Raw genomic sequence first — 72089 nt, 5'->3', positions numbered from 1 at the left:
ACCTAACCAGCTTAAGCTCTTGTCCTGACCTGCCTCAGTGATTCTGAAGTTGCCTTGCTTACATCTGATATCTTAGTATTCAAGTCTGTGCTTCCCACGTTTGGTGATTCCATTATTGAGGACTCTTTGGTTGCAAGTGACAGAAAACCAACTCAAGTTGACCTGAGTCAGGGGGAAATGGGAAAACACCCATTTATTCACAAACTGAGAATTTTGAGGTTCATGCTGGTTTAATCTCCATCCCTCAGCTTTACTTTCACCTTTTAAACTTCATTCTCAAGCAGGCTGTCACCGCTTTAGGTGGTGGCCAAGACATGTGCACGGTAGACTTGGGCTTGTGTTCTATCAGCTTGGCAACCTGTTTGGGAAGAAGAGAACCTCTTTTCCCAATAATTCAAGCAAAAGTGCCAGCATTGAATCTCATTGGGCCAGTATAGGTATCGCCTGTCTTTTGAAAGTTTGCATTATGCTACTTTACTTTTTATAAAACACCGAAAGAAATCCAAAGAAGAGTTTTGCTTTTATGAGAAAAGGCAAAAAGTGAAAATAGTGTTCAGCATTTGTTTTGCAGTAAGCTATTATAGAGACCACACACATCCCAAGCAGCAAGAGCTGCACCACCAAGTTCCTTTCCAGGGAACTACACTCAGCCTCCAGTCACCATAGCTTTGAACTGTATCTATGAGCATCTGTGCTTTATCTCAGTTTATTTTGTGCATCTGTTAGCAAGACATGTCCTAAGGTTTCAGAGAAACCTATGGGACTTTTTGGGGGAGGGCATGGGAAGCTTCAAAAAGTTTTCCATATAAATTAATGGTAATTGGTTCTTGGCTTTACATCATTTCAGCTTTTGAAAGGTTTCATAGGAACATTCCACTTTTGGACAGTGGGGGAACCCGTACTGGTCACCTGTCTTGTCTGAACTAATCACTGTGGCCAGGAAAATGGAATATGCTTTTTGACTAGAGAGGAGTGATATTTACCCCTCTGGAGCAGATTTAGGGTCATCTGCCCCTATACCACACGTACTGAGTAGTGTGTGTGTGAGAGAGAGAGACAGAGAGAATGACAGAGGAAGACAGAAAAAAATTCTTCTAAGGCTAGAAATTTCCTTAAAATACAAATGTCTTAAGTTTTAACGACCTGTAAGTCTCCAAAGGAAAATAAACTTATTGACTAAGTAAACCAATCAGAAGATAAAGGACCATCAAGCGTCTAATGAGGTTTTCTTCTCACAGATCGGCTTCACTCCTGCCATACTTAGAGCTCACTCCAGCACTTGTCTTTCTTCTTCCTCCTTTTATTTTGTTTAGAATTTTTTTTTAATTTAATGTTTATTTATTTTGAGAGGGGGGGGCAGACAGAGAGGGAGACACAGAATCCAAAACAGGCTCCAGGCTCTGAGCTGTTGGCACATAGCCTGATGCAGGTTTTGAATCCAGGAACCGTGAGATCATGGCTTGAGCATAAGTTGGATGCTTAACTGACTGAACCACCCAGGCACCCTCTTCTTCCTCCTTTTAAATTGCTCTCTTCCTGCTTCTTTGATCTCTCTCCACCTCTCTTGATGTTTCTTCTCCTAAGACTCCTGGGAGAAAGACTGCTACAGCAGGTACCCCAGCTCACTTGGTTCCCCACAGGGCTTCTCCCTCTCTCTGGGGGAGACCAAGACCCCCATGAAAATCTCTGATGTCAGTCTGAGGAACAGTTTCCTGGCTTTCACCCACCCTCTCTCTGAGACTCTGACACTCCCTTTCTAACCCAGGGTCTTCCTGACCTAAACCTTAGAAACCTTTTCTTTGTTCATCACTTTCTCCCCAGTTACTATCTGAATAGTCTGTTCCTCTTGCAGAAAAAGTTTTCAAAGCAGTTATTCATAACTGCCATCATTTCTTTCCTACCTCCTATTCTTTCTTCAACCCATGAGTGCTCAAAATTCCACCCCTACTGTTCCATGGAAACAATTCTTGTCATGTTTTCTAAGCCAGTGTTTCCCTCCTCATGACACCTAACCCAGCCTGTCTTTAAAATGTCATTGATGATTAGAGAGATACAGTTGACTTCTCTATCCTACTTAGAGCACTTGGCTCCCTGGTGTGCCTTTGACCTTACTTGCTATTTCCCCTTAGTCTATCTGGCTGGTGCTTTGCATTGGACGACTCCAGAGATCAGGTCTTGACTGTCTTCTCTATGTAAATACATCTCCCTAGATGCTCTTATTAACAACTATATGCTATGGCTCCCAAATCTCTGTCTTAAACCTAGAATTCTCCCAATGTAATTCACGTTTGTATTTCTGAACACTTTATTTACATCTCTACATGAATGTCTAACAGCCATTCCCTGACTTACTTCTTCTGAGTCATCTCACATTAGTAAAGGACATGGACATTCACCAACTTAATCCAGGCTCAAATCTGTATATCATTCAAAATTCTGCCCCCCCCCCCCCGTTTTTGACAACCCCATGCACCAGCACACTGTAACAACTTAAAAATGTGGAAGTGGCTTTGGAATTAAGTACTGGACAGAACCTGGAGAATTGTTAGGGTTTTCTTTTTCTGCATGTGGGTTTTTTCCCCCTAATTTTGTTATTGTGGTAAAATATGCATCACATAAAATTTCCCATCTTAATATTTTGTAAGTGTACAATTCAGTGTTATTAAATACATTCATGTTGTGGAATCATCTCCAACATCCATTTTGTAAAATGGAAACTCTGTACCCATTAAACAATAACTCCCCATTCCTCTTCCTCAACCCCCAGCCCCTGGAAGCCACCATTCTACCTATGTCAGTGATCTTGATGATTCTAACTACCTCAGATAAATGGAATCATATAGTATTTGCATTTTTTTGTGACTGGCTTGTTTCTCTTAGCATAAAGTCCTCAAAGTTCATCCATGTTGTAGCATGTATCAGAATTTCCTTCCTTTTTAAGATGGAATAATATTTCATTGTGTGTATATATCACATTTTGTTTATCCATTCATTAGTCATGGACACCTGGGTTGCTTACATGTTTTAGCCATTGTGAATAATGCTGCTATAAACATGGGTATACAATATCTCTTTGAGACTTAGCTTTCAATTCTTTTGGGAATATACCTAGAAGTAGAATTGCTGGATCATACAGTAATTCTATTTTTATTTTTTTGAAGAACTGCCAAACTGTTTTCCACAGCAACTGCAATATTTTACATTTCTACCAACAGTGCACAAGGGTTCAGATTTGTCTACATCCTCACCAACATTGTTTTTTATAAAAACCACCCTATTGTGAGGTGGTATCTCACTGTAGTTTTGATCTGTATCTCACTGATTAGTGATGTTGAACATCTTTTGTGTGCTTATTGACCATTTGTGTATGTTTTCTGGAGAAATGTCTCTTTAAATCCTTTGCTCATTTTTTAGTTATTTTGTTGTTGTTGCTTTTAGGGATCTTTTATATGTTTTGGATATTAATCCCTAATCAGGTATATTATCTGCAAGTATTTTTTCTCATTCTGTGGGCTACCTTTTTACTCTGTTGATAATGTCTTTTGTGCACAAAATTTTAAATTTTTCATGAAGTCCAATTTGTCTATTTTCTCTTTTGTTTTCTGTGCCTTTGGTATCAATCCAAGAAGTAATCACCAAATCCAATGTCATGAAGCTTTTTTCCCATGTTTTCTTTTAAGAGTTTTATTTTAGGTCTTACATCCATTTTGAGATAATTTTTGTATATAGTGTTAGATAAGGGCCCAACTTCATTATTTTGCATGTGGCTATCCATTTTTCCCAGCACCATCTGTTGAAAAGAACTTTTTTCCCCCTTGATTTAATGATTTTGGCATTCTTGTGAAAAACACTTGGTCATATATGCAAGGATCTCTTTCTGAGTTCTCTATTCTATTCTATTGATTCTATTGGTCTGTATGTCCTTTTTAATGCTCGTACACTCTTTCGATTACTGTAGCAGTGTAGTAAGTTCTGAAATCAGCAAGTGTGAGTCCTCCAGTTTTGTTCTTCCTTTTTCAAGATTGTTTTCACTCTCTGGAGTCCTTTGAGATTTCATATGAATTTTGGGGTGGGTTTTTGTATTTCTGCAAAAAAAAAAAGAGTCATTTGGATTTTAATAGGGATTATACTGAAGCTGTAGATCACTTTGAATACTACTGACAATTTAATAATATTCAATCTTCAATCCATGAACATGGGATGTGTTTCCATTTATTTATTTCTTATTTTTTTAAACGAAGCGTAATTGACATACAATGTTAGATTAATCTCAGGTGTACAGCAGAGTGATTCAAACTTTGTATATATTGCAAAAGGATCACCTCAATGAGCCTAGTTACCTCTAACACTATACATAGTTAATACAATATTATTTTTAAAATTTTAAAAAATGTTTATTTATTTTTGAGAGAGAGAGTGTGAGTGGGGGAGGGGCAGAGATAGAGGGAGACAGGGAATCTGAAGCAGGCTCCATGCACTGAGCTGTCAGCACAGAGCCCAAAGCAGGGCTTGAACCCACAAACTGTGAGATCATGACCTGAGCAGAAGTCAGACTCTCAACCAACTGAACCACTCAGGCACCCCCAATATTATTGACTATATTCCCTATACTGTACATTATATCCCCATGACTTCTTTATGTTATAAGTGAACGTTTATATTTCTTGATCCCCTTCACCCATATCACCCCTTTCAACCTCCCTTCCCTCTGGTAACCACCAATCTGTTCTCTGTATCTATGAGTCTTGATTTTGTTTTGCTTTTGTTTTTTTTTTAGGTTCAAAATATAATTGATACATGGTATTTGTCTTTCTCTGCCTGAATTATTTCACTTAGCATAGTTCCCTCAAGATTCATTCATGTGTTGCAAATAGCAAGATTTAATTCTTTTTTATGGTTCAGTGTTTAATTTTGTGTGTGTGTGTGTGTATCACATCTTTTTATCCATTCATCCATCAATGGACACTTAGGTTGTTTCCATTAGCTTGGCCATTGTAAATAATGATGCAATGAACATAGGAGTGCATATGTATTTTCAAATTAGTGTTTTCATATTTTTCACATAGAGACGCAGAAGCAGAATTGCTGGATCATATGGTAGTTCTATTTTTTATATTTTGAGGAACTTCCATACTGTTTTACATTGTAGTTATACCAATTTACCCTCCCTCTAACGCTGCAAAGGGTTCCCTTCTCTCCACATCCTTGCCAACACTTGTTATTTCATGTTTTGTTGATATATTATCACCTGCATTCTGACAGGTTTAAGACATCTCATTGTGGTTTTGATATGTATTTCCCTGATACTTAGTAATATTGAACACATTTTCATGTGTCTGTTGGCCATCTACATATCTTCTGTGCAAAAATGTTTATTGAGAATCTTTGCCCATTTTTAATTAGATTATTTCAGGGTTTTTTTTTGTTGTTGTTGTTGTCTTGTTTTGTTTTGAGTTGTATGAGTTCTTTATGTATTTTGGATATTAACCCCAAATTGGATACATCATTTGCAAATATCTTCTCCCATTTAGTAGGTTGCCTCTTCATTTGTTGATAGTTTACTTCACTGTGCAGAAGCCTCTTAGATTGATGTACCCATTTGTTTCTTTTTGCATTTGTTGCCCTTGCCTTTGAAATCAGACCCAAAATCAACATTGCTGAGACATATTGTGAAGCTTAATGCTTATGTTTTGTTTTATGAATTTTATAGTCTCAGGTGTTGCACTCAGGTCTTTAATCCATTTTGAATTCATTTTTGTATGTTGTGTCAGTGGTCCGGTTTTATTCTTCTGCATGTAGCTATTTTCCCAACACCATTTGTTGAAGAGATTGTCTTTTCCCCATTTTATATTCTTGCCTCCTTTGTTAAATTAATTGACTATTTTTTGAGGGTTTATTCTGGGCTCTCTATCCTGTTCCTTGGATCTATGTGTCTGTGTCTATGTTAATACTGTTTTGATTAGTATAGTTTTGTAGTATAGTTTGAAATTGGGGAGCACAATACTTCTGACTTTGTTCTTCTTTCTCAAGATTGCTATTGCTTTTCTGTGGTTCCATCCAAATTTCAGAAATATTCTAGTTCTGTGAAAAATGCCATTGGTATTTTGATAGGGATTGCTCTGAATCCGTAGATTGCTTTGGGTAGTTTGGAGATTTTAATAATATTAATTTTTCCACTCCATGAGGACAGAATATTTTTCCATTTATTTGTGTCTTCTTCAATTTCTTTCATCAATGTCTTATAGTTTTTAGTGTACAAATCTTTCACCTTCTTGGTTAAATTTATTCCTAGGTATTTTATTCTTTTCGATACAATTATTAATGGCATTGTTTTCTTGATTTCTTTTTCTGATAATTGGTTGTTAGTGTACAGAAATGCAACAGATTTTTTATGTTGATTTTTTATCCGGCAACTTTACTTAATTTATTTATTAATTCTAACAGTTTGTTATTTGTGCGGATTCTTTGAAGTTTTCTTTATAAGTATCATGTCATCTTCAGATAGGGAGAGTTCTACTCTTCCTTTCCAATTTGAATGCCTTTTCTTTCTCTTCTTCACCTAATTATTCTGGCTAGAACTTCCAACACTATGTTGAATAGAACTCATGGGGCATCTGGGTGGCTCAGTTGGTTAAGCGTCCAACTTCGGCTCAGGTCGTGATCTCGCCGTCCGTGAGTTCAAGCCCCGCGTCGGGCTCTGTGCTGACAGCTCAGAGTCTGTGGCCTGTTTCAGATTCTCTGTCTCCCTCTCTCTCTGACCCTCTCCTGTTCATGCTCTGTCTCTGTCTCAAAAATAAATAAACGTTAAAAAAATTAAAAAAAAAAAGAACTCGTGAAAGTGGGCATCCTTGTCTTGTTCCTGATTAAGATCAGCTTTTAGTAAAATCTTTCAGTTCTTTCACCATTGCATATGATGTTCACTGTGGATTTCTCATATATGGCTTTTATTATGTTGAGGTGTTTTTCTCTATTTCTCATTTTTTAAGTGCTTTTATCGTGAACAGGTGTTGAATTTTGTCAAATGTTTTTTCTGCATTAATTGTGATGATCATATGTTCTTTTTGCTGCATTCTGTTAATGTGGTGTATTAAACTGATTTATTTTTGTATGTTGAACTATCTTTGCACTCCAGGAATAAATTCTACTTGATCATGGTGTATAATCCTTTTAATTTTTTGTTTAATTCAGTTTTCTGGTACCTGTATTTTGTTTAGGATTATTAGATGACTGTTTATAACGCATATTGGTCTGTAGTTTTCTTTTCTTATAGTGTCTTTGTCTGGCTTTGGTTATCAGGGTAATGCTGGCCTCATAGACTGAGAGGTGTTCTCAAATTTTTCAAAAAATTTGAGAGGAATTGGTATACGTTCTTCTTTCAATGTTTGGTAGAATGTCTAGTGAAGCCATCAGATCCAGAGCTTTTCTTTGTCAGGAGATTTTTGATTACTGATTCTATCTCTTTCCTAGTTACAATTCATTTCCAATTTTCTATTGCTTCATGATTTAGTCTTGGTGGGTTCTGTGTTTCTAGGAATATGTCCATCTCATTAGGTTATCCAAATTGTTGGCATACAATTGTTCATAGTACTTTCATAATCCTTTCTATTTCTGTTGGTAGTAATGTTCCCACTTTTATTTCTGAGTTTATTGATTTGGGTCCTCTCTTTTGTTCTTAGTTCACCTACCTAAAAATTTGTCAATTTTGTTGAACTTTTCAAAGAAAAAATTTTTAGTTTCATTGATTTTATGCACTGTTTTTCTATTTCCTAGTTCATTTATCTCTTCTCCATTCTTAACAATTTCCTTCCTTCTCATTGCTTTGAGTTTATTCTTCTTTTTTCTAGTACTTTAAGTTGTAAAGCTAGGTTGCTTATTTGAGATCTTTCTTGTTTTTTAATGTAAGCATTTTTGGCTACACATTTCCCCCTTAGCAGCACTTTTGCTGTGTCCCATAAGTTTTGGTATATGGTGTTTTCATTTTCATTGCCTCTAAGTATTTTCTAATTTCCCTTGTGACTTAGTCTTTGATTTATTGCAGTACTGTCTTCTTTTGTGTTTAGTTAATTTTTTTGTAGTGAAATGCTTAAATTCTTTTCTCATTTCCTTTGTGTATATTCTCTAGCTATTATTTTTGTGGTTATCATGGAGATTACATTTAACATACTACAGTTAAAACACTCTAATTTGAATTTATATCAGCTTAACTTCAATAGCATATATAAGCTCTGCTCCTTTACAGCTCCATTCCCACCTCTTGCAGTTGATAATGTCACAGAATTCCATCTTTATACATTGTGTGCCTGAAGAGTAAACTAATAATTCTTTTAAATGCATTAGTGAAGTCTCTTAAAATATGTAGGAACAAGATTTGGATGTGCAAACCAATGTTACAATAATACTAACTTTTAGATTAATAACTGTATTTTTTTTCTTAACTGCATTAATCCCTTAAATCGTGTAGAAAGCAAAAAGAGCAGTTACATCCCTTGGGTAAATTCCTAGCAGTGCTGTTGCTGGGTCATAGTGTAGATCTATTTTTAATTTTTTGAGGAACCTCCACACTGTTTTCCAGAGTGGCTGCACCAGTTTGCATTCCCACCAACAATGCAAGAGGATTCCCATTTCTCCACATCCTCGCCAGCATCTATAGTCTCCTGATTTGTTCATTTTAGCCACTCTGAATGGCGTGAGGTGGTACCTCAGTGTGGTTTTGATTTGTATCTCTCTGATGAGGAGTGATGTTGAGAATCTTTTCATGTGCCTGTTGGCCATCTGGATGTCTTCTTTAGAAAAGTGTCTATTCATGTTTTCTTCCCATTTCTTCACTGGATTATTTGGTTTTCAGGTGTGGAGTTTGGGTACCCAAGGGATACAGGAGTGCTGATGCATAGGGGCACTTGTACCCCAATGTTTATAGCAGCACTTTAAACAATAGCTAAATCATGGAAAGAGTCTAAATATCCATCAACTGATGAATGGATAAAGAAATTGTGGTTTATATACACAATGGAATACTACTTGGCAAGGAGAAAGAATGAAATATGGCCTTTTGTAGCAACGTGGATGGAACTGGAGAGTGTTATGCTGAGTGAAATAAGTCATACAGAGAAAGACAGATATCATATGTTTTCACTCTTATATGGATCCTGAGAAACTTAACAGAAGACCATGGAGGAGGGGAAGGAAAAAAAAAGTTAGAGAGGGAGGGAGCCAAACCATAAGAGACTCTTAAAAACTGAGAACAAACTGAGGGTTGATGCGGGTGGGAGGGAGGGGAAGGTGGGTGATGGGCATTGAGGAGGGCACCTATTGGGATGAGCACTGGGTGTTGTATGGAAACCAATTTGACAATAAATTTCATAATAAAAAAAAGAAAAAATAAATTCTCCATCAGAGATATTACTTATCCCTGTTTTGCTTTAAAAAAAGAGCAATTACAAAGCATTCTTACAATAATACTAGCTTTTATAAGCCCATGTATTTAGTTTTACTGATATTTTTGTTTCTTCATCCAGCTTCAAGTTACTGTCTAGTGTTCTTTCATTTCACCTTGCAAAACTTCCTTGATCACTTCTTACAGGGAAGATCTAGTGGTGAGTCTCTCAGCTTTGGTTTATCTGAGAATGACTTAATTTACCCCTCACTTCTGAAGGACATTTTTGCTGGATAAAAGATTCTTGTTTGATAGTTTTTTCTTTTAGCATTTTAAATACATATGCCCACTGCCTTTGGGCCTCCAAAATTTCTGATGAGAAATCTGATGATATTCTTATTGAGGAATGCTTGTATGTGATGAACCTGTTCTTTCTTGCTGTTTTCAAGATGCTCAGTTTGTCTTTGGCTTGGAAGTTTGGTTATAATGTGTCTCAGTGTGGATTTGAGTTTATCTTACTCAGAGTTTATTGAGTTTCTTAGAAGTTTATGTTCATGGCTTTCCACAAATTTGGCAAGTTTCCAGCCATTATTTCTTCAAATATTCTCTGTTCTTCTCTCTTTCTCTCCTTCTGGGATTCCCACAATGCATATGATGGTTCATTTGATGCAGTACCATGGGTTGCTTAGGTTTTGTTCACTTTTCTCCATTCCTTTTACTTTCTATTTCTTAGACTTGATATTTTTCATTATTCTGTATTTAAGTTTGCTGACTCTTCTTCCTGCTCAAATCTGCTTTTGAAATTTTTCTAGTGAATTTTTCACTTCAGTTATTGTACTTTTCATTTCCAGAATTCTGTTTCCTTTTAGATTTCTATTTCCATTTTGTTAATCGATCACTTTCTTGACTTTCTCTATATCTTCCCTTAGTTCTTTGAGCATCTTTATGACTGCTGTTTTAAAATCTTTGTCTAGTATACCTGCCATACCAGGCCTTTTCCAGGGACAGTTTCTATTGCTTTCCCCCCTTTGAATGGACCATACTTTCCTGTTTCTTTGTATGCCTTGTGACTTTTTATTGAAAACTTGACGTTTGATTCTAATAATATGGCTTCTCTGGAAATAAGAATCTCCCCTGTCCTCTGCATTTGCATTTATTTATTTATTTATTGTAAGAGAGAGAGCGTGCACACATGAGCAGGGGAGGGGGAGAGAGAGAGGGAGAGGGGGAGAGGGGGGGAGAGAGAGAGAGAGAGAGAGAGAGAGAGAGAGAATCTTAAGCAGGCTCCATACCCACTGAGGCTCCATCTCACAATCATGAGATTATGACCTTAGCCAAAATCAAGAGTTGGACCCGTAATAAACTGAGCCACCCAGCTGTTTTTGTTTTGTTTTGTTGTAGCTGTCTATATGTGAAGGCTCATCCTGGGGTATAAACTTAAGGTCTTCTCGGGTCTTTTCTGAGCTTTTCCCTAGGCATGTGCAATCACTTTCTAATTTTCTCCATAAATGCAGTTGGTTTTGAGTGTCCTGGTCTTTGATGTCTGGCTCCTAAAGGGAGGAAAAGAGAAAAATACAGGCGGTTAAAGGGCACCAGTCCTTTAAGTCACATGGAATTCAAGTCAACCAAATGGGGAGGGGTTTGATACAATGACAGGAGGTGCAATAACAATGGCCACCCTCTTCTTTGCACCTCTGTAATAAGCCATCAGAGCATAGGTCCCCAATATTGAGTAGATAGGGCTTTTTTTTCCTTTCATATATACTCCGGCTTCCACAAGCCACTGGCAAGTTGCTCCAGGGACATGAGCTGCCTGTTATGGGCTAGAGGTGAGTGAAGGGTTGTGCTAAATGCTGAAATTGACTGAAATTAACTGCAATTGACTATTCAAGTCTTTCCTCTGGAAGCTGCAAGCCTTCAGTAGACTCCAGAATTGCAAAAGAGTGACATGAGACAGATTCTGCCATTTCAATTGTCATCTAGGTGGGGAGACAGATTCCTCATTCTTATTTACCGTCTTCCCAGAACCCTCTGAGGCTGGAAGAGTTTTGAGGTTCATGATAGAAACAGCCTAGACTGTCTTTAAGAGACTGTTGCTAGAAATATAAATGATCAAGTTGTTTCTGGTGAGGTCTCAGAGGGAAATGAGAAACATGTTATTGGAAACTGGAGGAAAAGTGATCTTTGTTATGAAGTGGCAGAGAGGTTGGCTGAATTGTGTTTTGCTACTTTGAGAGAATTATAGCTTACAAGTGATGAACTCAAATATTAAGCTAAGGAGATTTTTAAGCAGTGTTGAAAGTGTGACCTGGTTTCTCCTTGCTGCTTATAGTAAACTGTGAGAGAAAAGAAATAAGTTGCAGAAGGAATTGTGAACCAATATTTGAAGATCTGGAAAATTCTCAGCCTTATCCATATTACAAAAACTGAGAATGTATGCTGTGGAGAGAAAAAGAGTGTGACTGGACAACCACTGACTAAATTATATGTGTGACTTGTAGATTCAATCAACCATCTCAGCAGAAATGCTGCCAGCTTGAACTGAAGAGGACAGAGATAGAATGAAATGTAGGAAGAGAGTCCCACTTCCGCGATTCTATAGGTTATGCGTGGAAGTATTTTACTGACTTCACTTCCATGATATATCCCCAATCTGTTTACCTCTCCACTTCCACTGCTATTACTCTAGCCCTACCTAAAGTCGTCTTTTGCTGGAATGACTTTAGCAGGCTCATAAATATACTTTATGCTTACACCTTGTCTCTCACCCATCTTGATCCATTCTTTTTTTTTAACGTTTATTTATTTATTTTGAGAGAGAGAGAGAGAGAGAGAGCAAGCACAAGTGGGGAGGGGCAGAGAGAGAGAGGGAGAGAGAGAATCCCAAACAGGCTCCTCATTGTCAGTGCAGAGCTCTGAACATGGGGCTCAATCTCATGAACATGACCTGAGCTGAAATGAAGAGCTGGATGCTTAACCAACTGAGCCACTCAGGTACCACTTGATCCATTCTTTATGCAGCAGCCAGGATACTCTTTTATGAACGTGTATCATATCAATCATATCATATCAATCATATCATATCATTTTCCTGCCTGAAACACCTTGATGTCTTCTCATCATGTGTAGTATAAACCATGGCCTCTAAGGTTATATACGTGGGTGCCTCTTTGGCAAAATCTCTTACCATCTTTCCCACCTTGCCTCTGCCTCAGCCACACCAGCTTTTATCCTTGTGGTTGTTATTCTTCAAATAAGCCAGGCTTCCTTCTGCCTCAGGGCCTTTGCATTTTCTGTTTCCTCTGCCTAGAAAGTGCTTTCCCCAGAAGTTCATATCTAGATTTTTTTCTTCAAAATTAGTTCTTAGCCCAAATATCACTTCCTCAGAGAGGGCTTCCTGGACCATTAGGTATTTTTCATCTTATTTTACAGTTGGGAAGAGAAAGATTCAGGAAGTTGAACAGTATGTCTGGGGCCATGTTGCTAGAGAGTGTTGTGGAACTCTGGATGAGAGGCAGGGTTGTGGCCCCCTGACTCCAGGCTCTCTCTGCTTAAATACATGGAGTAGAAATACAGGCACCAGTTTCACTCATCCTGAGGAAGCGGTGGGGGGGGGGGTACTTAAGCCTCTTCTCTTGCCTCTCACTAGGGAAGGCTGCCTGACTCTGAGCCAAGCCAGTGGGATATTGTTTGCATTCCTTCTCTACCTATCTTGGTTTGATTATTATGTGACAAAGCAGCTGGCTCTTGGAAGATTAGAACTCATCTTGGGCAAGTGATATGCAGAGTGCAGTGGAGCATTCTGAGTGTCAGCCAGACATTAAAAAAAGAAGAAAGAAAAAAAAACAGCCTCTGAAATGGAGGTGGCCCATGCCATTCTCACTTTGTCATGAAGGCAGACACAACCCCAAACTCCAAAGGTGGCTTAGACACCACACAACTTGCTGGTCCACCTGAAAATCATCTTTCTCCACAGGGCACTAGCTGGTTCCTTGTGCTTCTAACATCAAAGCAGAAAATGCTCACAACATGCACCCCCCCCCATCCCATCACTCACTCAAGCCTGGGCCAATCACCACACCAGTATAGGCCTGAGACCACTGCCTTGTTCCCCCTCCCCCCTGCTTCCACCTTCCGATCCCCACCTCTTCTGTAAAATACCATCCAAATACCACCTCCTCCAGAAAAATTCCCAGTGTGTTGGCCTTTAGCTTGGATTCTGATGTGATATGTTTTCTCACTCTGTTTCCCAGCCCTACGGGCTTCACCATGTGCTTGGGAGGTTCCCCACTCCCCAGTGCTAGAAACTGGCAGATTGTGACAGGTCTTAAAAACTCACAGGGGCCAGAAGATAAATGGGCAAAGCTGTTGGGATTTTGTCCACAAGGGTAAAAGTGCACAAGTAACAGAGCATTCCTCCACGGGAGGGAAAATCTCTGGCCCCGCAAAAGGGGATGAAACTGTGGAGCTTGCCTGCTTTGATGTCCTAAATCCTACTTCAGCTCAGGACTTGTCAGAAGCAGGATAGCTGCTGGCGGATTTTATCCAGCACATTTCTCCATTCCCCTATCATGAGTCACTGGTCTAGAATCAGCAGCCAGGAATGATAGAGCTGTTCAATATCATGGATTCAGGGGCCCTGATCTCGGCAATCATCTTCCGGCACATCTTCGGCTCATTTCAGGCCTCATTGAACTGAAGAAAAAAGAAAGGCCCTTCTGAGCACTGGTGAGGCCAGTACTGCTCTGCCTGACTACCCTGGGAAATCTCCAAGGGCATGGCCCCAGTGCCAAGACAGCCAACTACATCCAAGACATATGCTCCCACGAAGGAATTAACTCATACATCCACTCATTCATTCATTCAATCATTCATTTCTTTTTCATTCTTTTTTTAAGGGCCTGATGAGGGCTTGGCACTGATACAGGGATAAGCAAAAACCAGATTGTCTTCATGCTTCTATGGGACTTATTGATCAGTGGAGGAGATAGACAGTGATGAAATAATCACACTAATTAGTGTTTTATCAGGAACTGGAAAATCTCTGTGAAGGACAGGATACAGTCCTCTAACAGTACATTAACAAAGGACACTTGCTGGGAGGAAAGAAGGAATTTGGAGGCTTTTGCTAGGCTCAAGATGACCACTGAAGTTAAGAGGGGCTGACTGGGATAAGAGATAGGGGAGAGTGTAAGTGAAGAAGAGTAAAGTAGGTGGAAAGAATTGGCACGTTCCAGGAACTAAAGGAAGCCTGTTGTGGCTGAAACAGAGGAGAGGGGAGATGGAACAGTGGGGTGTGACTCTCTAAGGCTTATAAATGGTGATTTCCTGGGGTCTGCGGTTACATCCTGGGCAGCAGACCAGGGGCCTCCCATACAACCACAGTCTTCATCATGGCAAAGTAATACCCAGCAGTGGTCATTCTTGACTTACAACATCAACCCCAGCGCTGGTACAGTGCAGGAATTAATGATTGATTATGAGTTGGAAATACACCTCACCCACATGGGCTTGAGAGAATGAGCACAGAACACATCACTTCTGAGTGATGGGACACCTTGTTTCATGTATGTTGCTTCCTCGACACAATGCTACATTGAAGTCTGGAATTTTTGCATCCTCTACCAAAGGCCTAGAGGTGTGTTGGGCATATAGTAAGTACTCAGATGATACCCTTGTAGACTGACAGTCTCCCTCCCCTGGTTCTTGCCACTCCCTGTATAGACCTTGATGGTAACTTCAGGGTGTGTGTGTGGCAGTCACCTGAATGCATCGGAGAATCCAGAAGACTCGGATCTAGAAGGTCATGAGGGCAGTTCCTCCACATCTATCCAGCACCTTCCAGCTGCCCTCATGGACTTCTGCTGTCTCCGTCATTCATCTGCCCATGTTGTGTATTCTTTTGGGGGGTAGTGTTTCTCCCCAGCAGGCTCGGGCACCCTCAGCTATTCTGCACAGCATCTCGGCTGTTTTAGGGGTCCCAAAGTAAAGCATGAATCCTGCCCTCCATTAGTTTCACTCTGTTTTCTCTGTACTGTAATAGTTCTCATGTCAGCTACCTGAAAATCACCATAGACTCTTTTTCCTTACTCAACTCCATATCCACTGCAGGAACAAGTTCTGCCAGTTCTGCCTCCTAAATACCTTGTGAATTTGTCCCTTTCTTTCCATCCTCAAAGCCAGAGCCTCCTCCTTGTGTTCCAGGCTGTAGCCCCTGCTCAAATCCATTCTCAGCACAGGGACAGAGAGATTGTTGAAGCATGGAAAGCAGGTAATATCACTCCCTGGCTTAAAACTTTGATAGCTCCCTATCACATTTAGGATAATCTCTAGATTACTGCTCCCATCCCTGACTTACCCCATCCCCCTCCAACCTCCATCCACTTCAACCATGCAGGTCATTGAAAAGCTTGCCTTGCCTTTTTCTTTCCTTCCTCTCTCCCTCCCATTCTTCCTTCCTTTCCTCCCTCCCCTCCTTCCTTCCTTCCTTCCTTTTTCTTTCTTTCTCTTTCTTCCTCTTTCTCTCTTTCTCTCTCCCCCTCCCTTCCTTTCTCTCACTTTTCATTGAGGTAACACTTAACATGAGGTCTACCCTCTTAACAAACCTTTAAGCCCACCATACCATATTGTTACCTCTAGGCACAAGGTTTTATGGCAGACCTCTAGAACTCACCCATCTTTCATAAACTGAAAGTTTATAACCATTCTTGTCTCATGATTTTCACCCATGAAATTTCCCTTTCTACAATAGTTTTCTCTTCATTCTTACCTGATGATCCTTACACATCCTTTAAGGCTTGGTTTATATGGCATTTCTTTTTTCTTGTTTCTTGAGAGACAGCGAGAGCAAGAGCGACAATGTGCAAGTGGGGGAGGGGCAGAGAGGGAGAGAGAATCCCATGCAGGCTCCAAACCATCAGCACAGAGCCCAATATGGGGCTTGAATTAATGAACCATGAGATTATGACCTAAGCTGAAACCAAGAGTCAGCGGCTTAACTGACAAGCCACTCAGGTGCCCCACTATTTGTTGAATGAATAATTCTTTCAATCAATAACTCATGAATCCCATGCCTGGATGTATTTGCACCCTCTGCCCCTGGTGTTTTTTTCTTCACAGGCATATGCACAGCCACCCCTATTATTCCCACACTTACCTATGTTCTTTTCCACGTCCCTGATGAGCCATATCTCTCTAAAAACAAGATAATTTCTTCTTCTAATAAATGTTTCTCAAGAGGGTAGCATGGAAAATAAAACCATGCTGAGGGGAAAGAACACAGGCTGGGATGATGGAGACCCCCACTTACCAGCTTGACAACTCATTTTTTCTCTCAGAACCTTGTTTTTCCCACTTATCAATAAAAATGTTTTTATTTTTAATCAATCCATTCATTCTTTCATTCATCCTTGAAAAAGCTAATGCATGCACATGATTTAAAAAGGAACAAAAGTATATAGAGCATAAAAAGTAAATCCACCTCCCAGAATAAATAGTAGTCTCACATCAAGAGTGGTAAGCTGGCAAAAAAATAGGGTCTTTTGAATTTTCACAAGTAACATAAATTTATTATAGAAAATATAGACATGTAATAATGGATCAAAACCACCTAGGTGGCTCAGTCAGTTAAGCATCTGACTCTTGATTTCAACCTAGGTCATGATCACATGGTTTGTGGGATCTGGGATCAAGCCCCACATTGGGCTCTGTGCTGACAGCATGGAGCCTGCTTGGGATTCTCTCTCGGCAACTGCCCCACTTATGCGTGTGCACTCTCTCTCTCTCTCTCAAAATAAATAAATAAACTTAAAAAAACACCTAGAGAACGTCACTATTAAAATTTTCATGTATATTTTTCAAGAATTTTTAGTGTATTTTTATTTTTCAGAAAAGTTTTCTAAAATATTTATTGAGCATATATAATATACCAAACCCTGCAGTAGCTGGTTTCATACACATGATCTCAATCCTCATTAAATACCGTGAAGACAGCTTACTGCTGCCCAATCCTGTGTTATCAGTGGAGTGAACCCCAGCCCAGGGACAGTCATCTAAGGATAGCAAGGGGCTGAGCCAGGATCCGCACAGCTGTGCTCCATCCCAAGCTGTTCCTTAGATCTTCTTGGGATCCTTCTGGCCCCAGCTGGGTCCTAACTCTGCTCTACCCTAAATTGTAAGTGGCCAAGAGAGTGGAGAGAATCACCTGGGATTGTGACTCTCCCTTCTGTTGTGGTCTGTGTGTGTGTTGGGTTGGGTTCAGGGAGAAATGTGTAGAACTGGTGTCTCATTTGGGGGGACCACTTCCTATTCTGGTCAAGGGTACACAGTGCTTAATCATGTTCCTGTGGTCAGGACTTGGGCATTTAGCACAGTAGCCAAGCTCACACCCCAGGCTGTATATTAAGATTTAATGGGCCTTCCTTATTTACACCTAAATGAGCTTTTTAACGGTTTAATTAGCAAAATATATCAGTTTGCTTCTTTAAACCTTGCCTCTCCAAGGTAGCACTTTTCAGCCACTGGTTAATAAAAGATGAAAACCTTCATTTCTCCCACCTAAGGAGGACTGCAACTGCCTCCACCTTACTTGGTCAGTCTTGGCGGTGCCTTGCAGGAGTCAAAATCAGAAAGTCAATCAATGACGATGTTACCAACCTGGCCAGTGAGAGCTCTGTTATCTGGGACTTTTTGCTATCAGCTACTCCATGCTCCTTTGAATCCAAATCAGATGTCTAAAATGTAAGCCTTACAGATGAAACCACAGTTCTTGAGGGGCTTTTCCTCTAATTTGGAAAATCCTGTAGAAATTCAGACAGAGGATAAGCACAGGGAGGATTAGCCTTGCCATTCAGAACTGCTTATGCACACCCTACTCAGGCGCTCTGAGCAACAGTGCTCTATGCAGTGTACCTGAAATATCTTTTTATTTTCTGAACATATCCAGAATTTGGGGGAAGTTTTACTTTTAATGACTTTAGGCACTGCCATATGTTATTCCTGTGTTATAATATTGCAAAAATAAAATTGCCACAGTTTAAGACAAAAAGTTCCCACAATTCTATTACCTAATCAAATCAATGCTTTTCTTAGTTTATGACCTTTGTCCGCATGGTTACTTAACTTATAAACATTTGCAGTGATGTTTTAGATCATATTTTACATCTTGCATTTTTACTTATTATGCTAAATTCTTCCAGTTTGTAATGAACCTTTTTCTTTCTTCTTTCTTTCTTTCTTTCTTTCTTTCTTTCTTCTTTCTCTTTCTTTCTCATACTTTCTCCTCTTGCCTCCTTTCCCCAAGCCTCCCCCTACTCCGTGAAGGAGGTAATCAATGCTAACTGCCCAGAGTCTGTGCTCCCAGGTTTTTCTCCAAGCCTGGACAGATAATTACAGACACGTATACTCTTAGGTGAGGTTTTTCTTTTTTGGATTTTTCCCCCAAGTGGGACTTTACCATCCAGATTTCTCTGCAGTTTGCTTTTCCCTCCACTTAATATATTGTGGACAATAGCTATGGTTGTATTGTTAGTATTTGTTTGTCTTTCTACATTTAAGTTGTCAGTCTGCCTGGCGTTTCTTGTGGTAAATAATGTCAGACAGAAGTCTCACTTTGCTTTCTTCCAGGCATATAGTCAATCATGCCAGCTGCCTTTATTAATCAGAACACTCCAATCATTCTCTCAGCTGCCTAAACCTGCTTGGGTATTTCTAAACACAGTGCTTCCGTTAGACGCTGTGGAGCCAGGAGAGAGCTCCCCAGTTTGTGGTCTCATCAGCCTCTGGAGTCCCAAACCATCAGAGGGCATCTGGTCTGGTATGGGTGTCTTGCAGATGACACACCGAAGCAGAGAAGCCAACAGAGTGGAGAGGTCAGAGTGATGTCGTAGGAAAAACCCAGGGCTTGGGGTCAGCCAGATGTGACTATAAATTCCAGTTCTGATGCCTCTTAGCTCTGGGACTTTGGGTAAATTACTTAAGCTCCTGGACACCCAATTTTCTCACCTGAGAAATGAATATTCTAATACCTACCTCATATGAGGACTGGAGGAGACATCTATACAATGCCTGACACACAGTCAGCTCTCAACAAATGACCATAATTTTTAGAGCAGCCCAAGGACATACACCAGCTATTTTTATTTTTAGTCTAGTTCTCTTTCCATTGGACTGATGTTCCCCAAAATGTCATACAAGTGATTCCAGGAGGACATGGAGATTGGTATTTTTATTTTCATGCAGTTTATTTAATGTAGTTGTTTGACAGTGACCTTCTATTAGTGGTGAATGATACTGTCTTTTCATTTACAGGGGAGTTATAAATTTCATTTTCAAAAACAAATGCATTTAGGGTCAAAAGATTGTTGATTTACAAAAATTATTAAGTACATAGTGATAGAGGTGGTAAAGGAATATGGCAAATAGTGTGCAGATGACTTGTAAAATAGCTGAGTTTTTTGCATATCATACTTCTTCATGCCATTTCTCCTGTGTGATTGGGTAGCACCTTCTCCGGAGTGAGGGGGGGGTCCAGTCTCAGCTGTAGGTAAGCACATCAGCACCTCCTGTCCGCTGCTTCTCCATGGGGTTCACACTATTCATCTTCACAAAATAACAGACCTCCAATGGCTTTTATTCTCACTGTTAAAAAGGAACACAAAAAGTTCTCAGCTCCACTAGCTCTTGCTGTGTGTGTGTGTGTGTGTGTGTGTGTTTCCTGAGTAAGCCAGAAGCTCCTGGAGGGCAGAGACCAGCCTCTTGCCCGTCTTTGTAGAGAGCTGGGCACACAGTTGATTCTCAGTCTATACTTACTGCATCAATTGAGGGATTCTTCCCTTCAAGTATTATTTGGCTGTTTGGGGGAAAACTTAGTGTTTTACAGACTTCTGTCAACATTTATAGAGTATTTATGATGGGAATGATAGAAATGTGGCATGCACGCTTTTGCCTTCCCTATATCACTACCCCATAGCCATGGCAGACATCATAAGTTGAAGACAGAAGCTTTTCTGACTGGGTCAGCCTCAGAACCCTTCCTAAAGCCTCTTTGAATTAGTGGAGCTGACATATGAGATGAAACCTTTTGGCCATCCCTGACCTACAGTGTGCTAGGGCAAGGATGTGGGGACCACAGCATAGTTTTTGACTTTGCCTAAATGTCTAGGACAGTGTCTCCTTGCATGGCCTCCCCCTTCTCACATGACACTGTGTTCGAGGGGTATATTCGGCCTGGGGTAGGGGGGCTTCTTGGAGAGGCAGCAGAGATGCAAACCTGCCTGCTAGGCTGTTGGCTTTCTCCCCATTTCATCACTCCGTGGGAGTCCAAAAAGTGCCTCTGCCTGAGTGCAGTCACAGCAGGGGAAGAGGGGTGTCCATCTCACTTGTTAGGACATTGCCCCTACCCCACAGGGTGTAAGTTGTGAGCGCTGTGTCAGCAAAACCTGCCAGACTGTTCATATTCAGATAACAAATGGCAAATGGTGAGGTGTGAGCCCAAGAGCACCGGAAACCCTGTAGTGACAGTTGTGAGGCAGTGTGACAATTTACTTACTCTGGGGAGGCAATGGGGGGTGGGTGGGGGGAATCAGCATTCATGGGGAGAAACCCCAGTTCTATTCAATTTTGTTTAGTTCAAGAGACATTCACTCAGCGTGGGTGGTGCCAAATGTTGTCCAGGGCACTGGGGGGACCGTTCATTCATTCTATTAAACTCTATACCAAGCACCTACTGTGTGGCAAATAGTGTGTTAATCACTTATGATACAGAAGGGACAGAGGAGCCAAGACCCAACACATATGGGACTTGCATTCTGTTGGCAAAGAAACACAAATACATATTGCAGCAGGCCAGATAGCTGAGGTTATGTCTCAACAGCAAACCAAAGATCTCAGTGACTTAACATGACAGAAGTTTATTTCTTGCTCACTCAAGCTTACTGCAGGTCCAGGTGACTCTTGAGGACAGCTGTCCCCCATGTGTTGGTTGCTCTGATATTGTGGCATCTCCATGTCAACACATGCTCCCTGGTGGCCATGGCAGAGGAAGAGAGATCAGAGAGAACTGGGCTTGACCTCTTAACTGCTGTCACTCAGAAGTGACACATGTCACTTCTGCTTATGTTACCTTGGCAAAAGTAAGTCATATAAACACTCCTAACCACCAGGAGCTGGGAAATCTGATCCTCCCATGTTTCAAGATGATGGAGGACCAGAAATACTGGTGAGCAGCAGCGATGTCTACCACGTCAGATGTGTATTTACAGGGTGGGGTGAACCTATAAAGGAAAAGAACAGAATTCCATGGCATAGTGTGTATTAGCTAGCTCAGGCTGCCATAACAGAATACCACAAGCTGGGTGGCTCAGATCACACACATTTTTCTCACAGTTCTTGAGGCTGGAAGTCTAAGATCAAGATGTTGGAAGGCTTGATTTCTTCTAAGGTTTCTTTCCATGACTAGCTTCTCACTGTGTCTTCACATGATTTGTTTTTGGTTTTATTTTTTTTCTTTGCACATGCATCTCTGGTGTTTCTTGTCTTATAAGGACACCAGATTGGATTAGGGCCCATGCTAAAGGCCTCATTTTAACTTAACCACCTCTTTAAAGGCCCTGTCTTCAAATACAGCCATATTCTGAGGTAGTGGGGGTCAGGGCTTCCACATACAAAATTTGAGGAGACACAATTCAGCACATAACATAGTGTAACCAAAGAACTGAATCTTGATGAGAAGCTTGGCAAAGTGAGGTATGATGAAGGATGAGCAGGAGTTGGTAAAATGACAAGTGGGGAAAGTGTAATCAGGGAAAAGGAACAGTAAGTGCAAAGATCCTATGGCCTGGAGCTTATGCTAGGAGACCTCACAGTCTAAAGGGGAAGATGACCCTAGGATAAGACAATTTTACTCCCTGGGTGTGCAAGTATGGGGTGGAGAGGGTGGTGCTGAAGGTCAGCCAGTGGTTTGGGTTGGTAGAGAAGGTGCTTGAGCTGGATCTTGAAGAAAGAGTGAGCATCACCTGGTGAGGCAGCTGAGGTAGAACCTTCATGGGCAGAGGGATTGTCAACAAGGGGGGAATGGCCTGAAAAGTTTTAATATCCACAACAGGTGGGGGTTCCCTGGAGGGAAAATTACAAAGTGAGAGGAGAGCAGAGGAGGCTGCAGGTGTGAGGAACCACTCCCTCCCTCCCTCCCTCCCCACCCTCACCGAGGATTTGCTATGGATGGTGGGATGCTCACTGTAGGCTACCACACTCTCTGACTTCCCTCCAGGAGCTGTGGTACCTACTCAGCATGTGGGTGCAGTGGAGTGAAAGCCTCAAGGGGGAGGGAGAACTGAGGAGAGGAGATTAATGGTAGTGGGCAGTGGGTAAAAGACAAGGGATTTGTTAGCCAAGAGTACATGTCAACCAGCAGAGATGGGGGGGCTCCCTGTGGGTACCCAGTGTGAGCAGGTGGGATTCTTGGAACGTGGACTCCTTGAATGCAGCACCTGTTAGGCAGACCCCTGCCAGGGGATCACAGTAGTGGCCTGACAGCTGGGCTCAGCCAGAAGTGAAACCAAACTTGGGTCTGGGGTGCTGGGCCCAGAAAGGGAGTAAAGAGGAAAGATTATCAGACATTTCCTCCTTCTCAGTTCTGCTCTGAGACAGAGCTAGCATATAACTTGACTCTTGGATGTTTGTGAAATTTCCTTCTTCAAGGCTCTTTCCATCTAGTGTACATTTCTTCTATTTTGGGGCTAGGATGAGGGCTAACATATATTGAGGATTTACTATCTTCCAGATATTATTTTAAATGGGTTGTACAGATTAACTCATTTACTCCTGGCAGAAACCCCAAGAGGGTAGGGATTCTCATTCTCTTTATATATATTTTCCATGCGATGAACCTTAGGCACAGAGAGGTTAAGTAACTTGCCCAGGAACACCCAGCTAGTGAGAGAGAGGGCTGAGGTCTGAGCCTATACAGCCTGGCTCTAGATTCTCCGGAGCTTTGCCAGAGCCGCAGTCTCTGGCTGGAGTTAAGGATGAGTTTGGCCTGGCAGTTGTTGAGGGTTCAAAGAAGCCCAGACAGTTCACTGTTCCATCTCCTGCTGCTTCAGAGTCAGCAAAGGACTAGTTGTCTGCTGTGCTGTGACACATTGAGGTCCCTTCCTGCAAACGATGCATTGCTTCTTTGCTCAGGTGAAAATAAGTTAAGATTCTGGTATCCATTTCAATGTGTGTGTGCGTGTACATGTGTGCGTGTGTGTGTGTGTGTGTCCCTGAACCACTGAGAAATTCTCCAACACCAGCTAGGTGTCCTACCATTCAACTCAATTCTGATGCTACCTGCCCAGAGATGGCGTCGGATTCCTTAGGTCAAGGGCTCAGTCCCACAAGACTTCCCTCTGCTTCAAATGCCAATGGCAAGTCCAGACTGTCACCTGTGCTTTTGACCAACCGGCTATAAATCAGCGGTGCCATGCCCCCCTCCTTGGATTGGATTAATTTGCAAGATCGGCTCAAAGAACTCAGAGGAACCCTCTACTTACTCGATCACCGTTTTGTTATAAAACGATATAACTCAGGGACAGCCAGATGGAAGAGACACATGGGGCAAGGTCTGCGGGAAGGGGCGTGGAGCTTCTATTCCCTCTCCAGGCACACTACTTTCCGCGAACACCCACGTGTTCACCAGCCTGGAAGCTCTCCAGACCCGGTGCTTTTGGACTTTTTATGGAGACTACATTATGGAGGCATGGTTGATTAAATCATTGACCGCCGGCGTGTGAACTCCGTCTCCAGCCCCTCTTCCCTCCCCCGAGGTCAGCGTGGGTGGAACTGAAAGGGCCAACCTTCTAGTCACGTGGTTGCCTAGGAGGTCCACCAGCCCCCAGCCTTAGGTGCTTCCAAGAGTCATTCATTAACATGACAAAAGACACCATTCCTGCTTTCCCTACTCAGAAAATTCCAAGGGTTTTAGGAGCTCTGTGCCAGAAACTGGGACAGAAATGTTTCTTACTATAAATCACAGGACACAACAGTGCTTCTGGGAAAGGGCTTTCACTGTCGCTTCGTTATCAGCAGTTAATATTTAAGGCCAAGCTCTGCCCCCGCCCCGCCCAGGACTCCAGTTACAGCAAGCATAGCCCAGGCCAGCTGATCCACGGGTCTGCACGCTGGCCTCGCTGGGGGCGGAAGATGCGCAAGCGCAGGACAGCGGGAAGGGCTTCAATGGGAAGGTAACAGGGCATCTCCACAGCCTAGTGTTCACGGAGGAGCAGACCCCGGAGAACTCATGCAGAAAAGGAAAGTGCAAGTCAGTGTAAAACTTGGGTTTAGGGCACACAATAGGATAGCTTTTAGTGCAGGGCGTTGTGCACGCATTTGATAAATACGCACTGGGCGTCTGCTGTACCAGGGGCACTGTTCTATGCCCCAGCGAGTTTCCAAGGACAGGGCTTGTGTTCCAGTGTGGAAGACGGGGTTAACAATTGAATAAAAAGGTGAAAACAGACCACGAGAAAGGGTTTGAAGGAAATGAAGCACATGGAAGTCATGACTGGGCTGTGCTGAAGTTGCTGCTTTGGACAGGGCAGTCCAGAAGTGGCTTCCTTCGGGAGGGACATTGAAGAATCGGCCATGAGAAGACAGTTCTAGAATGTTCCAGGAGGGGCAAGGGCAGTGTCCTTGAAGCTGAACCAGGCCAGGTGCGTGGAGTCCAGGCGGCCTGGGGGGAGCAGTAGGGGATGGGGACGGGAGGTGGGTGGAGCCAGACCTCCTGAGGCCTGGGCTGGGGCCGGTGGGGGTGGGGGAGGGGGAGTAGGGCAAGTGCTCTGGGATCCATTGCAGGACTGTCAGAGGAACACAGTCAACTCTGCTTGGTGATTATAAAAGTTCCCAGAGGCTGCCGGATGGACTGTGGGGAGGAGAGAGTGGCAGAGGGTGGGGTCAGTGGTGGTAGTGTTACAATCACCCAGTGGGGGTTGCTGTTGGGAGCTGGACATTGATTTGCAGTCCCCCTGTCACTGGTGCCTTGCTGTTCCCATGCCATGGCTGCCTCCTGGAAGTCATGAACCAGGGCACTAGTCAGCCAAGAGTGGTCAGTGCTATGGCAGGGGCTGGGGGCACAGGGAAGGCCTGGGCAGGGTGGGGGAGCCTCCTAGGGGAGCTACCAGGACTAGATGTTTCTAAGAAGTCAGGAAGGGGGCAACTAGTACCTCTGTAGCTGTACGTGACATGCTGGGTTGGGATGAAGGAAAGGCTTCTCTTCAGATAGGTTGGGGCCCCCCACAGATGCTGCCATGGACACAGATTCCTGGGACCCTCTGCTGCACGGCATCAGGGATGCTGGCGTCAGCACGCTCAGCCAGCTGGCAAAGCGCTGCCTGCACGTTCCTTACATTGGCCATTTCCCAGCTGCGAGAAATGGAGAAACAGTTGGGTTGAGCAGCAGGAGACAGAAGATGCCTGTTATCCACTTTCCTGTAATGTGGCTTTCAACCTTTTACTTAGTAAAGTGAAGAGGGGGTGAACAGGGTGGAAATATTCTCAGTGTCATTATTTTATTATTATTACTACAATTCATATTTTGAGCACTTACTGTTAGCAACCATGGTAAACATTTTACATAAATTATCTCAGTTTTACAACAATCTATAGTATGTACTATCATTACCCCACCCCCATTTTACACATGTGGAAATAGAGTCCAGGGTCATACCACTAGTCAGTGTGTGAACCAGTCTCAGACCCCAGGTGGTTTGGCTGTAGGGCTCACAGGCTTAGCCACACCCTTCCACAGGTTTTAGCCTGGGGTGGGATGGGACACTTAGGGCATGCTATTTGGAGACATCGCCCCAGCTGAACTGGCATCAGATTAATGGGGGATGACAGAGGTTGAGATGACTCAAGAATATGGAGAGCCAGGGAGGGTTCCGTCAGAGAACAGCACAAAACAGCCAGGAGCCCTGGGCTGTCTGGACACAGCAGGTGCAGTCAGATGCTGTGGGGGACATCAGGTGTCTTTGCCTGTCTAGCACTAATCCTCCTTCTTCATTTTTCATTTAGGGACCTGACTCCTCACTTTTATCCATTAGGTATGATATGACTCCATCCCCAACTCAAGGGTGGGCACATGGTCCAGGTGTGGTCCATGTTGGTGATAGGACTTTTGTGGAACCTTCAAGAAAGAAATGCTCTTTTTCTTCCAGGGGTCTAGGTTGGTAGGGTGTGACCCTGAAGATGTTGTTGGCCAGAGAATCAAGCCTAATTCTCTTTTTCCAAAACAGGGAAAGACACAAAAATAAAAGCAGAGCCGAGATACAGGGAGAAACAGATTCCTGATAAGGAATCAGCACTCCTGTATGTTTAGGTTATGGTAAAATGGTAAAATTATTCCCTGTACTGCTTGAACCTGTTAGAATTGGATAACTGATTTGTAGATACAAGGCACAGGTTCATCTCTCCAAAACTAGTCTGTCCCATTCCAATGGGAACCTAGAATGTGACTTCTCCATCCTGCCTACCCCTCCTCAAGGACTCTCTAGTCAAGAGTTGTGTGTGTGTGTCTGTGTCCATGTGGGTATTTCTGTGTGTGTGTGTGTGTGTGTGTGTGTGTTCGTGTATGTCTCTATGTATATGTGTCTATGTATATGTCCCTGTGTTTGTGTCTATGTGTGTGTCTGTATATGTGTCTGTGTCCATGTGTGTGTCTCTATGTGTGTGTGTGTGTGTGTGTGTGCATGCAGATGATGGTTGTGCTTAGATGGGCCTGCCCTGCACTGGGTGGGGGGGTGGTGGCTCTGGACTCTGGGCTCTAGAGCTGTGGCAAGGCCTGACTTATGGTAGAGGTGACAGTGTTGGTTCTTGACTCTTTTTTTTCCCCATTTTCCCAGTGGCTGAGTCCAAGGCTCAGGGCCAGATCTGCCCTGTGGTGTAGGTGAGCAATGAAGGGATTTCCTACTCAGAATCCTGAGACTAGTATAAACAGCCCTGGGCCAACATTTCCACACACCATCAGGACTTAACTGCTTTTATGTCATTTTAATAAATTTTTTAATGTTTATTTTTGAGAGAGAGAGAGACACTGTGAGCAGGAGAGGGGCAGAGAGAGAGGGAAACACAGAATCTAAGGCAGGCTCCAGGCTCAGGAGCACAAAGCCCGATGGTGGGGCTTGAAATCAAGAACCTCAAGATCATGACCTGAGCTGAAGTCGGATGCTGAAACAACTGAGCCACCCAGGCGCCCCCCTGCCTTTATGTCTTTTTTAAGAAAAATACTTCTCAGCCTCCTTTAATGATCTAGACCAGTGGCTTCTAAGTCAGGGTCCACTGGTCACTTTTTTTTTTTTTTCAACGTTTATTTATTTTTGGGACAGAGAGAGAGACAGAGCATGAATGGGGGAGGGGCAGAGAGAGAGGGAGACACAGAATCGGAAACAGGCTCCAGGCTCTGAGCCATCAGCCCAGAGCCCGACACGGGGCTCGAACTCACGGACTGCGAGATCGTGACCTGGCTGAAGTCGGACACTTAACCGACTGCGCCACCCAGGCGCCCCTGGTCACTTTTTTTTTAATGTTTGTTTATTTTTGAGAGAGAGAGAATGCAAGTGGGGGGGGCAGAGAAAGAGGGGGACAGAGGATCCAAAGCGGACTGTGTACTGACAGCAGAGAGCCCAATTCGGGGCTTGAGATTATGACCTGAGCAGAAGTCAGACTCAACTGACTGAGCCACCCGGGCACCCCAAGAATTCACTAGTCAAATTGAGCCCAAATTGTTTGGCTTGAAGTATTATTAAAAATTGTTTAAAAATAAGTTTCCAACTTTGAAGAATCAGGGAATTTCGTCTACAAAAAACAGTCCTATTTCTGCATTCTCTTGGGAAAAAAAAAGAGATCTAAGAAGACCAGGCATGTACCACCAAGTACCAATGGCCAGCTAGAGCTGAGGAGTGGCATGTGTGTTCTTTTGGCTTTATCATGGACCCCTTCATCACTCACTGGCTTTGTACACTCACATCTAGAGCTGGCCAGCTTCTCTCATTGATCTCTCTGCCTGGTCCCTGGAGGCCTTTGATTTATAGACCTTGGCTCTAGATACAGAGAATCCCAAATATCAGAGCTGAAGAGGACCCAAGCAATAGCCATATTCACACAGAGAATTGAAGATAATGGTGAGGGGATCCTGGATTCCTGAGCACCTTCCCAGAAAACGATCAAAATCACTATCATCAGTCAAGTGATTATCATGGACTCAGCATGTGTCAGTGAATGATCACATCTCACTATGTGTAGGTGGTAGGTGCCACAGAGGAGAAAACAGAGGTCAGAGAAGTTATATAACCTAAATAAGGTCATAGAGAAGGCAGCAGAAATTGGATTTGGGTCTTGGTCAGAAAGATTCCATCAGATGGCAGGTTAGACCAGCTATATTTGGGAGGCTTCTGCCTCTACACTCCTGTGGGTCTTGATCTTTCTTAACCATTTCTCCACTTTCCCTCCTTCTCTGCCTTGGACTGGGGCAGGACCACACTCCTTTGCTGTGGAAATGTCCCTGAGATGAGCCTGAATACTTTTGCCACTCTTGGCAATTTTCAGAATCGTCCAGTCCAACTCCAAATTGAGGGTGGTCAGAGGAAATTAGCTATAGAAACCACTGCCAGCAAGGACAGGTGCAATTTAACCTCAATTAATGGTCTCTCTACGCACAATTATAATTTAGTGTAAGAAGTCAAAGTAGCAAAGAAGCTGTATTAAGATTCCTAGTGGGTTGACAGTAATTACCAAATAATCATTATGGGAATGAATGGGCCTGGTCATTAGGGAAGGGTTTTATTAATTTTTCAAAAATCTTTGGGAATGAAGATCATGGTCTCATATCCATCGATAAAATCCCTGAAAGCCACGGATCCACAAAGCATTGGAGCAGGGACTCTGGAGATTAGCTGAGTCTAACCTATGCCCACAGGGGAGAGCAATGAGCTACCCCAAGCACAAATGAAAGATGGTGACTCAGGCTCTGCTTGTCCCCCATCCCCATCCCTGGCGCTGAGAGGCTCAGACCTTGAGTTGTAGACTAATCCATCACTTCTAGATGGCTCTTTGGTGTTAAGAGCATGGGCTGTGGACTCAGACTCTCTGGATTCCAATCCTGACTCTACCACTAGCCTGAGCTTTTTATCAAATCTCTCAGTGCTTTGGTTTTCCCATCTATCAAATAGGAGTAATTGTGGTACTTACACATCAGTTCGTTGTAAACACTCTCTATATATGCAAAGTGCCAAGCCAGCAGAAGCACCCAGCGAATGTTAAATGTGATTGTTGTTATTTTTATTACTATTGTTATTACCCTTAAGGTGAGCTCTGTCTCACTCTATGATGCTTGGAATCACAGAGACTTTTCTGTGAAAGTCAGCAGTGACTCCTGGGGTCCTCGCCTTTACCCCATCTTCTACCAGAGCAGCCTCAGTTTTATCTGTGTCATACTTTTGGCTTCTACAGATTCTTTAATTTTGAAGGAAACTTCTGTAGCTAAATCTCTTTGGCAGAATTGATCCATTTTGCAGATGAGGACTCTGAAGAGCAGAGAGGGAAAGGCACTTACATTCCGAGATGGATTTAGCCATAAACATACAGGATGCCCAGTTACAATGTTGAATGTTGAATGTCAGATATGCAAATAATTTTTTGTGTAAGTACATCTCAAATATTGCATATGGGATATACTTACTTGCCTGTAATTCCAATTCTCACTGTGTGTGTTTTAAATGGTTATTTATTTATTTTTGAGACAGAGAGACAGAGTGAGCAGGAGAGGAGCAGAGAGAGAGGGAGAGAAAGAGAATCCCAAGGAGGCTCCGTTCTGTCAGTGCAGAGCCTGATGCAGGGCTTGAACTCATGAATCATGAGATCATGACCTGAGCCGAAACCAAGAGTCGGACGCTTAACTGACTGAGCCACCCAGGTGTGCCCCCTATTTCTGTGTTTTGTCTAGCAACCCTATCTCCAGGTCACATGACAAAGAAATTCCAGAGATCGGGACCCATCTCACTTTGCTCTTTTCATTGGACCAGGGGTTTCAAACACGTGGTCTGTGTGCTTCCAGTTCTTTCTTCCTGTGCCCAGGGCAGACTGTGTTCAGGAATGGTGGAGTGCTTTCCTCCTGGGCCCCACCTCGGCCTTAGCACTGTTTGCAGGCAGCCACAACTACTTATTCAGGGCTGGCCTTTGATGTGAGGTCCAGGTGCCATCCTGGAACCTGACAATGCTGTTGAGTCCTCAGGAACCCCATGGAATCAGTCAGTCCCCACCTCCCCAGTCTTGTCCAGTGGTCATACATGTGTATGACCCTTTCTCCAGTGAGCCCTACACCTGAGTTACCTGAGTCTTAGGATGGATATCCTTAAAGCTTTGCCAAATGAGCAACCCCAGGCCCTGGTTGGACATCTGGACAAGAAAGGATTTCTGAGGCTTTTTTCCCGAATGAGAGCCAAGCATATGAAACCAGGAAGAACCAAGTTCAGACCTTGGCTGAGCAGGGGGAGGTGTTTCCATGTTTGAGGTCAATTTGGGGCTACTTATTCCATGTGGGCACAAGCTCATGTAACTGTAGGTCCAGGCAGGTGTACAGGTGCAGTGGGCCAGGTGGGGGTGAGGACAAATAGCCAGTGTATGCCCCCAGCACCAGCCCCTGGGCATGTGAGCCCGGGGTGAGATTGCTAGGTCTTCCTATTTGTCTAAAGAAGCCCAAATCCATATTTTATTAAATTTCTTAAAAATATTTTTTTTTAATTTTTTTTTTCAACGTTTATTTATTTTTGGGACCGAGAGAGACAGAGCATGAACGGGGGAGGGGCAGAGAGAGAGGGAGACACAGAATCAGAAACAGGCTCCAGGCTCCGAGCCATCAGCCCAGAGCCCGACGCGGGGCTCGAACTCACGGACCGCGAGATCGTGACCTGGCTGAAGTCGGACGCTCAACCGACTGTGCCACCCAGGTGCCCCATCTTAAAAATATTTTTTAATGTTTATTTTTGAGAGAGGGAGAGAGAGAGAGCAAGTGAGGGAGGGACAGAGAGAGAGAGAGAGAGAGAGAGAGAGAGAGAGGGAGACACAGAATCTGAAGCAGGCTCCAGGCTCTGAGCTGTCAGCACAGAACCTGGCATGGGGCTCGAACTCATGAACTGTGAGATCATGACCTGAGCTAAAGTCAAATGCTTAACCGACTGAGTCACCCAGGCACCCCTGGATTTTTTTTTTTTTTAAAGAAATCTCCTGTTTTGTAAATAATGATTTCACATTTTCCCAAGGAGCCCATCTAGGCCAACAAAACACTGCAATGTTCAGCCATGGTAGCAAGGGGAAGGGGGTGGGGTAGGGCGTAGGGGCATGGGGAAGGCAGGCCACCATACGTGTTTAACATTACCATGGAGAATTCAGGGGCCATCCAGCTCTAAGTCATCCCAGGCTGGCCCACCCGGAAGCCTTACTTACAGATCCCTGTGCAGAGACACCAGGATAAGGTGGCCCCCACCTCACTCAGAGAGACAAAACGGAGAGATTAATAAAGATTCCAGCCCTGCTGATCTATCATCTTCTGGCACCAAATTACACACGTATCCCATTATCATTACAGAGCTTTTGGGTTAATTGCAAATCAGGGAGTTAAGATTATTAATGTGAGTGGAAGCTTATGGGGGGTGAGGGGAGAGCTCAGATCCAGCTGGCTTCTGTCCTGCCCTGGCTTCAGGGCCCTCTCGCCACCTGCTGACCTCCTACTCTCTCCCACATCGACGATGTTCCCGAGCTCCCCCCTGTTGGCTTGTACACGTGCCTTCAAACCATTTCCTGAGAACTCTTTGTAGCAGGAGCATTAAAAGCAAATGTGCTCATTACACCTGATGGCGTACAATCCATGCAGAGGAAATTAGTAATGATTAGGGCGTCATTAGAGGGAGATGTCTCTCTTCACCCAAAATATTGACGGCAAAAAAACCCAGCCGTGCAGATAACAAATGGATGAAGCTCAGACACACAAAGCACTGTTGTGATGATCAATGTTGTCCCGAATATACCCCAGACGTCTCCAAAACAGAACAGTTAGCAGCTGTTCCAGGTCTTTTCAGCTGTTCCAAAAAGGTATTTGGATATCCTGATACATTCTTTCCATCCAGTGTTTAACCAAACATGTCCTTAGGACATGACATGGATCGTAATATGTGAATGATACGGGTTTTTATTTTACAGAGGTCACAAACTGCTTGCCTCAGCTACCTTCAGATATTATTCATTTAGGTTGCATAATGCTTCTGGAAAAAAAATCAGAAGAGACTGCCTATGTGTCTATAAACATGCAGATCCCTAGCTTCTCTAGCAAAACTGGACTGTGGAGTAACACTGGCCCCATATCTCTGCATGACAATAGCCAGCTGGAGTTGAGTATTGACAGCCCCATTGAATGTACCACCAGTTTATCACTCTCTACCACTCCCTACTGCCCCAACGGTATGATGGAGTTTCCATCTGTCATGGCACTTACAATATCACCTGGCCCTCTTCCCTTACTGAATGACTAACTCTAGGCATTTGAGTTTATAATTCATATTTGGGTTTATCCTTTACCTTAAGACAATCAGATTGATATTTCTTGCAAACAAATTGGATTGTATTGCCCATTTCCTTCCCCCCATCACCAAGTGCCTATAGGAGAAAGGCCACACACCCATTCAAAGCCTTTTGTGACCTTCCCACCTCTTACAGAGTTCCACGCACTTGTTGGCTCTCCAGCCAGTCTTAGGACTTTGCTGCGATGATCTCTCCAGTCTGGAAAGCTTTCATCCCTCATCACTTCCCAGGGAACTTGTACTCCACCCTACTGGACCATCTCCCACTTTCCTTTCTGGACCTCAAATCAGAATGGCTATCCAGAGCAACCTATGCGCCTCTCCTCACTGTTTCTCAGTTATCCACAGGCCTTCTACAGGCCTCCCTCTCCCACTGTATCATGAGCACCTGGAGGGCAGTTTCTTTCCTTCCCATTGCCACTACCCCCGCAGATCCAGCTGGCTTTATTCTTAGCAAGTACTCGATAGAGCTCTATTGAATGGATTCACTGGGCACCAGACGAGTTTCTTTTTCCTCATGCAGTGTGTGATCTCTAATTGAGTTCCCAGACTTTGCTAGTGTTCTGGAAGAGCATTAATATCTGCCAAGTGCTTTAATTAGACCTGGTGATCCTGTCCAGGGCCTGCTAGCCATCAGAGGTAGAGGTCTCTTACTTCTTGCTCTAATCTAGCTGTCTGCTTTCAGATGGCTTCTTCCCGAGGCCCCCATCCTGCTGAGGTGTCTTCTATCTTCTCAGATTAATCAGTTTAATACAAGATGTGTTTATCAGCAATAGTTTGTGAGAAGAGAACAGATTTCGCCTAAATTGATCACTCAGAATGTATTGAGCAACTGCTAAGCTGGGTGTTGCAAGGTTTCAGAAAGGGACTCAGACATTGGTCTTCCATACAGAAAAGTGCACATACCCTGAGGGTACAGTGCAGTAAAATTTCAAACTACACACACCTGTGTAACAGTACCCAGATCAAGAATCAGAACACAACAGCACCCTGGAATCCCCACAGGCTCCCTCCCCTAAAAGTAACGGCAATATTGACTTCTAATGGGATAGAATAGTCTTCCCTGTTTTTGTAACTTTATATGAATGGAATCATAGTGTACGCGGTGTTTTGTTTCTTTCACTCAATACTATGCTCATAAGTCTCATCCATGTTTAAGTATTCTTTTTCTTAAGATTTATTTATTTTTGAGAGAGAGAGACAGAGTGTGAGTGGGGGGTGGGGGCAGAGAGAGAGGGAGACACAGAATCCAAAGCAGGCTCCAGGCTCTGAGCTGTCAGTATAGAGCTTGACGTGGGGCTCAAACCCACAAATTATGAGATCATGACCGGAGCCAAAATTGGACGCTTAACCAACTGAGCCACCCAGGCACGCCTCATCCATGTTTTTGTATGTAATCTTATCATCCATTCTCATTGCATCAGACTAGTATTCAATTGTGTGAGTATACCATTCATTTATCCAGTCTGCTATTTAATTTTTTTAAACATTTATTTATTATTGAGAGACAGAGAGACACAGAGCATGAGCAGGGGAGGGGCAGAGAGAGGGGGAGACACAGAATCCGAAATAGGCTCCAGGCTTGAGCTGTCAGCACAGAGCCCAATGCGGGGCTTGAACTCACAAACTGCGAGGTCATGACCTGAGCCAAAGTCAGACGTCTAACCATCTCAGCCACCTAGGTGCCCCTATCCAGGCTGCTATTAATGGACATTTGTTTCATCCCTCCAGTTTTTGGCTGTTATGAACATTCTAGTCCATGTCTTATAGCAAACACACATATGCATTTCTGCTGGATATATTCCTAGGAGTGGAATTGCTGGGTCATGAATTACTGCATATTCAGTTTCAGTACATAGTGCCAAAAAGTTTTCCAAAGTGGTTGTTACTCATTAATTTTTAAGATTTATTCCTTCTTTAATTAATTCATTCAATAATGACTTAACACCTGCTTTGTGCAAGCCATTGTGCTAATTGCTGGAGAAAATATAAAGATGGATAAGAACTAGTCATGACATTCACCTATTTTAAAACTATCAGTGGATATTCATTGCCTGTTGGATAAAATCTAAATGCTTGGCACAAAAAACACTCACCAATCCAGAGTCAAGTTATTTCACCAGGCCAGAGGTCTGAAACTCAAATGCCTTCCAGGGCCAGTCATCTTCCAGGTCATCTGAATGAATACAGAGAGCTGGGTGGGAACTGTGGAGGAATAAAGTTCACTTATCCCATCTACATAGGGCAGTAATTGTGAATTTCACTTGATTACTGGCAAGAAAGAATTTGGACCTACAATGCCATATCTAATGTTTTAGGAGAAGCTGAATATCTGGGTTTGATGTAAAATTGTTACTTTTTAAAAGTTGAAAACTATTGGGGCACCTGGGTGGCTCAGTTGGTTAAGCATCTGAAGTCAGCTCAGGTCATGATCTCGCGATTCCTGAGTATAGGCCCTGCGTAGGGCTCTGTGGTAACAGTTTGGAGCCTGGAGCCTGCTTCAGATTCTGTCTCCCTCTCTCTCTCTGCCCCTCCCCCCCATCTCTTTCTCTTTTTCTCAAAAATAAATAAACATTGAAAACAATTTTAAGTTGAAAACTATTTAAAAACATTAAAATACAATGCTGGTCAAACAAAACATAGGTATAAGCAGGATTTGGGTACAGATTACCAGTTTGCAAACTATGCACCAAACTTTGTTCTAGAACTTTCCCTCTATTCTTAATGTCCCCATGCTCATGGCCCTTCCAATCCCAGCACAAAGACTAGGCCTTCTTTTCCACATCTCTGGGACTTGTATGTCCCATCCCATGGTCCTAAGAGGTCCTTTCCCTGCTTCAACTGGCAATTGCTTCCTCTTCCTTGTGGACCTGTTCAAGCGCCATTGTCTAGCCGAAGCCCTCCTCTCTCATGTAGGTTTCCAAACTACCTTGTCACGTTTCTCTAGTCTAGCCATTTGTCTCACTGTAATTCAGTGCTTGATCACCTGTCTGTTTCTCTCACTTGCTCCTCAGGGCTGAGACCTGAGAGCGTACTTATCTTTGTATCTCCAGCATCTGGTTCACAGGAGGGCCCCACAAATGTTTAGTGAGTGAACCAAACATGCATACTGTGCATCCATTCCCTTTTCCTCCAGCTCAGTCTCTGGGTTTGATTTGGGGATGCACCCTTCCCCCATATTGTGGAGGCAGAAGCCAGGTCAGAGATAACCAGGGCCTCAGAGGTGGCTGAAAGGAGAGCAGGAGATTTGGTCCCATCCAATTGGAGTGGGATTCAGGAAAGCTTCCGGTGTAGAGGATATATGACTGGAGCATCTGGCTACCATCTTGCTACCAGGTAAAGCCTGATATTGGAACCAACTCACAGAACAGTAGAACTGAAAATGGGAGAGATTGGGTCCTTATAATATCACTGGGGCACCTCAATCCATCCAGGTTCTCCCCTGGCCTTTTCAGTTACATGAATCAGTAAATTCTCCTTTTTGCTTAAAACTTGAGATGAGTTTCTGCCAGTAACAAATAAGGTAAAATGAAGTCACTGAAATACAAAGCACAGCGTATTATTTATCTTCAAATATTTATATGAATTTAATTGTTTATATGCTGAAGAGTTAGAAATCCTATTTATAAGGAAAGTGACAGTCATGTTGCATAGATGAAAAGTAGCCAGAAAAGGAGTAGAAATGGCAAACTGTACAGTTGTGGCAGCTGATGTTGTGTATAGTGAGGACAAATGAAAGAGAGGGAAAGATGGGTGCAGGTGGGGTAGGCTGGGAAGACTTCATGGGTGGAGTGGGATTTTATTCATTTATTCATACACACATGTATGTATATGCATGTGTGAATGTGTGGTACATACATATGGAGCATAACATGTACCAGGCAATGTGCTGGCATTGCACAATACAAAGTTTTGCCTTCAGGGAACTTATATTTTAGTGAGAGAGGACAGATTAAAAACAAATAATCAGACAAATAAAAGAACTGCCAAGTTGTAGTAAGTGCTAGGAGAGATATAAACAAACAATCATGGAAGACTCTCTTTTGTATAAAGACCTCAGAAAGACCTCTTGGAGAAGTGGCATTTAAACTGATATGCACCTGTTGGGATGAGCACTGGCTGTTGTATGGAAGCCAATTTGACAATAAATTTCATATAAAAAAATAAACTGATATGCAAATTATGACAAAGGTCCAGCCATGTGAAGAACCAGCCTAAGGGGCAACCATCTAGGTAGGGGAAACAGGATGTGTTAAGACCCTGGAGTAGGATGAACTTGGTGTGTTCAGGGAAACCAATGGCCAGGGGGACTGATGCATGGTTAGTGAGGGGAGACAGTCCTATGTACTGTGGTTGGAGACTTAGGCAGGGGTTAGATCATGCATAGCCTTGTTGGCTATGATAAATAGTTTGGATTTTATTCCATGAGAAATAGGAAGACACTGAAAGGTCTTGAGCAGAGAAATGACATGATCTGATTTATGTTCTTAGATAATAGTCTGTATGGAGAAAGAGTGGATGCTCAGACAAGAGTAGGAGTTCAAACAAGAAGCTTCTGGGTGCAGTGTGGTAGCCCAGAATCAGATGTTAGGAATGGAGAGAAATGCACGTATTTGGAATCTCTTTGGAAATAGAATAAATATGATTTACTTATGGATTAGGGATTGAAGAAAAGAGCAGAAGTAAGGATGTCTCCCAGGTTATGGCTCCAGCATCTTGGTAGATGGTGGTTCTACTTACTGAGATGGGGAAGACATGGCGAGAAAGTGAGGCAAGTGTGCTTGGCACCAGAGCAACCATGAGTTCAGCTTGAAGATTTGGCAGGGTCCTTAGCAAGAATAAAGGATTGAGACAAGGAGAAAAATGGTCTAAGTTCAGGAGGGAAGATAAGGGAGTGATTGAAACATGGTGCATAATTTGGAGATGTTTGGGCCAGACGATTGGAGAAACATGGAGCTTCAAATGGTTTTGATTATCCATGGGACTTAGCCATGGGACTTTTGCTCCAACAAATAGGGCTTGATTTGTGCTAGGGGAAAAGTATTTGGGGTGATTTGATCAGTAATTCTTTCCATGCAGTTAAACACAGCAGCTCAAGAGTGAGTGATGGCATAATTTAATAATGCACAACATGCCACTGAGATGCAGTCTGGCTAACAGGAGTGATTAATAGCCACGCACTGCATCTGTGACTTGCTTTCAGTGATGGTATGGGGAAGGAGGAGGCAGAAATTCCCATTATACTATGACAACAAGGTCTAGACTTTTGTACTTGATGCTATATCAGGCTAGATCTATGGTGCACATAGCAAGATCCCAAAATCACTACCCTCTCCCCCCATCCCCACACACCTTGCAAGGTCAGAAAACCTAAGTAAGCCAACTCTTACTTACCAACTTAATTACTTACTTACTAACCAACTCCTACTTTCCAACTCTTAGTTATGGTAGATGACCAAGTGTAGACCCATGGAGTCAGAGGACCTAAATTATAGTCCCATCTCAACTAGTAAGTCCCCTTCATGTGACCTTTGACAAGTTAATAAACCCTCTAAACTTCACTCATCTGTCCTTTCTTTCAGAAAGTATTTATTGAGTGCCAACTACATCCTAGGAAACATGAAGGTAGAAGGATATTGTGGTGATCATAACACTCTTGGTTTCTGCTCTCATGGAGCTTACGAGTCTAGTTGACTAGTCTAGTGCCAATATCCCTGTCTGTTTAATGAGCTCAGTGGACTAGATGATCTTTCAAATTACTCTTTATTTGTAAAACTTATGAAGTTAAAAGCAGGCATTAAAAATTAAAAACTATTTCAACAGGTATTTAATTAACTTTCTTAGAAGTATCTATCTGGAAAGTTTTTTCTGATTATAAAAGTAATGTTTTCTTTTTGTAAAACTTCAGACACAACCAGAAATGTATCAGGTAGTACCTGAAATTCCCCATTGCAAATCCCTGTGGTGACATAGAGAAAAATTGAAGTTGTTACTGTGTTCAAACAGTTCTAAGATCTACATTTATTTACAGTTTAACATTCTTCAAATCATAATGTATCTGCTTCTGCTTTTAGCAGACAGCAGACATTATGTGGCTGTAAGTGTTGATGTGTGCCATCAAAGCTTGAAGCAGAGGTGATAGCAGCCTGGAATAAAATCCTCAAGATAATAAGGGAGTGTTATTTTAATAAATTCCATATCAATAATCTTCCTGATGTCAAAGAAGACAACACTATGTGTAAAAACAGAGGCATTGAATGGTTCAGAGATGAAAAGTAATGCAAGAAGTGTTGGACTCTAAATGTGAACAAATTTTAGTAATAATACCTAATCTATTTGTGTACCTTATATTTTCATTGTTATGTATGTCCAAGAGTGATACTCGATTTTCATAGCCAAATATGTATGAAATGATGCTTTTATTAATTATAAAAGAATATTCTAGGTTACAAGAAAATTTTGTGGGGTTATCCCAGGAATGCAAGGCTGGTTTGACAGAATAAAAGAGGGGGGGATATATCATCATTTCAATAGATGCAGAATAAGCATTTGAAAATTCAAAATCCATATCTTACAAAAGTTCTCAGTCAACTACAAATAGAAAATAATTTTTTCAACCCGATAAAGGACAGCTAAAAAAAAATCTTACAGCTAACGTCATACTCCATTATGAAATATTCAATGCACTTCCCCTCAGACTGGTAATAAGGTAAGGTCTGCCTATTTTAACTGTTGCTATTTGTATAGTCCTGGAGGTCTTAGCTCTAACGAGGCAAAAATAAATAAATAAATAAAAGGTGTAAAGATCAAAAAGGAAGAAGTAAAATTGCAGTAATATGTAGATGACATAATTGTTTATATGGATAATCTCAAGGGATCCATAAAAACACACCAAACTACTAAATGAATTTAAGAAGTTTTCAGGATACAAAAGTTAACACATAAAAATCAAATACATTTTCATATATTAGCAACAAAGAATTAGACATGAAATTTACAATTTTTTTTCAACGTTTTTATTTATTTTTGGGACAGAGAGAGACAGAGCATGAACGGGGGAGGGGCAGAGAGAGAGGGAGACACAGAATCAGAAACAGGCTCCAGGCTCTGAGCCATCAGCCCAGAGCCTGACGCGGGGCTCGAACTCCCGGACCGCGAGATCGTGACCTGGCTGAAGTCGGACGCTTAACCGACTGCGCCACCCAGGCGCCCCTAGACATGAAATTTTAAAAACAAATTCAATTTAAAATAACATCAAAAGCGCTAACCTACTTAGGAATAAATTTCACAAAGATATGCAAGACCACCTCACTGAAGTCTAGAAAACATTGCTGAGAAATTAAAGGAGAACCAAAGAAATGGTGAACTATACCATATTCAGGGATGAGGAGACTCAATACTGTTAAGATATCAATTGTCCTCAAATTGTCCTAAAGATGCAGAGCAATTACAGACAAGATCCCAGCAGGCTTTTTCATTTTTTTAATTAGAAACCAACATGGGGTGCCTGGGTGGCTCAGTTGGTTAAGCATGCAACTTTGGCTCAGGTCATGATCTTGCAGTTCATGAGGTCAAGCCTGGTGTCAGGCTCTGTCCTGACAGCTCAGAGTCTGGAGCCTCCTTCAGATTCTGTGTCTCCCTCTCTCTCTGTCCCACCCCCCCCCCAACCCCCCCGCCGGGCTCATGCTCTGTCTCTCTCTGTCACTCTCTCACTCTCAAAAATAAACACTAAAATTTTTTTTAAATAAAAAAAAGAAAGAAACTTACAAGCCAGTTTTGAAATTTGTATAGAAATGCAAAGACCTGAAGTATCCATAATAATCTTGACAAAGAAGAACAAAACTGAAGGACTTCTACAACCTGATTGTAAGACTTCCTATGGAGCTGCAGAAGCAGAAACACCATGGTATTGGCATAATGGTTGACACATAGATCAATGAAATGGGATAGAGGACCAACATTGATGCAACCATTGTATTTTCTTTTTTGAGTTTATTTATATTTTTTAAAGAGAGAGGGCACGTGCATGTGGGAGAGGGGCAGAGAGAAAGGGAGAGAAAGAGAAACTTACGCAGTCTCCACACTTAGCACAGACCCTGACCGATCTCACAAACCATGAGATCATGACCTGAGTCAAAACCAAGAGTCGGTCGCTTAACTGACTGAGCCACTGAGGCGCCCTGCAACCATTTCATTTTCAAAAAAGGCAACAAAGAAATTGAATGGAGGGATGAAAGTCTTTTTGATTAATTGTACTGGAAGAACCCTATATGCATATTAAAACTGTGATTCCTACCTCATATCATACACAATAATTAATCCAAGATGGGTCTTAGATATAAACACAAGAGCTAAAACCATAAAGTGTTTGGAGAAGTAGGCACAGATTTTATAAACAGATCACAAAAGCAATTTTAATAAGAAATAAAAGATCTTTAGAGTTTATCAAAATCAAAACTTGTGCTCATCAAAAGGTAAGCCGAAACATGTGAACAGGAAAGCCACAGAGAAGAAGATGTGGTCACAACATATATCTGAGAAAGCATGAATATTCAGGTTATATAAATAACTCCTTATTACTCAATAATAAAAAGACAAACAACCTAATTAAAAATGAACAAAAGATTTGAACAGACACTTCACAAAAGAAGATATATGAATGGCCAATAAACACATGAAAAATGGACAACATCATTAGTCATCAGGGAAATGCAAATCAAAACCATAATGAGATAGCACTTCACATCAATCAGAATAGCTAAAATTAAAAAGACCAACAATGTCAAATATTGGTAAGGTTGTGGGGCAACTTGACCCATGGTATATTGTTGGTGGGAATATAAAAGGATATAATTATTTTTTGAAAAGTGTTGGCAGTTTCCTATATAACTAAACATATTCCCCTGTGACCCAGTGATCTCACTTCTAAGTATTGTCCCATGATAAATGAAAGTAGAGGCCCACAGAAAGCTTTGTACAGAGTGTTCATGGCAGCTTTATTTATAATAGTCATAACTGGAAACAGCCCGTGTGTCCATCAACAGGAGAATATATAAGCACCCTGGAATGTTCATTCAGTGCCATATTATTCAACAAGTAAAAGGAACACATTACCAACACATGCAATGACATGGAGAAATCTCAAATACATTATTCCGAGTGCAATAAGCCTTACATAAAAGTGTGTGCACTTCTAATTATGCATATGAAATTCTAGAGCAGACAAACCCAATCCACAGTGGGGGCAAAATCAGAACAGTGGTTGCCTCTTGGGGAATAGAAGTAAGAATTTACTGGGAAGAGGCAAAGGGGGTGCTTTTTGGTGGGGATGGCAATATCTTGGTAAGGTTTTGGGGACACAGATGCACACATTTGTTAAAACTCATGGAAGGCGCTTAAGGTCTGTACATTTCTACTAAATTTTACAATCAAAACAGAAACTGCAAACAAATATTGAACTCCAATCAATGAAATCCATGCTGGACTATTTAGAGAGAAATATATCATGTCTTCAACTTTGACATATGCCCCAGATAAGATAGATTAATGGATGGATGAATGGATGGATGGATGGATGGATGGATGGATAGGTATGTGATAAACCAATCATAGTAAAATGTTAATGGTAGACTCCAGATACCTTGGTTCACTGTAAAATTCCTTTAACTTTACTATATGTTTGAATATTTTCCTAATAAAATGTGGGCAATAAAAGAACATTTTTGAGAAAGAAAAAATGCCAGAGCAGTGATTCACTTTCAGGAGACCTTGTTGTCTCTGAGTGTCCCAGGAGTGTGGCAACATAACCTGTATGTGAATGAGTGCTTTGCAGACCCTCCAGGTTTACCCTTGTCGGGCATTGAACTCTGCAAAACAGGCTGCAAGCATCCTTTATCAATGCCTACCCCACCCCCACCCTGCATCTCATTCCTCCCCCTCATCCCTAGAACAGCTTTGATGACCACATAAAATAACCAAACAGCAGACACAGACGGCACTTTACAGAACTGGCTTAAAAACTCCCCTATTACATATTTACTCCAAACCCGTCAGAAAGTAGATGGCTATGGGTCTGTAATGAGGGCTGTTTGAAAGTCAAGTGTTCAGCAAATTTGGCCGGCGGGCACTCAGGGAGTTCCAACCTTAGAATTACCAAGTACAGTAATGCATGCACTTCTGCCTGTGGTACCCGACCCCAGCAATTCGCCCTGGGTGCACCCACAGGCCAGGTAGCCGTAGTCCTCCTCTGGAGCCCATGTGTCCTGGAGCCCACAAGGCTTGTTGGGTTGACCCCACCAAAGAAGAGTGGGTACAGGGATAAACAAAGGCAAGGAAAAGATGAGCAGTTCTGATGCACTACTCCAGTGCACTTTCATTGACGGGAAATGGAACTATCTCCAAGCTGATGAGAGGTACATTCTGCTTCTGGCTGGAATCAGGGGTGGTGGGATGGCTCTGAGAGGAGGGTGGGAGCCGTAAGTTATACGCTTTTCCCTTTTGGGGCAAGTTCCTTCCCCTCTCTGGACCCCAGACTTCCTTTCTGCAAAGTGAGGGTGTTTAGATTCATTTGACGGCATCCTGACTTGGGTCATCTAAGGCTCTGGGGTCTAGTTACAGTATCCCTTTGAACCTAAGAGACATCATGGGTTCAGGCAGCATATGCAGCTTGAACCTGCACTTGTGTCTACTCAGTGTGGTACGAATGGTCGTCACCTGCAGATCCAAAGTTCTAATTGGCACTTACAGATAACTTTCTCTTTTTAAAAGAATTACAAAATGTATCTCTTTCATTAAAAAAATACTATTAATGCCTTACAAAAATAGGACACAGTAGTGAACACCTGCATTCTGCCAGACTCTTTACTAAGCACTTTGAATATATTTTTTCATTTCATTAAACAGCCTTCGTTCACAGACATTACTCCCATTTTGTAGATGTGCAAATCAATGTTCGGAGAGATGAACGCCTTGCCCAAGGCCCTCCAGCTGGTCAGGAACTGAGCTGTACTTCCAGTCCAGGTCTGTATTCTTTCTAAACTGCTCCATGACTTCCTGTTCCACAAAATCAACCCACCACCCTAACATAACTATTGTTGGCATCTTGATATGTATCACACATTTTTAGTTAAAGACATATGTCCCATGTACATCTTTCATAAATTAAAATATGAAAGTGAGTTGTTAGTAGATATTAGTACAGATGTCAGGCTAATGGGAAAAGAATAACAAAAAGTGTGCTATGTTCTCCCGGTCAGAGAAACGGCTGGCTGAATCAGCTGAATCCCACAGCCTTTGTTGGCCCAGACTGGCTCCTGTTCAGATCTGTGAGTGCAGGCTGGTGAGGTCTGTTTTTAAACAATAGTTGACCTTAATACTTCTCCAAGGACCACTGTTTTATTTCCAGATTATGTTCAGTGGCTCTTTAAATTGCCACACTGCTTCTCTCCACGTTGCACCAAGTCGAAGTAAAAGAAGAAAAACAAAACACCATTTCTCTCTGTGTGTCCTTAAATGCCGTTAAGCTCTATGCAGGTTTTTATGGCCATTGTAAAGCCTCCACCTCAGGCTGGTAACAGTGGCAGAGCTTCTGTGCGGTTCTACAAACACGGCCGCCATAATAAAGCACGTCTTATTTGATATTATATTGTATCAGAAGCATTAAATACACATTAAAAGGGTGCTTTAAGGCCCTTTGCAGTAAGTGGCAGATGTTATGAATAATAACCCGCAAAATCCTTCTGAATTCTAAAAAGGTGTGTTCCATAAAGCTTTCATATAAATCTTTAATAGAGCTGAAGCACATTGCAGTGATTAGGGGAAATCTCTAATCGTATTAAGCTATTAGAGATAACTGGAGCAGGATGGGCAGCCTCAAAAATAAAATAAAGCAAGAAAATGCACACATCATGGACACGAAGGATTTCCTAGTTATACCTTTTGACGGTTCTTTGCTGGAGTGAGCGAGCCAGGCAAGTGTGTGTAACACACACAAACACACACACAGCGTAAAACCAAAACTGCCATCATTCACTGAAATTTATGTAAATGAATATGCATTCCTTTATATGAAAAATCGGCAACATCTGCGCTCCATTTAAACAACCTGATTTAATGGAGTCACCAAGAGATAAAGAGCAAGGTGGGGGTGGGGGACTGGGAAATGACCTCATCCACCCTCCCCTTAGAGTATCTTGAAAAACAAATAAAATAAAATATAGGTTACAGGCAAACTAAACAGCATTGAAAATATTGTCCCAGAGGACTCTGGCTTCCCAGGAAGCCGAGGTGTTTAAGGAGAGAGACAAGAACCAGCTGCAATAAACTCTGGCTCAATAAAACTTAATTAACCCCTTGGGGCCTTTGCAAGGCAGCTTGTCAGCAGAGAGAGAGAGAGCGGGATCCCGCTGCCTGCCAGTAAAGGGTTAACCTGGACTTGCCAGATGAGGGAATGCCAGACCTAAAGGGACAAGGGACCCTATGGAGATGCAGAGACATACATGCACACATATACACAGGTACCAAACTTGGTGGGGCAAGCCTCTCACCTAACATCGGAGAGGTTAATTAACCGTGAGCCCAGAGGCTCCGAGTCATGGCATTTGAGGGCCAGAAGGTGCTTCTGAAAAATCTCATCCAGACCCCTTTCCACTGCAAGAGGTCTTCCAGCCTCCACTTGAACACTTTCAGTGCCAGGGAGCTTATTGTCTCTCATGGTAACTGATCCCATCCCAAATCAATCCCAACTGATACAAGCAATTCTTCCTTACACTTGTCTCCTGTGACCACCCGCCAATAGATCTATTTCTGCTGCACGTTCTTGTGCTTTCTTTTTCTGGGGGGATTGAGGGTGAACCAAACCAAATTCAAGAAAAATGCCAAATGCTTGTTTTTTGACTACTGGATGTAGGGCTGGTTGTTTAGATACAAACTCCTGCTTCTAAGTAGGTATTAGGGGTGGACTAGAAGTCAAGAAGTTTTCAGTTTCATGAGAAAGAGAATATACATGTGTATAAACACATGTAATATTAGGTAGAAAGTGCTGGTGGATTCAGGTGTTAAGGGCTGGGGGGGTGGAGGAGGAAGCCAAAAGAAGATAATGAAGGGCAATCGGGGGAGGCTTCATGACAGTGACATTTGATTTTAGTTCATTGTCTCCCAAGAGGTGGTCTCTGTAACTCAGGTAAGATGATTGCTGATTTTAGGTGGTGCATGGTGCTTCATGGTCTCTGCAATTCTTTTTCAGTTCGTCTTCTTATACCAAGGAAAAAATGCTAGCATGTTTTACCATACTAGATTTCAGAATCAAAGCCCTTGGTAGGAAACTTCTGGCTAAGATGTAACAAGGACTTTTGTTTTCCTTATATTGATTTTTAAAGCAAGTGGTACTAGTTTTCTACTTATGGAATTGTTCTGAAACTTCTTTCAAAACAAATTTTGAAGTTTTAAAATGGTGTATTAATTTGAAGAAAAATAAAAGGTAAACAATACAGGTATTACATGGCAAATCATGAGCGTGACATGCACATAACTGGGGTTTGGGAAGCACACGCAGGTGGGTTTTGGAGAAGGTGATGGTGAACCCCTGCCTCCCTCCTCTCCTAATGTGACTGCTTCAAAGCAGTGCTGCCTTTGGAGGTGCGGAGAGCCAAATTTCTGTCTCCTGGCCTCTCCTTTCGCAGCCTGCCCCATGGAGCAAGTGGGAATCTGCAGCTCCCAGAACCCAGCAGATCAAAGGTTTACAGCCAAGTTGCCAGAGGGCGTCCAGCCCCAGGCAATAAAAGTGAGCTATTATTATCCTGCAGCATGCAGGTTCTCCTGAGTACAGCAGATCTGCAGGCCACAGCTCACCTGGGCAGCTCGGGTGGGGGGAGGGTGGGGCTCAGTGCACCAGGGAACTGGCAGCTGCTTGGACAGGGCTTGCTTCTTGGCAACAAAAGGAAGGGCCACTGGTTACTCAGCCTTATTTCTGTCCCTGCCACTGACTCACTGGGTAGTTTGGGGCCAGCCACTTGCCTTCTCTGTGCTCAATTTGCCATCTGTGGGAGGCAGGTTATTAAGGTAGTAATTAGCTTGGACCCAGTGATCAATTCATTGGAGGAAGAGCCCATTCAGCTTCTTGTGCAGCTCAGAAATGGGGAGACTCCCAGGATGGCCAGAGAGAAGGATTTTCAGACTGTGATTCTATAGCAAAATGTCTGGTCAAGTCTCTTCATTCTCTGTGGCTGCCTGACCTCTCAGCATATTGAGAGACAGCTTGACTGTTTTGAGAACCTGGGGGAACTTAACTTCCTTTTATTCTGTTTCTTAGCTTTGCAGCACGGAGGTTTAAGCCTGTCTTTCTTCTGCCTTATGCTTGGCCTACTAAGTCTCTTTAAATTTTCCCCCATTTTCCAGAAACTGTCAGGATCCTCCTGAGCCCAAGGAACACCACCCTCAAGGCTCCAGCTCTCAGCAAGAGAACACGATGTGGTGGGTGGAGGGGAAGGGGACGGGGTCCACAAGTGGAACCAGGTGCAAACTTTTACCACAGACCCTTATCTGGTGCAACAAGTAAATAGATGTGCTCTAACACGTCTGTTCCATCTTGGAGACTACTTATAGCCAGTGGATCTCCTTGGGAATTCTGCAGTTCTCATCTTCATGAAAAAGATAAGGAGTTTTGTAAGTGACTCAGTTTTGATCAAACTCAAAGATGGGTGACACTGTCCTACTAGCATTTCTTGTAATAAGAGGGAGAATGTAAGTTATTTGAGAGCATTCCAATCTATCTACCTTCTCCATCCCCCTAATCCACCCACCTTTACAGGGCATCCCCTGTGTAAGGAGTTGTTTACTTTTTATGCATACAGATGTTCCCTTTCCAGATAACCATCATCTCTAACTAGATGGGTGATCTTGGACAAGTTGCTTGTCCCATCGGAACCTTAGTTTCCTCATCTGTAAATCAGGTGCTTAAAATAGCACAGCCTATAAGGATGCATGTTAAAATGACCTTCAAGATTTTGCATTCTCCTTCAGTTTGTTGTTGACTTTCCCCATGGCTCTGAAAGAGTCATCATCACACATTCCCAGGGAAGTAAACAAGTGTTTGTTTCCAGGGGCTCTTTATGATGAGGGGCTGACTTTCTCTGGAGGGGTTAGGTACCTCTCTACCCAATTCATTCAGACCAAAAGGAGCATCTAGGTCAGGCAAGGGAAACTGGCAAATAACTTCCATGAAGTCATTCTCAAGAGTCAAAGCATTCCCAGAACTTGCTTTAATTGCCCAGTCATGGATGGAGCTGTCATCTTAGAGTTTCTCCAAAGTGCAATTCCACGGAGACAAGAGAGCTAATGGAGCGATCGCACCTTACCTGGAGTGTGACTCTTCTCTGACCCTCTTGAGGCATCCTAGATGGCCTACACCTGTCCAGCTGAACCACCATGACTGTTGTGTACCCTGTAGTGCCCAGAAAAGGACAATGGGCTCAATGGATGATGTGCGGTAAGTAAAGTAGTGTTTAAGGAAGAGCAAAGAGCATTGGCTGGCGAGTAGGAAATCTTGGCTCTAATATCTTCATGTTATTTGGCCTGGGCCAGTTGTTAATGTCTCTGGCTTTCACACTCTTGATATGTAAAGTGGTAGAATTAATAATGCCTGACTCAGTGGTTTCTCTTGGGGATCTGTTGAGATGATATGCAAGTGCTTAGTAAATTGTTAGGTGGTATGCACATGTAAGGGATTTTGTTCTTTGTAAGAGTGGGAGGGACTGTGCCAGCTGGGGTTCCTCCAGCCCCAGTGTCTCCTGAATGGATCAGTCTCAGTCAGTAACATTCCAACACATGGAAAACAATGTGAGCTCGAGAGCTAATAACCAGATCAAAAACGACAGGCTTGAGGAGGGAGGCCGGCCTGGGAAATGTGTTATGAGCTGATCAGAAAGGAGAAAAGAAATAAAGTCATTAGCTTAATTAAGGGGCAGGAGGGAATGATGAAACACATCTCCAGCAAAACCAAATTAAGCATTTAGAAGATATTAAAAATGCATTTGAACTCCACTGGTGCTGTGGTTCTAATAACATTTTCTAGGGCTGTAGTCAGCTATCACGTCAGTCTGAGATCAAGAAAAGGTACCATTTCTCACTGTCTCAGGTGCCTGCCATCCTTAAACCTCCTAGCTAAATCTTCTGACTTCTTGTCCCTCCTCTAGTCTTCCAGCCACTCCTTCCCCAAAGATCCCATTGGGTCAGCATATTATAGGCATAAACTTTGAACTCTTAGCAAATCGTGCTGGTATTTCTGTATTTGATTTCTTTTATTTTGTCTTTCTGTTTTGAAAGGGTCTAAAAGATTTAAAATGGTCTTATTCTGGATCATTGGGATAATCTTTTTATATGATTCTTGTCATATAACTCAGTGCCCACATTTGAATTTGTGATCATATTAGCATGAAGAAATATTGGTAGTGGTACCATTAGTAGTAACATGAACAGTAGTAACAGATATCTAGTATTTATTCAACATTTACTTTGTGCTAGGCACTGTTCTAAACATATAATGTAACTTAACTTATTTAATATTCACTTTTAGTGAATTCTTGTAGTATTTTCATCATTACAGATGAGAATGTTGAATCACTGGTATTTCCATTTTTGTCCTGTTATTATCACGTAAAATAACAGTATGTGAAATTGTCATAGGCTAATGAGAACAAAATTGAGGTATTCTTGATATATATATAATGCATCTGATTATGTAGTAATTTAAATAGAGGAAAATGGTAGTAGCAGATGGTAAAATGGACCCGACAAGCTCTAAAAACACTGGTACCACAAAAAGTCCCGTATTTGTATAATCCATCATTAAAACAATCAGTAAGTCCTATTAGCTGTAGTCCCCCAAAGGTATTATGAATACATTCACCTCTGTTCATCTCCATTTGACCAACCCAGTCTTGAGGTGGCAATTTAGAAGGAGACAGATCCTTGTGGGATCCCTGGAATGCTGCATGGAACTTGCCCTGGGCCTGGAAGTCTGCACTGGATTCAGAAGTATTCTTCGGGGGAATTCAAGGCACAGAAGTCACATGCGCAAGGATTTGGAAATGAGAGTAACAGGCTTAGGGAAAAGGACAGGTGTGAGGCCTCAAAACCCTCTCAAACTGGAGGAAGAACCCAAACGTTCCTTAAGAAGCAGAGGGTTAGGCTTCAAGCACAAATGGATTCTGAAACTCAGGTGATGTTTTGCTTTTCCTCTGTCCCAAAGCTCTGCCTTCCTGTTTCCACTTCTCTCTGTCAGGCCCTTTTCACAAGGGGGGTCTGGCAACACCAGGCTGATGTCCTTATAGCTAAGCAACCAGAGTACAGACTGTTTCTCTTTGCCAGTAGTTCCCACAGAACCTTCAATCTTACCTCAGTTAGCTGACTCAAGTCCCATCTCCATTCTGGAGCTGATCCCAGGACCCAGGAGGATGACATATTCTTGATGGTCAGGACTGAGTAATGAGTCCCTTTTGAAACTAGAAGATGACACCTACATGAACCAATGGACCAAGCATGAGGAAGAGCTTGTTCCTCCAAAAGAAAATTGAGATGGCGTCACCAGGAAAGGGAAGATCAATCCTGGAAAGGCAAAAGCAGTGTATTTCTATCATGGGAACAAATCAAGATGCACTAAATGGTTTTATGTGTTTTAAACTCTTGGCTGGCACAGAGAGTATGTGTGGTTATGTTCTGAAGACCAAGGGAAATGCTGAACATAACCCCAGGGTGGAGGAGAATTTATGATAAAAACACCCTCCTGGCAGAGAAGGCTGTCTGCCCCGGACTCAGCAAATGAAACCCAACTTAATTGCTTGCAGTCTTGGATGAACTTCTAACTCTTTAGCCCTAGGAGAGGAAAAATTGCATAGACAACCTGCTTTCTCTCCTTGGCATGCTGAGCCTCTAAGAATGTTATTTAACCTCAATCAGCAGTGATTCCCAGCTGTAAATGGGATGACAATCCTTGCCCATTCAGGGCTACAGGCTGAGCTGGAAAAAGCAGAGTCTATAACAAAGGTTTCCAGGTTGTGAGCTGGATGGCAGTTTAGAAATATGGTGCCAGGATGTTGGCATCTAAAAGGTTTCTCTAAACCCTTCCCTCAGCTCTCAAAATACTTGGTGATGTTTTCTCCTACCTCAGGTGCCAATGAAAAAATGAAATTTCCTGAAAATATGGCATTTATGCTTCCTGTGAGTCTACCCAAACCATGATGGCAGTGGCAAGATCTGACAGCTACCTGAACTTGGCAGCAATGTCCTAGAGCAGAGGGGTTGAGTGTACTGGTTTTGAATAGAGGTTTTCCTATGCTAGGCTTGGGTGATGGAGAAATGAATATATGACTGTTCTTGAGGGGTTCAGAATCTAGTAGGAAAGGATGAAGGAGAGCGGGAGAGAGAGAATGAATAAGAATGAATAATTATAAACAATTACTCTCTAGAATAGAAGTTGGCAAACTAAGGCCCACGGACCAAATCTGGCCTACCACCTGCCTGTTTTATATGCCTTATGAACTAAGAATGATTTTTACATTTTTAAATGGTTAAAAGAAAGTCAAAAGAAGAATAATGTTTTGTGACAGGAAAAAATTATATGAAATTCAAATCCCAGGGTTCATAAATAAAGTTTTATTGGCATACAGCCACACTCATTCATCTGCATATGGTCTACTGCTGCTTTTGTGCAGTACTGGGTAGCTAGGACAGAGGACTGGGTAGCTAGGACAGAGACCGCATGGCTCAAAAAACCCAAAACATTTTTACCAAAAGAGTTTGTTGACCTCTGCTCTAGAGAGACATATTTTGGCCCAAAGAGAGAACACTTCAATGCAAACTGGCACTTGATGTGTGTCTTAAAGATGGGTAGGAGGATTCTAATAGGAAGAGATAAAGTGGGGGACTATAGCCTTAGAGCCTTGTATCCCCACTTTATAGATGAGGACCAAGAGGCAGAAGGGTGGAGCTGGAATTGTAAGCCAAGTCTGACTTACTTCATAGCTCAGCTCTTTCTGACTTCCCCTTTCCAACTGTTAGAAAGCTTGAAATGACTGAGTACAAACTGTAGAGAGGCCTGAGTACCTTCTTAAGGGGTGTAACCTAATTCTATACCTAGTGGGCAGCTATCTAAAGCTTGTGAGTTGGGAAATCACATGACTCAAGTATGGTTATAAAATGATTGTCAGCAGCTGCATAAAGGGTAGATTGGAGAGGAGGGAAATGATGGTGAGAACAGGTAGGAGAACAAGCCTGGAGTCTGTGTCAAAGGGAATGAGGACTTGCTTGAAGGGTAGAGGCTGTAGGGAAGGTGGGAGACCTTAAGGAGAGATAGAAGTAACAAGTCTAAGTGGGATTACCTTGATGCAGGGGGTGAAAGAGAGATGGCTTCTTGGTTTTGAGTCTGGAATGATAGAGGCACTGGAGAAAGACAAAGCTGGTTGTGGGAAATGATGAACTCCACTCAGTCCATGGTGTTTGGAATGACTATAGAAGATCCAAGAGAGAAATCTAGCTGACTAAGCCCAGCCCAAAACCAGGCTGCTTTGACCCTGGACAGCAGTGGGGCAGAGAGGCAGGAAGAGATCGGAGAAAGGAGAAAGGGAGGAAAGTATGCATGTGTGGAGAGAAGAGGGACAGGAGCTAGGACAGAAAACAACTCTATGTAATATTCAGAGCAACTTACATCACACATTAAAAAACATTGCACTTGTTAATGGGTGAGTGGTCCAGATGGGGCAGTGGTGAAGCTAAGAGCTCATGTCTCATCTAAAAGAGACAGCAATTTCTTAGTTTGAGGCGATATGTATGCAGCCTTGGCAGATATGACTTTTCAAGAGAAAGTGGAATACTGGATTTTTTTTTGGTAGTATTTTGCTTTTTAAATGTTGGCAAGAAATCAGTTAAAAGAAAAGCACTGGAGAAGTTAACCAAATATGTCTAAGGGCTAGATCCAGTCCTAGTTTGCAGCCTAAACAATTTGAAAACTTCTTGGGGTCCTGTCTCTACTCCCTGAATCACTTCCTTAAAGCCCTTCCAGTGTGGGGTCTGAACCCCACCTCTGAGGACTTTCTATCCTGTCTCCAATACTGCAGTGTTTGCACCAGTGACTGCCTATGACTGAGATCACAGGCTTCTTGGGTGTTCCACATTCAAGTCAAAATAAACAGAGGTGAGACAAAACAAATTCAACAACCACAAAGACCAATCTGCAAAAGACATCTAAAGAATGACTTTGTGACATGATAGAATAAAAGGGAAAACCCTTTGGAGACTCTAGTTATTGTCCTGGCCCTTAGGAAAAACTGAGACCATACGTGAGGCAGGGATATCTGACTGTGCTGAGAATGAAGATTGCAGGGAGCAATCCTGAGAGGTTCTTGAGGACCAGCCCCAGGGTCCCTATGTAGCTACTGCTGAACAGTAAGCCAGGTTTGGGGATGAGTGAATGTGGACTTTCTCCTGGAAGTCTGCATTACTTCTGTCCCCAGGGTCCTGCATCTGGAAAAAAGAGCTGTGCTCAAGGAATGCGTTTGGCAGATGATCCTTCTATCTTCAGCCTCTCTAGGTGATCAACTTGATCTTGGAAAAGTTAAGAACTCATCAAATACTTTATTCTGCTCAGAAGAACATAGCTACATGTAATTTAGGAAGACTTCAAGGAGTGCCTGCCACATACTTAACCCTGTGCTTAAGACTGCTGGACACGTGAAGTAAGGAGCAGCTATAGCATGCTTTTTTTCTCCTCAAAGGGCAGAAGAGACAGGTGAGCAGAGATACCGCTATTCCAGCCATGCCCAGGGGCTTAAGGAAGGTGACACAAGTCTGGATTGAGGAGAAAAGTTTCCTATTGGAGGTTATTTAAAAAATTGAGGTGGAGGGATGGTTTCATGCCTTCTAAAAATTATATTGCTATTTGTCTTGTTTGATTTTGCACTTGATTGGGACTTATTGCCCTTTTCTTCTCTCCTACTTCTCCCGTTTGGAATGGGAGTGTCCATCCTATGCCTGTCCCACCATTGTATTTTGGAAGCATACCACCTGTTTGACTTCACAGGTTCACATATGGAGGAGAATTTGCCTCAAAACGAATCATACCTTGAGCCTCACCCACACCTGATTTAGGTGATATTTAGGTGAGACTTTGGTCCACGACCATAGCACCCTAAACATGCCTGATCTCCTTTGGACTTCAGACTTAAATTGCAGTGGAACGAGTTAGGACATGTGACCCTGTTGGGATGCAATGAATGTATTTTGCATGAATACATGCAAGGGAAGGGCATGAATTTGGGGGAAGTCAGGGGCAAATGCCGTGGCTTAAATATTTTTTTGTGTCCCTCCAAAATTTATGTGTTAAAATCCTCAAAGGTAATGGTATTAGGAGGTGGGGCTTTGGGGGAAGTAATTAGGTCATAAGGATAGAACCCTCTTGAATGGGATTAATGCTCTTATAAAGGAGATCCCACAGAGATCCCTAGCCACTTCTACCATGTGAGAATACAGCAATATATCTGTGGCTTAGAAGAGGGCCCTCACCCAACATGCTTTAACTTGATCTTGAACTTCCAGCCTCCAGAACTGTCAGAAATAAATTTCTTTTGTTTGTGAGATACTCAGTCTGTGGTATTTTGTTATAGCAGCCAGAACAGACTAAGACAGACCTCACAGAAGATATTTGTAGGACTCCTTCCCAAGGCTCCTAAAACATGCACTGTCAGACAGGGCTGAGCCATGCCTTCTCCTGGTATTTTTAAATTGTCCTTTAAATGAATAAATAAAGGACCAAATCATTGGCTGCTAGAGCAGCAGGGTATAGAACTACAAGACCTAAAAGACCAAGGGGAATAATGTAATTGAGAGTCAAGTAAGATAGTTGAGCATCCATGCAAGGAAGTGTTGAAAGAGGTAAGAGGTAATAGGATGGAAATGAGCAAGATAAGAGATTAGAAGAGAGAAATCAAGTTCAGAGAAAGAGTGGGAAAACTGAGAGTAATAAGTGCTCTCTATAGGTCCATGTGATCTCACCCAAAGATAGGGTTGAAGCCCTAGGGGCGATGAATTAGCTTAGACAGGTATTTTTATGAAGTTAATCTGCATATATACCCATCACTGTAATGTTGAAGATGTGGGTGGGTTGAGAGACGTTAATCCTCAAAATAAGACTGTGTCTTCACCACAATACGAATAGATTCTATTTTTTTTCTTCTGTTTTTCAAGTTGCTTACTACTTCTTTTTTTTTTTTTATGAAGTTTATTGACAAATTGGTTTCCATACAACACCCAGTGCTCATCCCAAAAGGTGATTTTTTGAATGCCTCTCTCAGTCATAGATTTAGCATCCTTCAAAATAATACCACAGTATTTCAACCCAGTTGGCAGGTAAATCTGAACCTGGAGTTAATCTCACTGAGTAGTGTGTTTGCCTTGACTTGTGAGAGATGATTGTGTACAAATTTTTTCAACTTTGTGTTCAGCCATGTCACACTGGTAGCTTAATTGGCCATGGTGGAAATATTTATCCACAGAAATAGGTGAATATTACAAATAAGCACCGCCCCTCCCCAAAAATCCTGCTGTTGAACATTTCCCTAACATACCACACAAATGGGTGTCAGAGGCCACCAAGGCCTTTCTAGCTGGGCAATCGCTCTGACAGTGACCAAGATGTCATTTGTACCAAATCCTCTCAGTATTTAAAAAGTTGTTCTGATGGTTAGAACTTACCCAATTAAATGGGAGATGGGGTTGTAGGAAGACTAGAAGATCCATTTGAAGGAATTTAAGTCAGATAGTAAGGAGTTATTTTTAGTAAAAATAACTCTTCTAGGGCATGTGATCCAGTCCAACTTTCCATTTATTTATTTTTTTTTTATTTTCTCCTCTCTGATCTGAGCAACTGATCATGCAACCAAACTCCACTTACATCTGGTACTAAGATTTGGCAGGAACGGTATGGAGATAGAGAATGCCAAATAACTCACATTAAGATTTAAAAACAATTGGACATCTCACAATATCTTAGGCTAGATGGAATATGTAATGGGTACTGGATGCTCATCCATATCCCCTCTTTAAGGCCAACACATCCAACCCTCAGTTGCTGGGGATGCCAGATGCATTGGCTCACAGCTGTAACCCTCACTGGAACTTGCTCTTGGGAATAGGGAACTGCCTTATCCTCCTAGGGGGGTGGCCCTAACAGTCAATTACTGGCTGATGCATAATGCCAACATTTTGTCTCAATTTGGAACAACTCTGAAGAGCTATCCCAGTTCCATAATTCCTATGAGGATTGACCAAGTCCTTAGGTGAAGCCTCATTTCACTCTGTTCAATGCAGTGTTCCTTACTGTCTTATATCTGATTCTCCCAAGAACACTCTCCAATCAACCTCCACCCACAACTCTCCATCTCTCCTTCTTTTCCCAGAAGACCATACCATAACTTCATCAGGCTCAAGTACTCCCCTGATTCATAGGTCTCCTCCATTGTCCTTAACCAGAGAGGTCTAACTTGTGTCTTCATCCAGTGAGAGGGACTTACCACCTCTCATTGTAGTACTGTACTCTGTTCACTTGCTGAGAAGCTCTGGTGTTACAGAGCCTGTCCTTAGTTTGAGTTGGAATTGACCTCTCTGTTTAGAAAGAGGTTTATTTTCCAGGTACACGGTGTGTTTTCTGCTTTGTTCTAGTTGGCATTGCATTGGTCTTATAAGAGGAGTGTGATATACAGTTCCCATCCCTGAGACCCTTCCTGGGAGAGAGAAGGTATGCTGCCAAATGGGTGCCATTGGAATTCAGAGAAAGGCGGGAGTCCTGAAGGGTGGTGATAGAGTGGCTTCTTGGGAGGGGTACCTCTTGAGCACGGCTCACAAAGATGTGCAGAATCTGTACAGGAACTTGGAAAACTCCTTTTCAGTGGAGATGCTGGGCATGCTCATCAACTAAAATGTACTTTGCTGTTTTTCTATTTTCATTTTGACATATTTTCCTTTTCTCTTCTGCTAACACTTTACACTCTCCTTGGAGTCTCCCTTCTGAGTCCATATGATTCAGGTGAGGTGGGAACACTCTCTTGGCTTCAAGGATCAGCTTTTGACTCAGGTCTGGCTGGTCAGCTTTTTTCCCCTCTTGACCACAGGGATGGACATGTGACATGGTTGGTCTCATGGTACTCATTCCTAGGACTTTTATTATAATTGCAAAACTCTAATTATGTTCAGTTGCTAGGCTATATAAGAGTAACCCATGAGCTTCTATGGGCCAAACAGAGAGGAAGGCAGAGTGTATTAGGGTTTTCCAGAGAAATGGAACCAAATAGAGATATAGATATAGATATAGATATAGATATAGATATAGATATGTAAGAGGAGATTTATTATGGAAATTGGTTCACATGGTTATGGAGGCTGTGAAGTCCCACAATCTGTTGTTGGCAAGTTGGAGAACCAGAAAACCCAGGGGTGTGATTCAATCCAAGTTCAAAGGTTTGAGAATCAAAAGGCTGATTGTGTAAGTCCTGGTCTGAATATGAAAGCCTGAGAGCACTGAAGTCTGAGGCAGAGGAAATGGATGTCTCAGCTCAAGCAGAGGGTCAATTTGCCCTTCCTCTGCCTTTTTTGTTCTTTTTGGGCTCTCAAGGAGTGGACAATTCCCACTCAAGTTGGGAAGGGCCATCTGCTTTACTCAGTTTCACCAATTCAAATGCTAATCTCTTCTGGGAACATCCTCAGAGACCTACCCAGAAATTATGTTTACCACTTATCTGGGCATCCCGTAGCCCAGTCAATTGGACACATAAAACTAACCATCATACAGATTTGAGCTTAGGGTGAGAGTACAGAGAGGGAAGGAGGGAGGAAGGAGGAGGAGGAAGAGAGAGAATTATTTTAATTGATAAAATTATCTGAGCCCTGTCTAGTCTTTACAATTGCATGAACTTCAACCAAAAATTATCTTTTGGTTTAAGCCAATTTGTATTATTTATCACTTTCCACAAAATGACTCCTAACTTGTATAGTCATGAAACCAGTACTTTACTCTGATGTCAAAGCCCTGAGTTTACTATTCAGCAGCACAATTCAGAGAGTGGTCTTGTGCCAGCAAACTTAATGGCTGCAGAAGATTCCCTGGAGAAACTGAGCCTACAATTTGACCAGGAGGAGTCTAGACAGACAGCTCCCTAGTTCTTCCCATTTGTAAAAGTTTAGACATATTTGTTCACTTATTACCTCAAGTTTTAGGATCCTGTCAGTTTTTCTTCCATGATTGGCCCTCTCCATTAGCTCTTCTGCAGAACTGATAGATGAACTACTTTTAGAACTACCTCCTCTTCAGACTTGCCTTCAGTGAATTCAGATGTCCAAGGAGCTCAAACAGCTTCATTCCTGAGGTGAATTTGAAAATGGCCTGTTAAAAAGTGATTGTCAATTTGCAATCTTAAAATCCAGAGAAATACCACACTGGATTGACCCCACAATTCTGTCTGTGATGTGGGCATTAAGGGACATTGGGGGCAGGGTAAATCTCTGCCCCATCCATTCCCCCCAGGATTTCAAGGACTTTGATCATTTCTTTCTCAGTCTTTACATTTCCAGAACAAAGGGGCCCATTTTGATCTATCCTTGGATGGCACTTCTGCCCCTACCTCCTTGATCATTTTCGATGTCCTCCTCCTCACTTCCTCCAGTTTGTTCATGGCTTTTAAAGGTGTGCCCAGAACTCCATACAATATTTCCAGAGATCAGAGAATCAGACTTTTATCTTTACCTATTGATGTTAAAAAATTTGATCACGATAAAATGAACCATTCTAAGGAATTTGTATTGGAATCTAAGCCCAAAGTCATTCATTCCTTCCTTCCCTTACTCACTGAGTTACAAAGTAAGAAATTAGGACAATGCTACTGTCTGCCCAGGTTTGTGGTAGGCCTTTTGGGATACCAGACAGGGTGAGAAAACATGCTTTTCCCTCCAGGAGTGCATAATAGAGCTAGTAATGCAAGACCAACTTGTAAGAAGCCACCCACACTAATGTCTTCAGCTAGAATTTTACATGAAACAGTGAAGTGCTTTTCCACCTATTATCTCATTTGATTTTCATACTAATTGCATTTTCATACTGAGGGGCTGAGAGTCAGGGAAGTGGAGATACTCAGAATTCACATGTAAATCATCTGACTCCAAGTTCATAAGCCTTTCCCCTGGACAGTGACTCCCCTTACCAATCACTCTGGAAAAATTTTAATTCTGAGGTTCTGAGATATAACAGTAAAGAACCAAACTCTGAAGTGAGTTATAGCCTGAGATAAATGTGGGAATAAAAAGCTTCCATAGTATGAGTACCTGTGGAGAATAGATTTTTGAAACAAAACTCTCCCAGTTTAGGGTTTTTCTGGAATCTTGTTAATGGATCTAGAATGGGCTGAGCTTACTTTCCATAACAACTCCATTCAAGGATATCTCTTTTTCCATTGCATTGCCTGCCATCAGTCACTTCTTCATCCAAATACAAAATCTTGATTTCAGTTGACAAATCTCCCCTCTCCCACTCTCAGTTCAAGTTTGAATGACTCTAGGCTCTGATTCCAGGAGTAGACATATGCCCTGGCCCTGACCTCTCAACCCACTATTATCTCATGCTTCTGGAATTGGTCCCTCTGGATGACACTCCTGCCCCTATCTCCTTGAGGTACATCATTTATGAGCCAATCTGTGACAATAGGATCAACCCTGTGATTTCTAGAAAAGTTGGGAAAAGCAAGTTCTCTTGTTGGTGGGAGGAAAGCATGTGTCTGCTAGTGACCATCTAGCCCACCATGTGAGAAGAGGCCATTTGAGAATAGTCACACAGAGGAAAGCAGAATGGAGAGGCGAGTGAGGTTACTGGTGAAATCCACTGAGCCCTACTGTTCAGCTCTGGACTTTCAGTCATGGGAATCAGTGATATCCTTCCTCTGCATAACCTAACTTGAATTGTGTATCTGTAATTTGCAACCCAAAAGAGTCATGACTAATACTCCATCCACATAAAAATTACCTCCTGGTGACATGAGTTTCTTTCTCCCTTTTCTTCCCTAGCCTTGTTCAACCATGACCCACATGCTATAGCATATCTCTTTCTCAAATTCATTAGACTTGGAGCTTCATGAAGATTCGTACCTCATCTACTTTATCCACCCCTTACTACCAGCAGAGTTGAGTGGTAGAATAAACACCATATTCACAGTGTGGATAATGCCACATTTCTTCTGTGCTGGCTGAAAAGACTGTAAAACTTTATTCTAAGGTTTCAACAATCTAAAATGGTATTGCAAGTAATTTATTACTAAACACAGTCAAATTAACCAAAATAGTAAGGTTTTGTAAATATCTTATGTTTTTACGACCTGTGCTAGATTCAATGTTATCCTGATAAGCATCAGTGCCACTAAACTTACAAGATGCCTTCTTGAATGGGAATAAAAAGGTGTGTGGGGCATTATTAATAACTGAATAACCCAGAGCTTTTCAAACTATGTAACTGCCAGAAGTGAGTGCCAGACTGAGCTGTATTTTATGTTTGTTGAAATCACAAATTATTTTAGTGATTTAGAGGGGGATTTCGTCAATATAGTCATGCAAACTAGAGAATGTTGTGTGTTGTTATCTCTCTTTTGGATCATGGAGCAAAAATTTTGGCAATCAGGGCCTAATGTAGTACCCTCTGTTTCTGTCCTTTAATCTGGCTTCTGAATTACTTCAAAATTCTAACCCACAACTTTTTTTCCTGGCTACCATTTCCTATAATAGCCAAGGTATATTTATTCCCTGTCTAGAAAATAGATCATGCCTGGTCTCACCACTTTTCATGCTAATCACTAGACCAAAACCTCTTTATTCCCATATATTCCAATCTTGCTCATCTTTCTTTAGTATCTACCCAAATCTCACCTCTGACATGAAGCCAAGCACTATTCCTCCAACCTAGGTGATATTACCCTCTGCTTTAATAAATTACTTAAGTTTTTAAAAAGTTAGAAACCATAAAATTAATTATTTTTTGGTGACTAGTTCTAGGAGTTTTAATACATATTCAGGTTTAAGTAACTACAACTGCAATCATGACACAGAGCCATTATCAGTAAGCCAAAAAAAAAAATCACCTTGTGCTTCCTGCTTTGTAGTCAAAGCCTCTCTCCCCCTCAAATCCCTGGAAATCACTGACCCATTCTCTGTCCCTGTAATTTTCCTTTTATAGAATGTCATATAAGTGAAGTCACATAGCATGTAAGCTTTGAGATTGCCTTTTTTTTTCCACTCAGCATAATGTCTTTCATATTCATCCATATTATTAGTTCATTCATTTTGATTGCTGAATAATGATCACTGTATGAAGGTGCGATTGTTTATTTATCTATTCACCTGTTAATGGACATTTGGGTTGCTTCTATATTTTAGCTTTTATAAATGAATCTGCTAGTAACATTTGTGTGAATGTCTTTTTTGTAGACACGTGTTTTCATTTTTCTTAGGTAAATATATAGGAGTGGAATGTCTGGATCAGAGTAAGCATATGCTTACAAGAAATTGTCTGTTTTCCAGACTGGCTGTACCTGTACCCATTGCATATTCCCACCAGCAGTGTATGGAAGTTCCAGTTGCTCTGCATTGTAATTAGCACTTGATATCATGAGCTTACTTCACAAGGTTAAGTTTCTTTTCATGTTTTTTTTTAATCTTCCATATATCTCCTTAGATGAAGAATTTCTTCAAATCTCTTGCCAATTTTTATTGAATTATTTCCCTTATTATTGAATTTTAAGAGTTCTTTATATATGCTGGATGTAAGTCCTTTGTTATATATGTGACTTGCAAATATTTTTTGTAGCTTGAGTTTCTATTTTCTTAACAGTATCTTTTGCAAAACAATAGTTTTTGTTTTTGATGAAGTCCAATTTATCAATTTTTTCCTCTAAGAATCATACATTTGATGCCATACAGAAGAATATTTTACCTAACATAAGTTCATAGAGATTTCCCTATTTTTCCAGAAGTTTTATAGTTTTACACTTAGATATATGAGTTGATTTTTTATAAGGTGTGAGATATGAGCCAAGCTTCTCCTTTTTTTTTTTCATAGAGATGTACAATTATTCTATCACTATTTGTTGAAAAACCTCTAACCAGACTGAAACAGCAAATAAAGAGAAGACACAAATTTTCATTAGCAAGAATGAAAAAGGGGGTGTCACCATAAGCCTCACAGACATTAAATGGATATTTATGCACATAAATTTGATATTTTAGATAAAATGGACAAATTCCTCTAAAGTCACAAACCAGCAAAATAGACTAAAGAAGAAACAGATAACTCTATACTGTCATATGCATTCTTAACAATTTAAAATGAGAAAAATAGCCTGTTAAATTTACCCAGATATTTAGCATTTCAGTTGGTCTTCCTTTACTCACAAAGTTCCAAATTTTCTTCTATTAACATTTCCTTTCTACTTTAAGAACTTTCTTTTACACTTATTTCCTTGCAGTTTTGCTGGTCATGAGTTCTCTTTGTTTTCCTTTACCTGAGAATATATATATTTTTTAAATTTTTTTTAACGTTTATTTTTGAGACAGAGAGAGACAGAGCATGAACAGGGGAGGGTCAGAGAGAGGGAGACACAGAATCTGAAACAGGCTCCAGGCTCTGAGCTGTCAGCACAGAGCCCGACGTGGGGCTCGAACTCATGGACCGCAAGATCATGACCTGAGCCAAAGTCGGCTGCTTAACCGACTGAGCCACCCAGGCGCCCCTACCTGAGAATATTTTTATTTCATCTTCATTCCTGAAAGATATGTACTGTATACAGAAATTTGGGTCGACAGACAGGGTGTTTTTTGTTTGTCTGTCAGCACTTTAAAAATGTCCTACTACCTTAAAGCTTCCATGGTTGGTGACGAGAAATCTGCAGTAATGTGAACTGCTGTTTCCTTTTGTATGTATTGCTTCCTTTTCTTCTGGGGTCCCTCAAGAGTTTTTTCATTGTTTTTGGTCTTCATCAGTTTGAATATGTATGTCTTTGTGTGAATTACTTTGAGTTTTCTACTGGTGGTTCACTGATATTTGTTTGAAGTGGTTTCACTGATATGTCTTCCAAAAAGCTCATATGTTAGATATATATAAGATATAAGATATATATAAGATATAAAAGCTTATATCTTTTATCATACTGGGAAATTTTTAGACAATGTTTCTTTAGTTTTTTTTTTTTTTTTTTTTTTCTGCTCCACACTCATTCTCCTCTCTAAATGTTAAACATTTTGGTATTTTCCACCAGTTTCCTGAGGCTCTGTTCCTTTTTCTTCCCTTATTGTTTGGATTGGATATTTTATCTTCAAATTTACTGACTCTTTCTTCTACAATCTACATTTTGCTGTTGAGTCCATCAACTGAAAAAAAATTTTTGTACTGTATTGATTTTCAATTAATTATTTATTTTTATTTTTTAAAACTTTTTTTTTTTGAGAGGAATATGGGGAGGGACAGAGGGAGAGGGAGAGAGGGAATCTTAAGCAGGCTCCATGCCTGGCAGAGAGCCCCACACAGGGCTGGATCTCACAATCATGAGATCTTGACCTGAACTGAAATCAAGAGTCAGATGCTTAACTGATTAAGCCACCCAGGTGCCCACCATTTGATTGTTGTTTTTTTTTATAGCTTCTATTTCTCTGCTGATATTTTCTATATTTCCCTTATTTCAAGAGTGTTTGCCCTTATTTCTTAGAGCATGATTATAAACAGCTGCTTTGAAGTTTTTATCTGATAATTTCAACATTTTGTTATCTTGGTTGGTGTCTGTTGATTGCCTTTTCCTTTGCAAATTGTTGAGATGTTCTTCAAATAATTTTGGATTGTATCCTAAACATATGACTATTATGTGATATGACTTTGAATCTTTATTTTAATACTATAAAAAGTTTTTGTTTATTTGCTTTAACAAAGTAATCAACTCAGTTACATTCAGGCCACACCAACTTTTAATGGGCTGTTGTTTGTATGTCAGTTCAGTTTCAAGGCTTTTGCAGGGCTGTTCAGATTTGGTCCACATTATGACACTCTGAGCAAATGATCAACCCTATGATTTAGTTATGGAAGCCTCAAGTATCAGGTCCATGCATGCACAGCTTGTGGGTGAGCCCTGAAGTTCATACATAATGTTGTAACATATCTTTCTCAAACTACCTCCTCTCTTCAATCTCTTGACACTCTGGCTCCTGGAATCTCCCCCTTCCTAGTCCTCTGGCTAGAAGACTGGAGTTTTATAGTCTCTCTGATGTGCTATACAATCCTCATAGCTAGATCTGAATTTCTCTGGTTAGATGGCAAGAAGATAGAGAAGGATAAAAAGCAACAGAGACCTCCCCTACCTTGTTCAGATGTCAATTTTTCTGGTCAGAAGGCTTCCCCTTTCTCAGAATTTCAGGTGTTTTGGCCAGCAGCCTTTACCATTTAGGCCTGCCCCTGGCCCAGCTGCCACCCAGCCACTGTGGGATTAAATTTTGAGATTGGGGATTGCTTGGGGACTAGAATAAAAGAAAAACACAAAACAAAACATAGCGGGATTTTCGGTACCCTCCTTCTCATTCTTTGGGCCAGAAATAAATGATTTCCTTTGAAGCTCTTTCTGTCCATAACTAGTATGAAGTTCCAAGATTTGGGCTAAATTTGAGTCCAGTTCTGCAGAATCAGAAGGAAAAAAGTGAGATTGGTCTGCCACCTTTAACTTTTCAGAGTCCTTAGGTAGCTGCTCCATTCATTCTACCCATGTTTTTAGTTACGTTCAATGTTCCTTTTCCACAAAATCAGAACCTCTCTGCTTCTGTATCCTGTCTATCCAAATTATACATTAATACCTGGAAATAAGTGGCCTTGTGTCAAACTTTTTTGTAACTTTCTCAGTTCCTAAACTATATGCTGCAAACCAATAAATGAACTTTCCATGAATTATATAATTGCATCTTTATAGCCACATAAAGATGTGGGTATTCTTACTTCCATTTACTAGATCAAGAAACAAGGTCCAAAAAAGAATTAAATAACTCATTTGAGTCACAAAGATGGACCAGGATTCTAATTCAGATCTGTAGACACTTAATGTGTCATGGATCTTAACCTTATAATAATGTTCAACATTTCAATTATTATTACTTCCTTCTTATAAAGGAAGAAACAAGCCCAGAAAAGCAATGTGACAAGTAGGGATTCAAACTACAGAATTGAAAGCGAAGTTCCCTGTTAACTACTTTGTGGGAAATTTATGTGGCTAGGTATGTAAAAAGGATGCAACAAATATTGCAAAAACAGTGATTTTCTAAAGGAAACACATATTTCAACACAATAATTATTTTCATCATAATGGGAAAACTGGATTAATGTCTTAGATCTCTACAGAATTGTTTATTAACTCACAGAGTATTTTCTTCCATCTCTTTACAGATACATCTCCCCCTTCTTGCTTCATTGATTACAACACATCAGTTTTTTTTTTAAATGTTTTCAGCCCAAGCAGCTGAATTTCAATCTGGCTGTTGTCCTATATTCTCCATATTTCCTATGCAGGGGCAAATTAAAAAGCCATGGAGGTTTCTTCTGTGTACAGTAGTCTCCTGCTTCCCCGTGCAGATAGCATGTCTGTAAACCTGGAACCATGTGGTCACTCTCATCAGAATGGAAAAGATGATCACATCTGGAATTTACACAAGACTCCATTCAATGAGGCTGACTCTCCCCCCAGAAGGAAGTCCATTCACCATGGCCTTTCAGTGCTTCAGGTGGAATAAAGTTGCTACTATAATGATAGTCTATGAAATGAGAGTAAATATAGTGGCCTTGCATCAGAGAGCTTTCTATAGCAGAGAAGATTATAATAAAGACAGAAAGTGCATTGTGACCCCCATCTTGCCACATTTCCATAACAACGCAGCTTTGTGGCTCCAGTGGGGCAAAGAATCAGGTGAGAGATTTACAGATGTTTTATTTATGTGCAGATTTTTTCAGTGTCAAAGAAGGGGGAAGGGCTTCTAGATAACTGATGGAAGTATGAATTCACCAAACTGATCAGCCTTTGGAAATCTTTTTACTAGTTGATTCTCAAACTTTTACTAGTGATTTTTAAAAAATACATGTGTGTGTGTACATACACACACACATATATATTTTATATAAACTTATATCATATATATATTTGAGAGAGAGAGAGAGAGAGAGAGAGGCAGAGAGAGAGAGGGAAACACAGAATCCAAAGCAGGCTCCAGAGCCCGATGTGGGGCTCAAACCCATGAACCGCGAGGTCATGACCTAAGCCAAAGTCAGACATTCAAATGACTGAGCCACCCAGGTGCCCCTAAAGATATATATTTAAAAGGGAGAGAGTGAGTGAGCAAGAGAATGTACCATCAAAACAGAACACACTGAAATTGAACTCTTTGAAAGGGTTGAATGGTGTCTCAGAAATATTCTGCCCTCTCCTGTGAGCTGTTTCTTTTATCTCTTTCCTTTGGAGGTCTTAATTTAGTGAATATAAAGGATATTCAGATGTGCATAGCTAATTTAAGGCCTGCCCTGAAGAGACCCCTCGTGCACATATGTCACTACTGCCCCCAACTGCAAGAAAAAAAGTATAGAATTTTATAAAGCAGGTTTGAAAATAATCAGCCCCAAAGGCTGGAAGTGAGCTGGAATTTCATCATTTGGACAGATGGTATGGTCAGAAAGACTTTTCCCTAATAGCTTGAGATTGTAGATTCCAGAGTGTCCCAGAATAAGAAGTGGAATCTATACCCAGGGTCCACCAAGAATCAACCCCACATTTTCCCAAGACCTTGAATTGGCAGCACTAGGGCCACCTGGAGGTTTTGAAGTTGATGTCCTGGAGATTGTTTACCTAGCACCTGGCTGGGGATTCTTTAAAGTTATAAAGGAAAATTTTAAAAAGAGAAAAAAAAATGCTCAGGCAACAATTACAAAAACAAGAACTTCACCCCACTGAGTTTTATAGATTCTAGTTGCAGGCGGTGAGCTCACAGATGGCAGAAAGTGAAGTCACCAACTGAGGGGAAGAGCCTGCCTGGTGCCAGAGAACCACATGGTCATGAAAAAAAAAGCAACAACCCACATGGAGCCAGGTGTCTCAGGCTCTAAGAACTGAAGTCAAGGTAGGAATAGGTTCAATCATTAACTTCCTTGCAGGGCAAGGCTTCAGAGAGGGGGCAGACTATCAGTGGCCCCAAATAGTTTGATGAGGATTTCCTCAATTGGTCATAAGGTTCACTTCTATTTTGTCATTTTTCCTACAGCACCAATTTGCTTAACACATATTTTTACTAGAGATCTAGAGCGGGTCATATGGCTACACATAAAACAAAACATTTCTGAAAGAAGATCAAAAGTGAATGAATTGGAAAGTGTTGTTCTCCTTTTGCTCCCTGGTTGGTTGGTGTGTTTGCTTTTTATGACATTACTGTTGGATTACTTTGCATGGGATTAAATTGTTATGGGAAAATTATTTGATTATGTAAATTGTAAAATTAACCAACATTGTTATTTTTTCAAATAATATATTTTTGCCTCATAATATTTAATTATTTATTGAGTGTTTGTTGTCCCAGCTCCTCTGAGTAAAGCACTCTCCTAGGCATTTGGGTGTGTAATATGAAGATGAAAAAAATAAAATTTTTGTCCTCAAAGCATTTAGCATGTTTTAGGATGAAAGAAAAATGAACATGAATAAGCAGAACAAAAGACAGAATTATAATAAATGCCATAAGGTGTTTCACTAAGTGACATGTTTGTTTAACCAACCCAGTTTTCAAGTATGATATCTGGTAGGGAGTAGAGCCTCCTTTGCGTAGTGAATGAATTAAGTAAATGAAGTAGGGAGTCATTTGAATGAAATTCTATGGAAGTTAGGAGGGAGTAGATATTCTCTGGAGTAGAAGTCAAGGAGAATAACTTGGAGGAATTGCCTTTTGAGCCTTGATATGTGGAGATTTGAGAATTTGGAGATAAAAGGAAGGGCTTTTCAGGACAGAGAACAACATGAGCACATGCTCAGCTGTGGGATAATGAGAGATATGCTTGGCAGTGTGCAAGCCATCCAGTTCTGCTGAGCAACCAGCACAATATACACCGAAATACATTGGAACAAAAATAAAACTAAATAAGCCAGGCACTTGCTGCCCTGGCTGGATTAGCAAAATGTGGGACGCAGCCCCACTGGGAAGTGGTTTGTCATTTGAAGCAAGCCAAGTCCTGGAAATCTCAAAGTCAGCCAAAATGACATTAAAAGGTGGACAAGTGATCTAAATTCTCTGGACCTTGGTTTCTTCATCCATGTAACAGTGTGACTAGTATCTATATTGCAAGGTTGTTTTGAGGATTATGTGAAGTTAGGTGTATAAATTAGGTGGCATATAACAGACATGAAACATGTGTATTATTTTTTGTTAATAATAACAATAAAAGCAGATATTATTTAGCCAGGTGTGGCTAAACATTGCAGTGTGGGTACCATTCATTTGAATTCTACTGAGTTTATGTAATTATAGTTAATAAGACATCTAAATAACTTGCCCATTAAATTCACTCTATTTTGTGATTTACCTCATGCATGGATCTGCTCAGCTGCATCTGGTTGGAAATGTTGAGGATTGTCATCACCAGAGATTTAGTGCATCTTATGTAGATGAACATAAAACTGAATGTTTTCAAAGGACGCAAACTAAAGAAATAGAAAAGCAGCACAATGTGTTGGTGAATGGGGCAATGCTTTGGAGCCAAATCTTAATTAAAATCCTTGTTCAGTCACTTACTATCTCTGTGACCTTGGGTAAATTACCTAACCTCTCTAAGCTTTGATTTCTTTGTTGTAAAAGGGAATGATGATGATGATGATGACGACGAGGACAACAGCAATAATGCAACTAACAACAAAACAGCAACAGGAATAATAACGTCTACTTGATATAGTCACTGTTGAAAGCACACTGCCTGGGACATAGCATTATTATTTAGTGTTATCTTATTTCCCTTTATGTTTCTTAACAGTTCCAATGGCAGATGACCAGGACTTGTGACAAGGATGAATTTCCATGTGTGGTGATGGAGGAGAGCATATTCGTTTGCTATTGGAAAATGTGAACCCTGACCCTAGCTTTGCCACCAGTTCACTGGATGACCTTTATTACTCAACCTCCATTTCTTTATTTCTTAAATGCAGAAGTTTGACTGGGTAAGTTTCATCTTCAAGGTCTGTTATTTTAGGATTCTGTGCACCTACCATCTAAATTTCCCAGCAAACTGAGTCTGTGTGTACATTGCAAAAGACGATTTAAAAGATCAACCAAAACCAACACACCATCTTACATATTTATTTTGTTCATTTAAATAATCAAAAAGCCACACAAAATAGTAAAAAATAATTAAAATTTTAAAAAAGCCAGACATCTGCCTTAGGGCCTTAGTGTAGGCTGTCATAAAGGAAACCATACTTTTCCCTTTAACTCCAGTTCGGTTTTTTTTTGTTTTTGTTTTTGTTTTTGTTTTTGTTTTTGGATAAGGGTCGTATTGTGTAGGACAGACTTCATGAATAGAGGCCACTTAGATTGTTTACTGAGGTTTTGACTTAGTAATGAAATTAGGTACATTGGATAGACTCAGACCAACTCTTTAAATAGCTGCTAGCTCTCAGGATTGAAAAATATCCCAAACCACTAAAAAATTCCTGTATATTATTGATAGAGACAATTTAGAGAACACTTTTTTTTATAATGGCCCCATGGAGTTGGGGTATTTCCAAGCTTCCCCAGACACCTGAGAATACACAGCATCTGTTTTTTTAGAAGCCAAATGGCAGAGGTATATTCTCTTTGGTCTTCTTGGTGCATTTTGGAGTGCAGCCTGGACCCTGCAGTGTGCCACATACCTTAGCCACTTTGATCTTCAAACAAAATTCTGTGGAAAACTGGGGCTTCACAAAGGCAAAGAAAACCAGAGATAGTTTCCAAACAGAACCCTGGGCAGCCCACAAAAGCCTGTATCTTCTGTTCAGCTCACACAAACTGCCCTCCAAGTAATCCATGGCTCCTAGTGGCTGTCCAGGGCCCAGTTTGGGGCAAACCAGACAGCTAGGGTATACTCCAAGAGTGAGTGCCTCCTTAAATTTTATGCCTTCAGTGCCTTCCTTGCTTGCCTCAACCTACTTTTACCCCTGAGGCTTTCTACAGTTCATTTGTCCATTCAGTGAACCTTCACAGAGTTTGTAGTAAGTGCCTGTCACTGTGCTACCTGCTGGCAAAACTAATAAAACAGTCCCTCTCCTTGTGGGGTTTTGTTCCTTCAGGGAACTGCAAGTCAATATGACTAGAATCATTTGCAGAGGTGGAAGCATTTCAAGAAATAATTTGGGGATGTGTGCAGAAAATAGAACATGTATGTGTTTGTGGACCACACTTGGGAGGATAAAGTGTCTTTGAAGCTCCATGACTATGGAGACATGTTGTGTTGTTAGCACTGTAAACAGCACCTAGCAAGATGTTTGTGTGCTATATGTGATAGTGAGGCTTTGTCTGTTAAGAAGAGTAGCAGCTTTTACCATTTTGCATTTTATAAATATCATGCTGACAGCATTATGGAGGATGAATTGGGGGGAAGAGAGTCTAAATGCAAAAAACCAGTTATAGGATGATTGTGGTGGTCAAAGTGAATGATGATAAAAGCCAATGTCAAACCCAAAATAAATATGAGCAACAAGGTATGAGAAAAGGAAGTATTGGTAGGAGATGTAGATTTTGTGGAAGGGATGATTCACTTTTGGATAGCTTTGAGTTTGAAGTGACTGTGAAACATCAAAGTGAAGTTAACTAGGGAGCAATGGTTCTGGAAGTGAGCCAGAATTCCGGGCTGGTGAATATAGATTTGTTTCCAGAAATAGTTATGGGCTTCATGGAATCATTTACTCCCTCTCATGAGAAAATTAGCAGGGGCTTGAGGTGTAGAAAGGAGAGGAAAATGGGAAGAACAGCAATACTAGAACATCAGAATTCTAATGCCCCATGTCAATTACATTTTGATGGACCTGTCTTCTTACTCATACAATGAAAGTATTGGTTCAGTATTGAAAAGTATGGTTCAGTATTGGAAAGTATTGAAGAAAGTATTGGTTATCTCTCTGTTACATCTGAATTTTATGTTCACTGGCTCTTCTAATTTAGGGTTTAAAAGTCTAATGTCTACAGAGGCAAGGTAACTTTTTCTAAATTAGTGAAGCTGAGCAGGTGGAGACCATGATGATTTGGGGAATATATGTTCAACCTTATCTCCATATAGAGTCCAGCAAAGAGATAGAGTATTTGTTCACTCCTTATCTCCAGATAACTGTTGCCTTTGAAAATTTTGACATTAGAATATGTCTTTAAGGAGATGAAGATGCCATGTTTCATTTTCTTGACCCAGTTCTTATTTCAGCTATAGGCACAGATCCATGTGAACTCCTAGTCATCTTAGGGTGACAACATGCCATCTTTGTGCCTCAAGATCTTTCCTAAATTTGTGGGATGCACTGGTCTGCATATAAGTGTAGTCTAAAAATGTGAGCAAGTTAACACTTCAGGGACCACCCCTCAACCAAGGGGGGATGGGAGCTGGTGGATAAATTTTTCAGCCTCTCATCTTTCTGGTAGATAATTCTAGGAAGCATTTTGTGTGCTTTCCAGAGATTAGTGTTGAATTAAACCCTCATTGCCATTAGCAGAAATCTTGATAATGCACCCTTTTATTGTAAATTATAGAACTTCCATGGAAGTTTTAAAGTGGCTCTCATCTCCTATGGCTGTAGACAGAATGTGAGCTTCAACAGATCTCCTATACTAAAGTCAGAACCATGTTAGGAAAGGAGTGGGGCCCTGGGTCATGGACTTGGGACATTTGGGTAGATATGTCTACAAAACTCGAACTCTTAGATTTCCCTGAATTCTCTTGGGCAATAAATGCAGTCCCTTTTCTCTTGTAAGAGGAGAATAGTCTTCTCTCTCCAGGAGAACTTTATTGGATAGATGTTCCTAAA

Source organism: Lynx rufus, unplaced genomic scaffold (assembly GCF_022079265.1).
Source record: "Lynx rufus isolate CCGP_SWC_20201006 ecotype Redwood Valley unplaced genomic scaffold, mLynRuf1.p SCAF_16, whole genome shotgun sequence".
Lineage (NCBI taxonomy): Eukaryota > Metazoa > Chordata > Mammalia > Carnivora > Felidae > Lynx > Lynx rufus.
The sequence above is the reverse complement of the archived record's forward strand: the minus strand, read 5'-3'. Positions refer to the sequence as shown.